This window comes from Varroa jacobsoni, unplaced genomic scaffold (assembly GCF_002532875.2).
Source record: "Varroa jacobsoni isolate VJ856 unplaced genomic scaffold, vjacob_1.0 scaffold_393, whole genome shotgun sequence".
NCBI classification, from domain to species: Eukaryota; Metazoa; Arthropoda; class Arachnida; order Mesostigmata; family Varroidae; genus Varroa; species Varroa jacobsoni.
Genome location: NW_019213295.1, coordinates 62,836 through 134,924, shown reverse-complemented (window position 1 = coordinate 134,924; position 72,089 = coordinate 62,836). Strand labels below are relative to the sequence as shown.

At 43.1% G+C, this 72,089-nt stretch overlaps 1 protein-coding gene and 1 long non-coding RNA gene across 3 annotated transcripts; one reads left to right on the top strand and one right to left on the bottom strand.

Annotated features, from left to right (window-relative positions):
• Positions 1–33,162: 33,162 nt before the first annotated feature.
• LOC111260047 (uncharacterized) lies at positions 33,163–59,483 on the bottom strand. Of its 2 annotated transcripts, XM_022832523.2 has the most exons (5): positions 58,580–59,478; positions 40,893–41,363; positions 36,949–37,323; positions 35,306–35,452; positions 33,163–34,473 (listed from the first exon to the last, which is right to left on the bottom strand). In XM_022832523.2, the coding sequence occupies exons 1-4, from the start codon at positions 58,662–58,664 to the stop codon at positions 35,343–35,345; spliced, it is 1,041 nt and encodes a 346-aa protein (XP_022688258.1). In that variant the 5' UTR covers positions 58,665–59,478; the 3' UTR covers positions 33,163–34,473; positions 35,306–35,342. The 2 variants fall into 2 exon arrangements, with proteins under 2 accessions (XP_022688258.1, XP_086824247.1); XM_086968121.1 differs by lacking the exons at positions 33,163–34,473; positions 35,306–35,452 and adding an exon at positions 36,156–36,521 and having other exon boundaries at positions 58,580–59,483.
• On the top strand, positions 50,246–66,282 carry LOC111260048 (uncharacterized). Its single transcript, XR_002680015.2, has 2 exons — positions 50,246–50,356; positions 65,218–66,282. It is a non-coding gene; the product is annotated as an uncharacterized LOC111260048 (long non-coding RNA).
• The last annotated feature ends 5,807 nt before the right edge of the window (positions 66,283–72,089 follow it).

Below are 72,089 nucleotides of genomic sequence, written 5' to 3'. Positions count from 1 at the left end.
CACAGGTCTATATACTGCAATTATTCGATCTCTAAATCGACTTAGTTCAAAATAAATAGTCTTGGGCATATTATATTTAATAACTAACCTTCGTAGACTATAATTTTGCTGAATTTAAACGTTGTTTCAAGTATTACCGAAAAATGCCACGCTTGCAGTATCGCAGAAACGTCTTTAAACGCTTTAAACAAAATTAGGTTCGTAATATTACTGGAAAGTATAGTCCGTTTGTAATTACTGATATTTTCCAGTGATCAATATAACTCATACGCATTTTGTACCTTTTGTCATTGCAATTAACGTCCGAGTTTTTGGTGATAAACACGAACGAGCTTTCCTTAAAAAGTATCAATGTAATCTTCGGCGACACCCTGCCTGCCGAATAAATACCTAGCTACTATACATTATCGTTTTTTTTACTAAATAGTAAGTAATTTTTTTCAATTGCGTTTTGTACAAGTGATAATTGAGACAGAATATCAGACACTGTACTTACCGACGGCCATAAAAATCACATTTTTGTGGGTACTAGGCGGAACAAAGGCCCAAATATTAAAGGCTTGCTGTGCAGGAGCCGCTACAAAAGAAATCCGCGGCGACTCAGAATGCTTTTTTTTGACGCGTGTCATTCAGCATATATACTAAAGAGAATCGCTGAGTGCGTCTTTCTGAAGTGCAGCGACAGTTCAATTTGCTGAAGATGCAACGCAAAGGAAATAAAGCTTTGTTCGAAACGTACGTACCACGCTAGCTAGCCAGCACATGTCAAAAGGAGCAAAAAAAATCACCAAAAGCACCATAACACAGAAGTCATGCAAGAAGGCCCCCAGGAGGATTTCCAATATCGTGCCCTCTACAGATTCCATACGACAGAACCCTGCCGCAGAATGGTAGCACCTAAAATTAGCTCATGACAATAAAAACGTACGCATAATCCAAATTTACTCTAAAAGAAACAAACAAACGTGTCCGAAATGATCAACTAATAATAACAAAGTGAACTGTGTCTGACGACACTTTTCAGCGAAATGTATAACTCACGCGTTCGGCACTGAGTCTCTATCGCATGATCCGTAGCCGAACACACGGCCGCAGAAATAAACGTTCGAAAATGACAACGGTCCTAATAATAAATATTAGTTTCCTCTCATTGAAATTAAGATCATCCAAGTAATCTCAAATCGATCTTGAAAAATGAATAATGCTAAAGTGCGAAAAAGAAGATGCCTATGAGAGCGGCAGTCCTCAACAATGTACAAGGCAAGTACGACATCTGTGCTTGATGTTGTGCGATGTGCTGAATAGACAGACTGTGTTTACTTTATGTGTAAATAATCTATTCATACAATATACTAGTTATCTACAACCCTGACTATACTTATGCTTTACTACACTTTACAACTCTGACCAAGATATTTGAGATACCGTAAAGCGTACTGCGTATACACGAACTTCTACACACCCGTGTGCCTCTCTGCGTACCTGAACGTTAGACTTAACGACTGAATTACGTTCTTGTGATTTACTCAGAGCGAGTTACATTGGCATTATATAAACTGGCGCACACAAATTAGCGTAAAAGAGGCAGCAGGCTATTGAAAAAGAAGAGACCTTGGTACAGCATGAACGCATGGCTGCCTTGGATACAGCTTGAGCGACAGAAAAAGAGTAGCCATTTTTCTCGGGTCATTTCCCCTATATATAATAGATAAATATGTTCAAGCTGATCATTGGAGGTATCGAATACTGCGCGCCCGCTATGCGGCCTCTTCTACAATATCTTCTACACATCTCGTCCGCGTACTGTCTACCAACGGCATTGGAATCCTGTTCACCATAGTATCGCTCAGTCAGCGACATGTTGTATGTTTTCCATTATGATTTCTTTAGGGTTTCGTCGTCTTCGTTGCAGCTAGTATGGCCCTATGCAATGGTTGTACTGCGCGCCACCAGAAGAGAGCTTCCACACTTCCCTAATCCCTTTCATGAGAGCTCGTCTCAACTAAGCACTTGCCTGTCTGTCTCCCTTTGTCGATTAGGAACGAGCTCACCGTTTTCTTTTGGTGATTGCCGGCTGCCGGAGGTCTGGTGTTAAATTCGCGACATGCGCGAACCAGGCAAGTCACACGTCGAAGTGTTTGCTTGAGCCGGCGCGTAACGTTTAGCCTTTTGTGGTTTCGGAAGTCATCTGCTACCTGCTGTCAGCGCTCGTACGACTGGCGGCCTCACCATTGTTACCTCGCAAGCTAAATCTGCACCGGAGACGGATAGGACGATGAAGTCAAGATACTGCAAGGTTAATGCGTGTGGCCCCTCTGTGACACAGCGTTCAGTCCAGAATTGAAAGTCTCCGATGTCCAGAGCAGCAGTAGCAATGGTAGTGGCAACTTTGCGGAAGAACACAACGGGAGATAAATACGGAAGGAAAATAAGGTGAGTTCTAGAAAAATTGTCGCTGAAGTTTAGAAACGGGATCATGGTCGAATAGGGAGGAGGGTCACTTACTGACAGATCCTTTAGGGTGGCTGACTGATTGTACCGTCAGGAGGCGGAACGAGGCAGTCAGTGTACACTTAGACAACAAAGCATACAATGTACACCTACACAGTGAATACGGCTCCAGAGTTCCGCGCCGAAGTGTATAATCCGGTCTCAAAGCTCGACAACACATGCAATTCTGGATCCCGTTGCAAGCATATAAGGAGCTCGTAGTGTGCCAAGTTCAGCCTTTCCTCTGGTTTTACACTATCATAATCAGCATAAATAAATGTGAAATATATGCGACGCATATTTATAATTCCCGCAATTTAACGTTTCCGCGTAGTCAGTGATACTGGTATGGAAAACTTTTAAAAAATTTCCTTGGAATATATTGGCAAAAAATTGGTCCAGAATACACGCATGTATGTCTACAAGTTTAAGAGGAGAAGTCCTATCCGTGAAAATGCTATATGTTGGTAATATTTTTATGCCATTTGATCACAAAGCAGAACGAATCGTATGTAAAAAGAGATTATTGTAAAGCTCTGATATATCATTTTTAGACCCATTTGTATGCAATATTCCTTGCTCATGCATGTATGAATGTAATGCTAGAGGCGTGTAGAAATATGTACATGTATTAACGAAAGTTGCACCCTAACGCTTTCGAAAATTGAATAGCAATTCTTGAACAATTCAATTTAATATGGGGTAAAATAATTTAGATACCACCTGCGTAACAATGCTACCCCTTCAACGACGCTAAACTATGTACAGTTTGCTCCAATGGGTACCGCAAACACGTAGATGAAAAATTATCAGTAGTTGTGCCTTAAAAATGTAACCAAATTCTATCAGAATAGGATAATTAAATTCCAGTGCCATAATAAATAAAAGTGCCAACACATTTTATGTCCTAATGCGCCACCATTGACCCTAACATAAATGAAAAATTATACTACTTAGACAAGTCGTACCATGAATATTTCTTCTATTTTTTACTATTGACTTAACACGAATCAACTGTTTATCGATTTCTTTTTTTTTTTTTTTGATGGTCGAATGTTGCAGTTTAACAACCTTAAAGTTCTCGGGTTTAACTTACAGCCGAAGTTTTATGGTATCATAAAATTCATTTCGAATGAATATCAGCGCACCGGACGTCCACTCAGCGTTGCTATTACATCATTTTTAGACATACAAAAAAAACACTCATGTTATAACAGGCATAGACTCCGCTGGAAAATATTACTTCAAATTACATATTATTCGGAATTAGAACGTGAATTGGTGATGATATCTCAAACTGAGAAGGCACATTAATGTTTCGTGCAGATCTTGAACTCCTGTAAATTCAGGCCTAGTTGTACTTTAGGCCGAATGTTACAAATGTATTCTTAGCTAAATCAGCAAATCTCCTAGTCTGTCATTTATCAATTTTTATAGAACCCACTAATATATACGAGTTTCATACCTATGAGCTATGTACCAGATTTCAAAACGGATCCCTGCCATTTTGACTATAGGCACCATCTGGTCTACGAGATAGCTAATGTTATACAAAGGTAAAGGTAGCTGTTTCTAATCAAAGAAGACCCTCTAGAAAATACGCCCGAGAGGCGAAGCGCAAATTGAAAACTCCTATTAAACGCGACTATATATATATTTTGTCTCAGATAAGAAAATAGCTCCAGAAATAGTTGACAGCATAATTACTGAGTAAAATGCATTTGCTTTTTCTAATGGTTTTTCTGTGACATTTAAACATTTTAGTAAAATTCCGTCGGAGAAGTGATTCTCACCTCTTCCCATATATATGCATGTCTCAAGCCTTAAGAAGCCAAAAAAGTGCTCGCCGCAAAACAGAACGTTAGTCACCCCAGCCGACTATCAGTTTTATTTGAGCACTGGCGACGCTAAACAAAATAAAAAAAATCCACCAGCCCAAAAGAGGAAAACATTGTTAAGCTGTCAGGTCAGTCGCAGTTACAGAAAGAAGATCGGGGGCAAGGCAGCGAGAGAGAAACTAATTTTCGGCGTTCCCTGTTTGTAGTCGGTGCTGTTACCGCGGGTTATGTAGCAACAACATCCCCCACAGCCAGCGGTTGCCGACCGTCCCATCCTGGCAAGACACGAAGCGCGGCGGCACGTTGCGAACCGCCGCTGGTGGCTGATGGCTTGGCGAATGGTGATGCGTGCCTCAGACACAGACGTAGCCACGGCTACAAGCGTCGGGGCATCGTTGTAATTGGCAGTGTGGCCGTGACGGATGCTGGTTACCGGCAGGAGACAAATGAGTCATTTAGCCGCCAGACCGCGAAAGCTAAGGGCGGCTAACAAGGAGAGACCAAGCGATGGTTGACTGACTGACTGACTGATTAACGGGAAGAGGAGACTCCAAAAGTTGAAAGGATCAAAGAAAAGAAGAAGGAACGAACGAAGACATGAAGGTGGCGCCAGTCGCGGAATTTGGTGCGGGGCTGGGAAATTGGGAGTAATGAGCATGAAATAAGGTTGAATGAAATCGGTGGTTGACCCCGGAATGAACAGATATGAAAGGGGCGCCAGACTCGAGACGGTATGGACACGCGCTAACTGTACGTGAACAAATCGGTGGTAATGCCAGTTGAACAGAGGCAACCGTGGAATACGAGAAGTGGAGGAGTAACGTGAACGGGTTCAGGAGTCCTACCGCCAATAAGCTTGACTAAGAACTAGTGTTGTTCCTGAAGGATTTTGAAAGGCGCGCGCACAATGAACGTACAAACCTAATAGGAAACACGTGCTTTTTTGCTAAGTGCCAGCTACCCAATTTAAATGAGTTAGCTTAATCAATGGCTGTGAAAAACAGTTTCGTTACTTTATGCGGCAGTTTTCCTGTATTCGCGTGAAAGCAGAATAACTCGCCTGACGTGTTCTTGCACCTGGGAGTTGTGTATATAACCAGATTATAACGCGCAAATAGAGGGGTTAGACAAATAAACATCATGTTAATGTGAAAGTTACTGACCCGACATACTAGCTGGCCACGATTTAAATGCCCCGCGATATATTTGTCCATACCTTTGGGATGGTCACTGTGAAAAGTTGATTGATGAATATGCTAGAAAATATAATATCGTATGCATATTATGTTCTACACTTCATGGTCTTGTCAAATGAAAAGAAAGATACAGACCTCTAATAATTAAGTATGCGTTTAAGGATCGAGTCAAATTGTAGTCAATGGTATCATTAGGGATTCTAAATCCTGCAACATAAATATGTGTGTTAATTATCATCTAACGCCGTTGTCGTCATTGTAACACGTGAACAATCAATGCATGGGTGTTTTTGTTTGCTTACTTTGTAGCTCTGGCACCTTGTTACCTCTATTTATTTTTATGATGCCTGCATATCTGTTACTACTTCGTTAGAAAAATAAAAATTGTTCAGGAAAAAATACTACGCTAGAACTTCTAGAGACTTACCTGAGATACAGAAGCTTGCGCGTCGCTTCTTTCGCCAGTAGCATACTTGCTTTATCCCCTGCCCTTTTCACCACCTGTCCCCGACTAACGGCAGGGGCAGCATAGCTTCGACACGGATCCTGCAGCTTGTCCTAAAGAAGAAGGTCCTAAAGGGATCTCAAACGACGCAGCGGTAACAGGTTCTTCAAGGACCCCAGACATCGTAAAGTGGGCAAATACGCTTGACATGAAATAAAGATGCTGTGTTGTGTGAGAACAGCGCATTTTTCGTTGGCTTCACCACTCAGCTAAGGGTGAAGGCGAAAATTGGGTGCCGGCCTAGACCAAAACTGACACCGAACCTGGTTGGCAAGGGTGTTTAGCACCAGGGCCTAGAAGGTTTATACGTCTTACGACCGGCGTCGCTTGCCACGTGCTTCTCAAGCTTGGCTTCAGCTTGCTAAATATCCGGCTGGTTGACTGGTCTGCATACTTGCATGGCTTACTGGCTGGCAGCTCGACACGTCAGTGACACGCACAGCTTGTGTTGGTCTCCGTCCGCCTCGTTTAGGTCTATCAGTGTACGGGAGGAATCGAATCGGCTGCACTTAGCTTTTCTGTGAGTCGGAGTCGCTGCTGCAACCGTTGCCGCAGCCGCTTCAGTGTCTGTATGGGTGTGTAGCGTGCATTATCGTAAAGCTAACCCGGACACCCTTACGCTACTCGATACCTCCTAAGACCCGATCCTTGCGCTTCCTGAATCCTCGGGCAGTTCGCTTGTTCGCTCAGCGGCAGCGTGTCCCGCTGCCGCCTGTCCTATAGCCATCCGAACTAAACCGATGTGCAGTCACTGGCTCACCAGCTCGCTGTAACACTTTATACAGCCTATCATAAAATTACATTATAATGCGCAGGGTTCGTCCATCGAAGAGATGCTTGTTGAGGGTGCATACGTCTCGGGGGTGGTAGTCCTTGGGATCGCTGAAGGGGAAAACGGCACAGGCTGTCTATGTGAACGGTGATGTTGCTCTGTTTTTTGTATGAGAGGCAACGCTTTTTGTGTTGTCCACAAAATTCGTAAGTTACAGATAGGGAGCACCAAATAACGCGACGTTCAGCTTTCAACGGGAGTACGCAACGGCGGAGACGCGAAGGATGTTGAAGAGGACGGAAGGGCTTGCTTGCTGTCCTAAGTCTCACTTTACCGTCAGTTTTTACTCAACGCGAAAGTTCGTAAGTAACGCGACTGTGCGAGAATCTACGTGTACTTTCCTGAAGAAAGAAATCTATGAAGAGTACGAAAATTTTGAGGAAGATAAACTCATTAAGGTTATGCTATTATGATATGCAAGACAAATAATAGATCTGCGTTTATCAGTAAGAGAATTATTATTAGTTATTTTTTTAGACGTTGCAAATATAGTTTATTTATTATAAAAGGCAGTCTTCTAAAGTTGATATAATAATTAATAAGAACCGAAGACAAACTTAATTTCTTTAGCTCACTTAGATATCTTACTATAATATTTATAAAAACAAAGATAACATTCAATAGAAGTGGTAGTTCTTGGTGCGTTACATTTCAGATAAAAACACAGTCTGGAGATTCGCAGCTCGTCATACCAAATGACATACAAACAGATCGTAGCATTACAGTCTGCATGTTGAGAAGTGGAAGCTTTTCTGTAAAAATATTCATTTGAATTTACTCAGCAGTTATAATGTATTTTGTTTATTTAAAAAGGGGTTTACTATAAAAACAACGATAAAAAACAGACACAAAAGCACAAATCCTCAAATCACTAAAAGACGAATGTGGCATTAATCACTCGAGAGCTTGAAGCAGAGCTTTGCAAGTAAACAGACCATCAAGTAGCTGTGCTATTCAGTATCGGTAGAAGCCAGATTTTAACGAAACTATCTTTAAGAAGGGATACTATTATACGTTGTTTTAATGGCCCTGGTCCACTTCGATCTTGAACTTAACTGTCTTTTGCAAATTATAAGTGTGAGACTGAAAACTGTTGAGAAATCTTCAGTACTTTTAAAATGTACTCAACTATTTTTACGCTATGAGCTTGCTTACGCAGTTTGCTTCATTAATGGAATACATGTTCCTAGAGCAAAAATACAATATTTTATGCTCTTTTCTCTATTTTTTTTTCCATAAATATAAGTTTATTAGCTATGTCAAAGTGAAATCGAACAATATGTACCACATTTTAGGGACTGCTTGACCAATCTTACTTTAATTACAGAGTGCAATTTTTTCCAGATGCTCGACACTACAACTCATTTGTGACTTATAGCCATTCGTTTAACCTCCACGATACCTATCTGCTGCGACCATTAAGCAAGACTGGTCTAAATGGCCAGAACGCTATCATATGCCCGTGTGGTATACATTCAGGAAGATACTTCATGTTCCAGTCCCTACAACTAGTTCTTGTGAGATTTTAATATCTTTTTGATGGCTACCACCCGCTCTCCCATAGCAGAGAGTTCGCTTGAAGTCGCGCAGACCATACGGGTCCCGGCGGTGCTCATCGTCTTCAGCCGCCTGACTTAAGTATTTTGTAGATGACTGCGGCGCCACTCTAGCCAGAAAGGAGGCTTCCCATAAAACCACCGAATTTTGCGGATTTTCTAACGATATCTTGCTGGTTATTTCATAGTATATTGGGCTTACACTCGTGATCGCTCCATCGCCATCATGAACATAGCTTTTACTTTATATTGACTCATGTGTCTCTCAACCACACCGATCGGTACGCTATTTTTTTTTGTCTAGCAGTATCCTGCCGTCTATAGATACATGAACCCGCCACCATCCAGTATCTTTATTATAAACACGATGTATCAGATGGGCCATGCAAACCCCGCGGGGCTTACAAACTCATCCCAGATTCGTCGTTCAGCCTCCATGTCGTTAACATTTCCAATCTCGCCGTTACAATATGGCAGTTCAAGTGCTAGCAGATTGAAAAAGAATGCCAATTTGTGTAGCATTATGCTCCCAACAACAGAGCTCCAGTAACATATTATACTAGTAGCACGGTATAAAGTAGTGAAGTGAAACTGTGGATTTGAATCGCTATGTCGAATGGAAGGGTTTGCGGACTGACTGGCGGGAAGACGTTGAGGTTGGCACACATTGAGACACGCGACAGCTGTTGAGTTGTGGATTTGAGGCTGTTTGGGCCTCTCTTTCCTAGGGAGGTTTGAGGTTGCGACGCGCGCAGCTTACAATGGTAACGGCCGACAGGGCAGGATTAAGTTCATCGAACGTTGCCTTGTAGGGCCGTGAATGCGTACTGGCCCAGGTTTAGCCCAAGAAGGTGTTGGCTGTGTGGGTGGCTGCTTGCCGAGTCCTGCCATAGGCAAATGCTGGGTTGACAGGCAGCATTCGCTGAGCGGATTTCGAATGCACATTGCTCACTTAGGCTTCTCCTAGCCGTGGCAGGCCTGGTGGTAGTCTGCTGTTGGGGAACTGGAGAAGAGGTTAGGCAGCGCATTCGCTACCTCCACTGTTCCTCAAAGCTGTGGACGTGGAAGTGCTGTGAATGACGTTCGAGACTCATATCAATTTTTCACACTCGCATGAAGAACTATAGCCAGCATCGCTCGACTGTATTTACATACCTAACATTCTGTAATATATATATATATCGCTCCAGAAGCAGAAACACCAGCTTATGGCTATTTAAAATTAATGTAGCATTGAACGATTCGGAATCAAAGAGAGTAACGTATTAAGATGGCCAGTTATGCCTAGGTTGGATCTTGTTCAGCCAGCCGAACCAAGTTACGTCATCGGCTATGAGTAATATTATGGGCAGGTAGTCATCTGTTACATATTGCCAATGTTAATATATAAACGAACATTAAATGGACTTTAAATTTGCGCTCATTTCGCTTTGCTAATTACATGTGAATAAACAAATATTCAGATGAGACGAGCAGCTCTAAATAATCCGTCGAACCACGAGAATACGTTTGTTTTTACCCACAAACCTGAATTCTAACATATTAATTAGACTGTTACGCGGTGTTGTTCCTGATCAAAGCTTCTCGTGCTAAACCTAATGGTGGCCAAGATTGGACAGGCATACAAGCATACATATGCATGTGCTAATTACTCAGACAGCTCTACAGTTTCCCAAGAATTTAAATCTCTCCTAAACAGAATAGAGCAATGATCGGCACAGAGACAAAAGAGACTTTTCTACTAAAAGGAGAATTGATGTTAACGTATGCATGCAAGTATTTTAATTCATACTATTGGACCAACGACTCTCTTTTCTATAATATTATGCTTCACGGCCACCTCGACTCTGGCCCCACTCTAGACAAAGGCTAATACAAAGGTTCGTTTTTCCTTTCTTTCGTAAGGCCCGCACCGACCATCTCTCTGGCAGCTTCCGCTGCTACAGCTTTTGCCGTTCCGATAATTATCTCCTTGTGTCTGCTCTCGGCAATTTCTCATTTCCTCTTTCGGATTTTGAGTTAGGTCTCACTTGAAGTTTCTTCTCTTAACCCTTGGTTGCTCTTTTTACACAGGCCATCGTCTGTTCCCCCACCTCGTTTCACGTCATTCCATCGTCTAGGCTTCCTTCCTAGCCGTCTAAGTGCGCCGGGTGCACAGCGTTGGCTAGCCCTTATGGGTTCGTGTGGGAACTTTCGCCTTCCGGATCAGCGTATCCTCGATCAGTCCCTTGCTCGTCGTTGCCCTTTCGCAAGCGAAAGGGGAGAATTTCTATCGACCCCTTTAGCGACGAAGACGCCGACGACCTCTTCTTTTTCCCAACCTTCCGTCCGTTCTTACTTTCCTTTTCCTTCGCTCACTTCCTTCAGTCGTTGCGTTATCCCGCCAAACCCCGTCCTTCTTGGCCATCGTGGTCGAGTGCTGGTGCCATCGCCGCTGCCACTACTGCTGCCGCTACTGTTCATGCTATTGACGTCGCCTCTCTGCTATAGCTTTAGTCCCTTGGTTTGTTCTAGGGCGACTCACCGCTGGCGCTGCCAATGTCGCCCTAGCTGCTGCCCGCCGCTGGCTCTGTACTGACAAGATGGAGCAGCGAACGGACTGACGAGGAATAACGAAAAGGGACCGTGTCCGTTTGCGCCAGCTGTTGTTGTTTTCTCATCGACCCCTCTTTGAGCTCGCGTAACAGAAGACGCCACGCTGGCACCAGCAACAAGCTCCGCCGTCGTTGCCCTTCTAGCCCCTTTTTTTTTTGCTTTTTATCGCTCTATGTCTCCCTTTCCCTTCGATTTCGCACACTGTCGTCTCTCTCATCGACTTCCTCTTCCTTTCTAACTCCCGTTTTCATCGTCGTCCTTTTTCTCTCTCCGCGCCTTCTTCTCGTCTTTCTGTGTGCACTTCATTCTCCTTTATATGAGAGCTGCACCAACACGTCGACGACGGCACTGATGGCATAAGGACGAGGTGGCCGAGGATAAGGAAGAGGGCTGCATTGGCACTGCTGCTGCACTTGTGGTCCCCAATAAGAAGAACTGTAAAGGCCTGCCGTGATTGAAGGAGCGTGATTCGAGCGAGTCAACTGTTACCAAGTCACCCACTGTCAAAATCAACAGCAGAGTCAAAAAAAGGAAAAGCACAGTACCAGCAGCAGTGATGGTGCTGATGATGACCGAGCACTAACTGGCGTTGGTTGCATCGGCGCCCAGCCCGCTTAGCTCATATTCAGAACGCATGGCAGTGTGCAACCTCTCCTAATATTCGTGCATCGCTACCGATTCCCGACCAACCAAGTTCTCTGGGTGCAAGCAGGTGGTAGAACCAGCTGCCGCTCAGGTTGATGCGAATAATGTCCTGCCGTCGTTGCTTAAGATAATTAATTAAACAAACATTATACGCAGTAGACGGTACGTTGCTTGAGCGAGAGGACGAGTCGGAAGCTGCAGAAGGGCGTCGTGAACGACATACAATAGACGGATGCGCAGAAATCTAAAAGAAGAGCCGTAAAAAACGTATCGGAGGAGTCGGTAATCATGTGAGGTCCGTATGTTTCGCGTGTCGTTGCAAATGTGTAGGACGTAATAAAAAACAGTGAGGATTATATAAGCGCTTTATTCAAGAAATTGGGGATCCTTAACTAGAGCATTGGAAAACAGATAATTGGCTAGATACAAACTTAAAAAATCATCTCCGATAACGATTCGAATGAGCATCATTGCTCTAATGGAACTACAAATAGATTCGTACAAATAATAACACGGACTTTCAGAAGAATAATAAACCTTATTCCTTCCAGTCTCGGGATTGGAATGGTGAATCTTGCAACACAATGAACTCATATTTCTAAATTTCTGCAGCACATACAACTTATTTGGCGTTTAAGATTTATTTCAGATACGATATATAATAAACAATAATTTAAGTTGCGGGTGATGTTTGTAACAAAAGCTTCGAGCAAGTTTAGAGACCTTGGACGACATCCTGTGACGCGCACGCGTGCGGGTCGCATTTAGGCATAAACATCGCAATTAGGCAATTTAAACTCGAGGTTTGAGCGAGCATTAGTACGACGCCATGGATTTAGCGGTCAGCTATTTCGCTAGTAACACAAACAGGGTAATTACAACTCGGTCGACTTTTAAATAAGAATCTTGAAGCATATGGAAATTTATATCGCAACGAGACGGAATCTGCTTGGAGCGGTACAACGGTCTGGCCTGGTTTCCTTCTCTGATCCAATAAAATTTGGCGGTAAGTAAAAGTATAGTTCCATTGACGGGCGGGAATTTGCTGCCGGTGTGCCATAGATCGCTTAGTATTCTTCCTTAAATAGGTATAGCGAATCACGTGCTGACCCAGATGTATGTACGTTACCTTTATCTAATCACACAAAGTCGGGTAGGATATGTCAACGGCGAGCTTTTGATCATTAACCAAAGGTTTAGCTGTCCAAGCACCGCAGTGCGATACCGCAGATATGGGAGTAAATTTTTCATTTTAATAAGTACTGAGCGTTTCATTTTTATTTAACGATACAGTCGAATAGATTGGTCGCATTTATCGCCTTGATCTGAGGAAAGGTTAAGCTGCTTCTAATAAAATATCGTTGATTCCAGCCTTTGGCGGAGAAAAACCTGTGAAAAGCTATGATGGCATCTTCTATAACTGTTTTAGATTATATCCGCTCTTACCGGCTACTAGTGAACGGTAATCGTCTACGGTGGTAAAGCCTTGAGAATTCGTTGAATTATATGCAAAATGATATCTTTGACTACTTTCTCACTTAGCGTCAGCTTTGCTAGACGATTCTGCGCCCCTTACTCTATCTGATTCATCCTGTTATAAGGAAAAATCAGGCGTTAAACCGTTTCAACAAGAACTTGAGGTTTTTCACGCTTCTCAAATAGCTATGTAGAATGCCTGAGGTATGCATATCTATCTACAATTGACTCAAATGGCTCTTATATATAAAGCAAGCCAACATATTTCGTTAACAATCATTTTAACATTATTATTTAAAATAGAAATTACCAACTGATGTTATAGATGAGGTACACATGACATAAAATCAGGGGTCATGTAAAAGCCGGGACAGTGCGGTTGACAGGAACTACGAAAACCGTCACGAAATTTGGCTGCCGTTGTCCATATGTTCTCTCTCATAAGCGATATGTTAGTCACGCAGTACCGTAATGTTTCGGCATTGGCTGGAGTCAGTTGCTGCATACGAACGAGCATAATGAATCTTTATTAACGCACAATAAATTTGTTACAAGGTCTTGTATTGTGTGGTCTGTCTAACTGTTGGAAATGCGTGAAGACGTAGCCTATTCGAGAGAACAAGTACATCTTTTGCAGTCTGCTAGACCAGGTCTGAATGTCTCGGATCAGACATATATTTGAATATAAGTACTAAGATAAAGTATGATTATCAATAAATATTCCTTGGAAATAAAATCGTGGCCCCGGATATAAACTAAAGACAATTACAGTCATCTGAAGTAACCTTTATAGATTATCTGTGTTCTTTTTGAGCGGTACCTACAATCTAAAAGTGCATCTATAGAAACCTAGAAATAGCGTGTTTAGACAACCATTTTCAAAAGATATATTTGATTTAAACCTGACGTCTTACAAATCTTGATTTAAGCCATGAGATATACAGTGCAAAATTCGAAGTCCCTATTCAAAGTAGATGAAGGTAAGAATGCATTTCAATGAGTTATACACCTATAGATGCTTCCAGATGTTTCCAGTCGGCCCATTTACATATGAATATTAGCCAAAGTAAAATACTGGACAATTTCACCATTTACAATATGTTCTCAAAATTGTTTTTAATATACGTGCAAGCTACGGTTCTGTTTTTTTTTTTTCATTTTCAATTAAACTCTTCTGAAGCGCATCTACTTTGCTCTGCCGCCTTTTCGCCTATACGTCCTGTACATATGATATTCACTTACAGCAGTAGACAGAAAACCAGTTAAATTTCCATCTACTGAAATAACTACTGGTAAGGATGTTTTTGGCACAGTTACATCATCTCCATGTGAAACAATTCCTTCGATTCGTACATCTTGTTGATCCTATTCTATTTAAAGTGTAGTTCATTAACAATTTATTATTGTAAAATACAAAACCTGAAATATCCGAGCTATTCAAGCGGCGGTCTCTCACATTGCTGCTGCTGTTGTTGACAATGAAATCTCAGATACTTTTTGACAAGGGGCTTCTTGACTCGAATGTTTTCTATATATATATATATATATATATATATATATATATATATGAAATGCTAGTGTTCTGTTTGGCATCTACCTACAACTGTGTGGCCAATCGCAATACGGATAAACGTTTCAGACCACTACCACTCTTCCTTGCTTTTGTATCACAAAGGGTCTATGGACAGCTGATCGCGATCTTCGGTTAAAGATAGTTTACAAAATAACAAAATAACAAAACCCGCTTCCATTTATACGTTTATTCACAATCAAACTATTTACTGTAGTAACCTATTAAAAGGGAAATTTGAGGGTCTCTATGACATTTGAAGCGTGATGTCATCATTTAGCCTGAGTTGACCATCCCCGTGTGATACAGTATTCGGTAGTGTATGCAGGGGTTAAGCGGAAGAGATACATTTTCGAATCATATGGGTTTGCAGAGGGTATGATGTTCAGGACTTCGTTTGGGGAAACTAAGCGAGAGAGAAGCTGAGCGCAGATGTTTTTCCTGCCGCTATTTGGGCAGTCGTTATCTTAGTACCTCTATCGCGCCTGGTCACCTGCTTCTGGCCCACTTAGACCTGCATTTCCACCATTGCTGAACGTGTCCACCTGCGCCTTTTGCACGACTATGCTCCAAACCTCCAGGACGCCTCAGGTTCGAAGGGTACCGACCGCCGACAGCGGCAGTAGCGCATCGTGTGGCACGCCGCGGCGAAACGGCCGATGTGTTTACGAGCCGCAACTCCATAAATCGGAACATTTCCTGTTTTAAAGCGGAGAAGCCCCGTCGGCTTTAAATCGAGTTTAGGCACTGAACGCCAAAATAGTGGATAGACCATACGGATACAGCAAAGCCGCTACTACAAAAGAGCCAGCCTGGAGCAGGGGGGGATAGACACGCGTCCAGCTGCTCGAACACCATCAAAACACCGTTCGCTGTCGGCTGCCCTCGGTAGGAAACAGCAACGCTAGCATAGACGTTATTGCAGCCGTACCTCCGTTGCCAAATATTTCAGTCAAATACCCATCGCAATAACAAAGCCACCCGACCTGTAGGGAGGATTGGTCGGGCCAAGGGCCAGGAAACGATGCGACATGATCAGGCGTTCGAATATGGGTAGTTGGTAGAGCCAATGGCTTTTGTCTGAGCTCGTCAGAATCGGCGCCAGAGGACTCGAGAGCCCTCGGGCTACGATGGATAGTTAGCTTGCCTGGTTTTTCTTCTTTTTGCCCTCTTTGAGTCCACTGAAAAGCACTTCTCAGCATTCACATACTATCCACATGGTTTAGAGAGACCTAAAAGCAGGAACAGTTTTAGCTGAGTCATGCCAAGCGTGCTTAGTTGTTCCGGGTGGCGCCGTGCGTCTGGCGTCAGGTTCTATCGGCAGGAAACGGTGAGTACTCATTTTTGGAACGAACTGAAGCTACTGCTGCAGAACTTTTTCTCTGCTGCTACTGCTGTAGCTCCAACGGCTAGTTTTCCCTAACACTGAACGTCCTTAAAGGATACCTAACTATAGAGGAATGAATGTGGGAGAGTAAGTTGTACTGAAAAAGGCGGTAGTACAAAATATGGTTCTGAACCCGGCGACGTTGGTGTCGGCCTGGTCGCGAGACCCCTTCAGGTCCGCTCAGACGCCTAGAGCTCTGTCTCATTCTCTCCAGACTTAGACGGCCGAGTGTCTTCTATTTTGTCCAGTTGTATCCGTTTTGCTCTCTAGCAGCGGAAGTAGCTCTCCGTATTATTTTTTGCCGCGGTAGCCTTTCTTGCGCTTTCATCTTTCGTTGAAAAAGAAAAGAGTGGTTTTTCCGATCCGTCTGTTTAGTCGTGTGCAGTTTGAGGGTAGTACAGAGGATATATATTCGACTATTTCAGGATAGCTGCTGTTAGAATGTTACAGCAAGGTAGTAACAGTTCTGCTAGTAGCCGTGGGATAACTGAGTAAGACCAAATACCCCTTTTTTTCTCCGTCAACAGCAGTCCACATACGTACCTGTCTATCCTACTGAGAATCTGGATATGGACGTGCAGGTCGGCCTGCTGGCCAGCAGGAAGCCACTGGTTGGAAAAAAAGCACTTGCAAACCAAATGCTTGCAGGTGTCCAGAAAAGCATCGGAATAAAAGTGCTTAAAGGCGGGGCCTTCTATCAAACCAAACGATATCGGACCGAACCGTACAGATGTACATTCCGATTCCAACAACATGCAGTTGCATCCATCTGTACATGTGTTAAGGTGAGATGGCTGCAGGTGGTATCTACTGCTGGACAATCTTTACTTCCCCTAACCAGGGGAAATCGGGAGCGACTTCAATAAGGGAAAGGGCGGGGAATTACTGCGGGCAACGGATGTCCGCATACAGATGGCCGGTAATACACATAAGAACGTAGTTACCAGGAGCTAGCTAGCAGCGGACAAAAGTGAAGTACGTATCGTGCAACCGGATATAGAATCACCGGCAGCGGCATACAACCGGTACAGAACGAAGGTGCATCTTGGAACACCCTACCAGCAAACCTATCAAATGCTAATATATATATATATATATATATGTCAGTCTATAGTGTGGACGCTTTTTGTGCTATTGCTGTAGTAGGAACCACATTGGTGAACGCAGGCCATAATCGCTGTCGGTTGCGTACAGTTCCTTCTCTTTGAACGACCAATGCCACTCAATCGAACGCGACAACGTTCGACTGGACCGTTACAGGGGGAGCAATGGAGGCGGCAGCGACGGTGGCGCCAGCATGGGTGTACGGAGAAGGAGGCCTGTGTAGGTTTCGATTGGCACTAGACACAAAGCATGACGTCCTTCAAACAACTCCTACTCTCAGCTACTGTTTGAAGCAAATTGTGCCCGTTTTTCCGAATTTTCCTATTCCTCGCAAGAATCCCCCTTTGTCCCCATACTACCCCGGCCTTTTTTTCGTTACTCAGCCTCTGCGTAGTGGGATACCGCGGGTGGATGACGTTCACTTCAGTTCCGCTTCTTGTTTGTCGCGGCAGTTGCGACAACACTCGTGGACTGGTTGGTTGACTGGTTCGTTGCTTGGTAGGTCTGCACTTGCTCTCCGTTTTGAGGGGAGAAGACGGCGGACGAGAATCGGGGACAACCGAGAGATGCGTATCGCTATGTGGCATGTTGGTTATGTTGGGTTAGGCCACCCGGCCGGTCGGATCTACTTGACGTAGCCTGCGCAGTTGTATTGAGGAATTTCGGGTATGGCTGCTAGTGAAGAGGTTTAGTTTCCCAAAGCGGCGGCTTGGCGTCGCCTTCGACACAGGCTATCCGGGGTCTGCTCTGCAGTGGCGTGGAGATGTCTCAATGTTGTCGAACGCCATTAGCAGAACAAGAGAGAGCAACGAAGGAAGGGCGAAGACACAGCAGGAGCAGCAGCAGTAAGGACTTGCTCTGCTGCCGCCATCCCCCCAGCCACCGCTCATGCAGCCCCACAACAGCCAGAAGTCAAAAACGTTTGCGGTAGTAGCAGCAGCAGCAGTGGTACAAGTAGTCGAGGCAGGAGCATTGAGCGAAACGGGAGTAGTCGGATGGACTTGCTACGGTTTGGGAATGAGGCGAATGGTGGCTAGAGACGCCTGCTCGGAAGGCTGTTCTGAGGCTGTCGTCCTCCGATTGCCCTCCGGGGAACGTAAGAAAAACGGAGGAGAAACCCGGAAAGCACGACGGTCCTATTTCAAGTGGCTGAGCAGGACGAACACTGTAAACAGACGAACGGGTTGGAAGATGGGGATTGGCGACAAAAGCCGGTTGCTAGATGGGAGAAGAGCGGAGAAGCAGCAAAAGAGAAGGTCTTCAGCCTTCGCGCCGCCTGACTGAGCCGGCACTGCGATCGGCAAGCCGCCTCAAAGCCAGAACCCAGACCCGAAGCCATCTTCAGCAGCCTTTCCCTTCAGTCTTTCGCCTCACCCTGCTGACTACTAGCTAGCTGGAAATTCCCTGGCGGTATACTACTAGTCTACCAACTAACTGTGTGGCTATTTCGGGTGTCGTTCCTTTCCTTTGGTCGAAGCCACCTTTATGGTTTAAGCGCTGATCAGCGTAAAACAAATCGACTTGATATAAGCGACGTAATACTGACGTACAAACCTCCACCTCTACCTATGTATAAATCTTGAAACAATAGCCCTTGACTTATTTGCTAGCACCCATAGGGTAAATATTATATGGTCTACTATATACTGCAGCCAAATACTTAAACCTATGGATTGATTATGCTGTGTTATAGTAGTTTCTATAGTAGTTACACGTCACATGGTGCACAAGGTAAAACACAGGATAGCAGGAAAATGGGGAGATCCGTCAGCAAGGCAGAATATATAATAAAATCCTGCGCGCTCTCAGCCTATTAGCAATGTGCAACGAGGCAGGTGACTTACCCTGAGGCGTCCAAGCGTCACGAGCACGAAACGTATCATCTCACAAGTGTGCAGCTCGTTCTTTCTCTTGCTTTCTTGTTTTCGGTCCTCTTTTTCAGTGTCTCATATTTGAAGTCACTAATGCGGAGCGACCCATCGCACACCTCTGCTAGTTGCGGTCAAGAGCCACTCCCCAAGTAGTCATAGCTTTCTGCTGCCCACCAAGCGTTGAGATTGAGAGGATGTGAAAGCCCCTAATGACAACGAAATTTAACGTCCTCCACAACCGTTGCCACAGCTGCCACTGCCATGATATGCAAGTGTGTCAGAATGCAAATTGGGCAACATTCCTCTACTTGGCCCTTTTTCTGGACAGATAGGAGAATATGGTAGGGGCGTCGTTAAGCCAGGACGGTTTTGGTGGCTCTGGCTATCGGAATGGCTCTAGAAAAGGCTGCTAGGGATGTGATAGTTGTATTGTTTGAGCGCAACAAAGCGAACTTTTCTGCTAATGGCGTACTTTCCTCACGATCCCTGACATGTGCATACCTATCTTGCCGTCCGCCGTCCACAGACTTTGTACAGCCTTGAAGACAGTCCGTTTCCTCTTTTTGGTCTTCATACAAGCTTTTCTACTTTCTCTTTTCTGCTATTGAATGGCCTGTGGCCGGTTAGGCTGTGGCCTTGGCTGCTTGGCCGGTTGGATCCCCTTCGCCGTTAAGTTACGAAGCAGTGATATCAGCAGCACCAGTATCAGCACTAGTAGTTGTAGTAGTAGTAGTAGTAGTGGTACTAGCAGAAAAAGTAGTACCGTTGCCGATGGTACAGCCGCCATGAACCTCATAGCCCTATCTTTCCTTTAGTTGCCTCTTGCCAAGCCCTTGTTTCCATCTCCAGCCATTACCAAAAAAAGTGGGTGGACTGGTACGATCAGCGGCGATAGGACAGACATACGAAGGACATTGGCCAGCCGTTGAGCATTGAGATCTCGACGTGAGAGAGATAGGCGGGAAGCCTGCAGGCGAAAAAAAAGAGAAGGAGACAAAGCGAGCGGACGACGACAATGCGGTGGAGAAAAGTAGGAATGCGGAAAGCAGCTACAGTACGTTACTCGCCATTAGTTGCACACCCTTCTAAGCCAAACAACCGCCCCTCCCTCAATCGTTCGAGGCACGACAGCAATCTACATCATGGTGCGCTTCTAAACAAGCAGCCGCTGCTGGCGAGCCTTGGACGTAGAAACGTTGTTACCGCCTGAAAGACGAAGAGCCCCTGAAAATATAAGGAATGAAATTGGAAGGTTGGCTTGTGGCAGTGAAGAAACGGGGTTCCTTTGCACTTACATCTCGGCTTTCATTGGGTAAAGGTGGGAGCTATAGATGGGTTTTCGCAAGGAAGAATAGTATGAATTTAAGTGTGCTGTAAACGGTGTTTCCAGACGAAACCAGCCCCATCACCAGTAGTGTGAATCGCTTTAAGGGCAATGGAGGTACGAGCATCTGCTTTTTCTTACAGCGTCAGTTGCTAAAGTGGGAAGGTGCCTACCTAAACAAAGTTATTGTACGGGGCTTGAAACAAAAAGCAGGAACTAAAAGTTGTAATCTTAGGATGAATAAGATCAAGACACTGACAATTGTTCAGATGTTTCATTTGTTGTAAATTGTCCATGACACTTTTAACGGGAAACGCGAGGTTGTCCTTATCGTACACCTTTGGGTATCTGCAGCGTATGCGGAGCCGTAAAAATGTTTATTTTTGTAATTATCTGGATGTCAGCCAGTCATCCCTTAGAAGCTATCGCTGTGGCATCCAAGATGACCATTTTTCGGATGGCCTAGTGATGCTGCCTTTGAGTCGGCTTCCAATGTTTTGAAGACCACAAGGGCAAAATTACAGAGTCATCACGTGTCGCTTGTCCCCTTCATACCTTCGAACTAGCCCTTTCAAGAAATACCACATAATTAAACGGAAATATTAGGCTTTAATAAAAGGATAATCATTCAAGTAATATTCCAGTACAAAGAGTGTACAGTTATTCATTTGAATGGTCATCTACAGTCGATGCGGTAAAACGCTTTGGTCACAGTGAAGAAGAAAACAAAGATGACAATATGCGTAAAGATTTATCTTACTTCTCTTTCTGCTCAACCAAAACAGCCCGGATAACTCATTACCTCTATAGAGGGCTATATCGGACATCGTTCTGAATCACGATGGGCATTTACGAATCAGCACCTGGTCTCTAAAATCCAGTCCTTTATGGATGCGCAGAAATGCATACAGTAGACATACCCAATATATTCTGCGGGTTCATAGCACAATTACAGTCGAACTAATCATCTAAAGGTGCGAATGTAAAATAGATTGGCGTGATCTAGCGGATTTAGTTAAGTCGCTACATCCAGCTACGTCTAGCAGCCATTTGTGCCGCTGTGATTGTTATGCTGTTACCGTTGTTTCAAACGAAACATATATAAAGAAGCGGTAGTGAACGTAATTAACATGCAAGCGCTTATACGGTGAGGCCACCATGTGGCCTGTTATCTTTTCTGCTGCTTACTGTGGCTTCGGCTCCAGTCTTCCTTTTAAAGATTTACACGTTTAGTAACGACCTAAAGGAAAGTAAGAGTAAGTAAAGTCTGTCCAGGAGACGTAAGAACGGAAGATATAGAGGCTTGGATCGTCGCCTCTTTACTCTGGACTGCCCTCACTAAACACCTGCTCCGAAAGCTCCGGGTCGTTCGGTTGTCGTTACTGCCGCCACTGCGATTGCTGTAGACTTCTCCTCTCTATGCACGCATTCAAAATTACCAGTGAAATTTACAACGCTCTAAGTTACCGACATCACTAACTGTCACATCCCTAGGACACATGCCCTACTCGTTTGCCGCCCCTCAACAAACACACCAAGTGCTGGTCTATATTCTCGGCATTTTCCTACATTCCGTGCGGCTCGGGCTCTGGAAGGGGGCAGATTGTTGTAGCGGTTGGGGGCAGGTTGCGGAGGAGCACGCGTAATATACAGAGAGAACAAACTGAGGCCCAGGGAAGACAGAGAGAGATAGAAAAAGTGCGCTTTCACAGGCATAGAAAGCCTGAAAAGATGCATGTCAACATACACACACACACAAACGCGCACAGGATCTCTGGCGCGTACAGAGAAAGAGCCTTTAATACTCATGGAGTAGTCTCAGGAACGGGAACTCTTGAGACTGCCAGTACCGAAAAGAAGTTAAGAGAAACGGGATGAAGGAATTAGTGAACAAGCAGGCCAAGTCGCCTTCACGGCTCAAGCAAAAGCGGCGGGGACGACGACGACGACGGCGGCCTCTGCCATTGCTACTTTGCCACATAGGCCAGCGATAATAGTGAAAATGCTGCGATGTGCTTTTTTACAATGTAATAATAACTCTCCTCTTTATATACATTAAGAAGTCAAATGCCACATAATTTATTGCTAGTACTGAGAATTATAATGGCCACAGGTAGATTGGGTGGTTAGCTCGTGTAGGCTTTGTGAATAAATGCTGTTTGTATTCTTGTCATTGTTGTTCTTCTTGCTGTTGCTGCTGTCGATGATGATGACGATGACGACAATAACTGTGCTGACAATTACTGAGTGGAGCTTAAGAGAGGAAGACATAGATAGGTAGACAGAAATGGTAACTTGACAAATTTGCCTTTTCTTATGTTATGTGGAGCATTGGAACTTAACATGAAATATCCTTAGATCGATTTTTGACAGCGTGCCCATTAATCCAGAATCGTTATTTGGATTTAACCCTTTCCAGGCAATATTAGGTTATATGAGGAGGACTCAAGACGGGAGATAACTTCTGAAACACTGAAAGACAACATGGAGGATACATTTAGCTTCATTTCGGGATCACTGACTAAATAATCGCGTGTGATATAGATTACTGCATCGAAATATGATGTGAAATTTAATCAGTGAGCCAATACAAATCAACTGCGTCCAAAAAGAGCATATGCTGCCTTACGTGGTAAAATTTGTCAGTTGAAACGGTAGTAAGCAACGTAGTTTTTGCAGTCTGCCTGTGCCTGAATCTTTATATCTCCGGCAATGTCTGGTTATTTCTACCCAGTAAAAGATGCATTCACAGCGTCTGCATAATGAGAAGGCGCGTTGGTGTCCCACCTCCTCTGTGCAGACGTTCTGGATTCGTAACGCAGAGAAGCTGGAAAGGCCTACTCAACTTGTCTTCGTGTCGAAACTGCTGTATGTAGTAACAATCAATATGAAACGAGACAAACACTGTTTGAATTGTTTAGCCTTGTTTAAGAAAGATGCTATGTAGAATCGAAGTATTGCAAAATATTGGCTGCCGCTTATGATGTACCATCTTTATGATCGAAGAACACGACCCCAAGGAGTGTAAGAAGTCGACCAACGGTGATCGATAAAAGCTTCTCACGTATTTCAGCGATCTGCAGTGAGTCAATCTGCTATCGTGAAGAAATGCATAAAAATTCTCGACAGAAATACAATTGTAGTTTTAGAGATTCTACTGTACGCTGGTTCGCAACTACCTGAGTAGATGCAAGCCGGTTTTCACTACAATTCTCCTATGGTCTTAGCTACAATCTTCTTCAAACGTATGTACTTATCATTCATAACTGCCGTTCACTTCTTTCATTTATAGCAACGTTTGGTTTGCGGTACTAGAGGGCCTTCTCGCATTACGTGAAAATGTACATGAGCCAGTCTTTATACTGTGCCTTGACCACTTACGTTACCTAGACATTTACTGCTATTTCAGCATAGTAGCTTCTATTAACGGTAGCTACTTACTATTCATTTGTCATAAAAGCGCAGCAGAAGGCAAGCGGGCTTATCCGCTGGTTGTTGGAAGCACGCCACCGCAGATGGAAGCCGACAGCAAACCACGATCTGACATAAGCAGTCATGCTAGCTGGCTCTCGGGTATATAGGAAGTCATCATTCGCACCATTATCCTCATCAGCAATGGGTCGGCGATGCAAGCGATCCTTCATAACTATACATGGAATTCGATGTAGATGGATCATGGAGACCATAGAAAACGATCACTGCACAAATCTTTGTGCCCTGTCTGTCAGTTGACGTGTCGTCCCCGCGAACAAATTAACTCTTCTAGGATGCGACAGGCCCATGCAACACCGGTTTGACCGTGTCAAAATGCTAAAAGCATTGTAGGACAACCTGCCAGCCGACCCTACAGCTTCTAGCCATTGGCTTGATAGTTGGAACAAACGAAAAGCAGCCGCTATTGTATTCTCATAGCCATCGCCGTTCTTCGTGTCGACGTTCAGTTGGCAAACGAAGTCGATGGAAATGGGATATGATGGCCGCCTCAGAGTCGCATACGGCTGCCGCGTCTGACGTCTACGCCACGGAATTCCAACGATGAATTAGAACCTTCTTTTGCAAGAAGCCTGCCTGTCGACTAGCATTTCGCGCATACATTCATTTCAGCATCAAAATGGCACAGCATGGGCTTCATATGGACGAAGCAAGAGGCACGAGGTATGCGGAAAAATCCGCTAGTGAAAATCCGTTCGATAAAGGAAATGTAAACGAAGAGGTAACGGGATAAAAGGAATATGACATTAGTGTAGCGAGCACAGCCGGCACGCGGCGTATTTCTGCCCAATTCGTAGAAGTGAGAAAAAGGGAAAAGAGAGGAACGGAGCCAACTGGAGAGATAGCGAGAGGGGGAGAGAGAGAGACTTCTCAGATAGCAGGGTAACACGTTAGCAATGCGTTCTCGGCTCCGTATTCTCACGTCACTAAAAGAGGCTCATGACAACGGAATCAGGCGGGGAGGCCTGTATGTTTGGTCTAATGGGAATACATTGCTTGAAACGCCGCATCCATATAGACTACAAGTATATACAGCTGTTTGCAGATATAAAGCATACTGCAACTTGGGCCAGAGGTGCAGATTAATGTACATAAATATGCCTAGATACTAGAAAAATGTTTGTTAAGTTCATGGAAGGCAGTTACGAGTGCGGAAACTGTCAGTTAAAATCATGTAAGAGGAGAAGGGCGAAGGTGGACGATGGGTGCGTATATATTTGTAGTGAAATGACCTCCAGAGCCGGTTAGTCGAGATCGGCCTAGAAATGCCCTGCGCATATACAAAACCCTTTTTCTAGAGAACACCTCGTAGTCATGATCATTGGGTTTACACACACGAGGGGAATGCGGATACAAGTAAAACTTGATAAAATTCATTTACTCATGCAAGACGCTTGGATAGGTTACATGTAAGTTATGATTGCAAGCAATATTGATCACAATTCTCAGACTGGTCATCTTGTTTAGACTCTAAATCAACGAAACATTTTGTTTTAAAGGAATTTCCATACATTTTCTTATTTTTGTTCTGTTAAATATATCTACGAATAACAATGATTTTAAGTGAATTTGATTATACATGCTTTACTTGATTAAAAAGAAAATATCGATAAATCATAAACCATTTTTTAGCATATTCTCACTCGATTTTGTAAACTGCCTACGAAGGAATGTCTCAACTTTCCCTCCTGTACCGCATATATACCACAGAGTAACAAACCTCAAGAATTGTGTTGCCCATGGACCTAGATCAAATGAACGCTCCCTAGCTTAGAAAGCGCCATAAACACTGAAGCAGCAAACGTAAAACAACGTTACCGAGAGTTGAAAGAGCACGTTAAAGGATAGAGCCCACCATCTTGATTATTCCGATTTTAGTTGTAATACTTCAGCGCACAAACATAAAATGGGTCAACGAAGGGCAAGGGATGTCCTGCTCTAGATAAACGGTGTCATGGACAGGACGGCAACAAAAAAAAATAGCAGCAAACCAGTAACAACGTATGGACCGCAACTTCACATATATAGCACCAGCACAATGCAGTAGAAGCGGGATCAGCAGTGTCTGTTCGTTTGTGTGTATGGCCACGTGACGCTTATTCAATATGAAAGGTCCGCCAGATACCTCTATTGGAGGCTGCGCAGGATCCTCTTCATCTACCAGCTACTATGATCGTTTGCCATGTGGTAAGCAATGGTGGAGGCACGGCGTACCGAGAAAGACAGCTAATAAATCACGATGAACCAGAGGGTTTCAACCTTCAACGTCGTCCTCTCCCCCCCCCCTCTTCCGTTCATTCATCCCCTCGTCGGCCGGCCCCAACAGTGTGTCAGGTAGCGTTCCAGATACGGGGAGACGGCGCGCGAGGGTGGATTGGAGTCAAAACGCATCGGGCCAGGGAAAAGATGAGGGATGAACAACGCAACGAACTGACTAACATGAACCTGCCGACCACCTTGTCCTGGCAGCTAACAGAACAGCAAAATGGGTGAGGCGTTGTGGTAATGTGGTAACCCTGCCGGCGGCAGCGGCTTCGAGCGACGGGGCCTGAGGCTGCTACTGCAGCTAGAGAGTGACGCCGCTGGCAGGTCTGTCCCAGAAAAAGAGAAAGCAAAGGACAGGTGTTGGTAAGAAAGATCCATATTTTAACATTGCCTGATGCTTCTGCGACGCGAAACTGGCAAATGCGGCAACAGCAGCGAAGGGGGTGGAGTGCTAGGACGCCGGTAACACCTCAGGCAAAACAGCAGATGGAAAAGATTTTGGAAGCAGCGGCTGGCTAGGCCGGCAGAAAGACTGACCAAACGAGAGCGTTGAGGAAATAAGAAGCCCCCAACCAGTCCAGTTAGAAAGTAGTACGTAGATCATGAAGTATTTGTAGTACTAGTGGGACTAAGCCGAAAAAGAGAAGCGTAAGAGAGCGGGCGTTTCCGCTTATCTGTGCCATCCCCGGAGGTCTGCACATGGGAGGAACTCTTCTACCTGCTTTTCTTTCTCCTCTTGAGCCTCCTGGTTGCTCGCCTTTCTTGCTGCTCAAAATGAACGGAGAGGACGCAGCTGAACCGGTCGGAAACACTCCGAAAGGAGAGACCAGCTGAGGCAGCGGCAGGACATGGTGACAGCGGAAGCAAGCTCGAGCAAACTCATTAGGACGTTGTGGCAGCCGTCTTGCCGCTGCTGCTGAAGCTGCTGTTGCAGGACTATTCTTCTTCATTTTTTTTCGCTCCCAGGAAGGAGATCTCTTCCGCCGTAAACTACTAGCACCCGCCCCCAACCTGGCCATAGGTGCAGCACACTGCGGACATTTTACTATTGCCATCTTCGGTTGGGGTAAGTGAACTATATGGGGGTTTTTGCTGGACGACTCTCATAAATAGAACGCATCCACGGAGGCTGTGATGATAGGGAAAAGACTACGGTGGCCAATGGGTTGGTTCGTTTGTTGGCTGCAGTCGTTGAGGACGCCGTATAAGCGCACTGAAAACTGAGCGAGCTTTAGGCTGACTCGGAACGGAGTAGCTCAAGGGGAGTCGGGTCATATCCGGGGATAAACCTCTATGGCTAGCAGATGAAGGCGAGTGAGCAGTGCCTCCGGCCACGGGCTGAACGTTGCTCCTAATGAAATAGGCACGCTGGCGGTGCTGCTAGGTGATGGTAGCACTTCCGACGATGGCCGCCAGGCAGTCGAGGCTGATGACGGCTACTGTCGACCTACATCGCCCTTCCTACGGTGTCGTCCCTCGCTCTGTGTCTATACCCACTGGTGATGCCATGATGAGTAAGGGGACTTCAAACCACCATGATGATGAAGTTCCCCTTTGAAGCAGTTCGTGAACACACAGGATACACGCACGGACCACCTTGCTGCAGTACTGAAAGACTACTATGAAATATGGTTCCTAGCAGAGGTGCTGCTATATTTCGGAATTTAGATAGGAATATAACCTCTTTACGTCGTTCATCAAACGTGAACGTTCTTATTTTCTAAGAAATAAAACAAAGAAAGATTCTGCTGGCCGGGAGGTATATCTTGGCAAGCAGTCACACGTCTGAGTAGTATATCATAGTACGATTGACTATTTGATCCTGATTATAAAAAAAAAACACTATTAATACTGAAATTAAAATCGGGTTCTTACTTTCTCAATGCAAGTCACCTTTTTATTACGTCGTCTCCGTCTTCACAATGAAAAAAACAGGTGGTGGCCAGGTGTCGCAACCCAGACCACCAGGTAACAGATATAGATAGTTTGTATGTAAATTATCATTGGCCTGGCGCATTATTCAAGAGTTCTTCATCGGTATTCAAGAATATTTCGAGAGTTCACTGGAATTTTCTATACATAATCAAGCGTGGTTTATTTCAAAACCTAAAAATGGAATATGAGGTAATATTAGGTTGAAGCTCAAATACATGCAGTCTATCATAGTGTTCCCTTTCCCTTTTAGTTCTCCGTTATCTTCTTGAATACACCGTTTGTAAGCGTTCTCCCTTCTCTGCAAGTCCACTGCATTTTAATTGTGCAATGAACGGATTTTCATGTTGAATTCAGGTTGCGATAATGGAGATTCCAGGTGAAAAAAATGCACCTTCTACGCCTACATTAATCTGCTACTACAGCTGTCGAAGCAGTGCGGTATATTCTGATACGTACAGCGAGGACTCGGTAACTCTAAGGACTATTCAAAACTGATTTGCCGAATTCAAAAATACACCTTACAACTGGGAAACGCGCTCCGGTCGACAATCAGAAGTCGATGAGGGCCGATTGAAGTAACTTTTGAAGTAAGACAGCCAGCAAGCAGTTTGTGAATTGGGCAAGAAAATGAACCGCAGTATCGTCACTGTCAATAGATATATTAGATCTACGCGATTTAGACAGATCCTAGGATTTTCAATACTATGTGAACTAAGCAAGCGTTACATCGAGATACGGCTTCTCACTGCCTCTCAACGTTTTGCTTGGCATCGAGTAACAAATAGTCGCAATGGCAGGTTTCTAGACAGACTAGTTACCGTTGAAGAAGAGAGGTATGTTCATGTCATCATAGGACAAAGAAAATAATAAGTGGCTCTGGGCGATACGCCCAATCTCAGAGCTTACGCAGATCTACACCCCAAGAACACGACGATTTGCATTTGGCAGAACTAAAAGGGTCTTATGCACGGTGAAATGTTGGAGAAAACTAGGACGGTCAATAAGAATCTGTATAAGACACCGTTGCGTCCTGTAAACGAAGCTGTCTAACGGAAGAGACGCAATAGACAAGGGAAAAGTCCTCCTTCTCCGCGAAATCCCAAACCGTGCATGGCTATGAGAGCTACCCTGCAAGGGGTTGAGTGGTAGGTCTTTTTGCACCCATTATATTCCCTGGATTTCGCTCCAACAGATTATCAACTTTTTCCAGTCACTGGATGTTATAGTTCGTAACTGTTCATTTGACAGTAAAAAAGGTTCCGAAAGCTGCTTGGAGAACACGTCTGGCGAGAAAGAGTCAGTGAATTGGTCGAAAGATGAAAGAAAATCGTGGAGATGACGGTCATCATATTTGTTATTAGATTTTTGGTGAAACGCTACAAAAACTTTTGAATTTGCGTATGTGACCAGTAAGCGAAAAAGTCCTGATCATTCGAGGCTATCCGACTTCTCACAGCAAATAACAGCACAGGAGTTGCAAGGTTCTTTCTTCAATCAACAACAGTTAGGCAGCGACAATGCGAGCCACTTTTTTCTCGTAGTACAGTATTGCCGAAGGTTTACATTTCTCATTGAAATCGTCTTCTATTTATGCTTGAATACCCTAAAAATCATCATTAATGGGGTACGTTTTTCAAACAAAGCCTACATGTATCAAGGTTAGATATTGGAAAGTCAGTTGACCGACTGGCGTTTTTATTCTTTATCTGTTAAAGTAGGAGCGAAGTAAAATGCAAAAAAAAAAAAAAACGAAAATGGACATCTATAAACTATTGAATAAATTTTTTTTGTAAACTATCAGGAGATTTTTCCTTCACAGTAAATAGTGTGTGTATAACGACATAAAATATTATTTAAATCGGCTACTTACGTATTAAAAAAGAAGCAGTAATGGCCGAGTAAGCGTTACTTGGGCAGACACGAGTTCTTAAGGAATCAAACTGGTTAACAAATGGGGATAGGCCGCGAGGTGACAACGAATACATACAGAATATACTTGTCGCTACGATTCGAATGAAACACTGCCCTATTAATTAAGAGAACAAAACAACGGTTGTGCCGCAATCTGATCAACGTATTCCCTTCCGTCGAGCCATTTGCCTTCGTCTCAGCTGTATTCTTTTGTCCTCATTGAATATCATCAAGTATAAGTTAGCTTGTAATTCACTTGAAAATGTCATAAATACGTGCAGCCAATACCGATGGTTATTAAAAATGGTTAAGGCCAGTTAATAACATGACTAAGCAAAAAAAATCTATTTATAGACTGTCATTAATAATACGTTCGGGTTCTATAATAGTTTGAGAAGCATGTACTGTATATACTGAACTGCGTAATCGTTATGCTATTTGTAGCACGTGTGAGATACGATTTTCTCCATGTAGTAGTTGTCTGGAGCGGTAAAGTAGGTTGCTCAGTACATCCATTACTGCATCCGTTCATCCAATAAACTTGGGGGTACGTGAAGTGGTCCAGATTTGGAACCAAACGTGAACACATTTCGCTTTGCGCTGGGAGGTGCTGAAGCAATGATGAACGGCAATACCGGACGTAAAATTGGAAATATTCCTTTTATTGCTAGTGTGCCTATTGCAGAGAAAAAGGCAAAGTGCTGTGACGTTCGAACTATGCAGTGACCCAAAGCCCGCGCTCGGACATGCTGCTACCAATGATTGTGGGCTAATCCATTAATCTCTGAAACGGCTGATATCGGAGACATGACAAGAGGAGAGTTTGCGTAAGCGGTACGAAGCGACGCCCGGTGAATGGCAGATTAACAAAGGTGAGTATCAGGTCGATAGGAGCAAGCAAGGACGAAGCAAGCCACAGATCGTTTGTGTAAAGACGCTTTATTTAAGATTAGTAGCGAATACTAAGGACTCAAAGGGCAAGTCGTCCAAAGACCTTCGATTTTGAGCAACAAGTCGATTAGAAATACCGTTAATAAGCAGATGGAATGGTGAGCGATAACAAACAATACAGTCATTGTTCAGACACAGATATTGATTAGCATGTGAGGTCCAACAATATATATTCGTTATTATTATCGTTCGATAATATTAAAGATCTGTCTTGATCTTGCGTAAATACAAAACTGTGGATTAATAGATAGCCGTTAATAGTATCAAGGCTGCTTGTATTGCTTAACTAAAATGATGCTACTATTTTTTAACATAGGAAAGCAGATATCCAACCGTTAAAAACAGCCCATTCCCTGACGTCTGGTTTTCAATCGAACGCATGGTTTAATGTCAGGCTGAAGTAAGCAACTATATGAAAGTAAATGACAGGGCTTATATAAAGCACTCCTTGTAAAGTTTACCTTCTTTAGAAATATCGCCCTTCGCTGAACGTCTTCATTAATTATGAAAATGATAAGGAATTGTATCATTTATTTACCTGATTAATCGTGGCTCTAGGGGAGGAAAAAAATTAGATCAGCCAGGCATGAACACCGGACGCTCAAACAAAAAGTTAATTCCTGACACACAATTCAAAAGGTCTTTTGAGCTTTATCTTACCACTGCAACTAGCGGTGATGTTCCCTTCTTCCGCAGTAGGATTAACGTAAATGTCCCTATTTGTTCTTTTCGTTTGAGTAAATCCTGTTCCAGCTCGAAGTCACAAACAGACCCTGGGTCTACAGTTCAGAGTAGCGAAGTATATGAAACAAGAAGAAGCAAGTTTAGCTAATGTTAGCCCCACGTTCAATTATGTAATTCCAATATCCAGTATCTTAGGCTATATACTTTCATTTGTTATTTACCTTTGGTTTTCGCTCCGTTTTCAGGCGCAAGCGCCTGTTTACTAGCTAAAAACCGGATCATTTTTTCGATTTTAATTATACACTAAAGGTTTTGTTGTTACTAATGCTAATGTTATAGAAAGCGGTCATAATCTTTATTTATATTCCATCTTTCTATTTATATCTACCCTAAATGTGCATGTGACGCCGAGACCCTACAGATGACAAAATGGCCATAACCTATCATGCTTTAGGATACGATTAAACAAACGAAACCCAAAACTAACTTTTTTGCCTGTATTGGGTGTAGTCGTGTGCGTGTGGACAAGCTTCCTGAACCAGCTATCGCCTTGTTGACCGTCAAGAAATCAAACGTTTAATCTATCGTTATATATTAATCGAACTGCGTATGGATATGTGTGGATGTAGGCTTAATTAAAAGGGTGCGTTCAGGCGAACTTCTTCCCCAGCGATCGTCTAGGCGGATTGTATAAACTGTTGCCTAGTAATCGTATCCATGCGAGATGTTCTTCTAATCGGTTGCTTACATCATAGATAGCTAAAGGTTCTAATTGGAGTAATTGTTCATTGCTAATCTCATTTCATTTAGGAACATATTCGCGCTTAGCTAGCCAGATGGGGGAGCTGTCGACCAATTACAATGCTCCAATGATCTACAAAGACGTGTACGCAAGTGCAAAAAGTCGGAGATTGCTCATTCTCTTAGTAATGCCCTGCGTTCTTTAATTACATTAAAGTGTTTCCAGATTCAAAGTTCTTTAAACTATCTTAATATGTATTTCTGCTGCTGTTGAAGTGTTTCTGTTCTTCACGAGGACCCTTAAGAAGGCAGGCACAATTCGTAGCAGCGCTCTGAGCGTCGCATCGCTGGAGAAGCACCGTTGATTCACTTCTTTCTCCCTAGAGTGCAACCAACACTGATCAAATATTGACCAGCCCGACTACTGCTCCTGAGTGCTGTCGAGAGGGTGACGAGGCGTATTACTTCCGTAGGTACATTCATGGGCCGCTACGATCCCCACGAGCTGTGAAACTCGGGAGGATGTCGGCCTGGAACGACCGCAAAATCAACGGGTTTGATGGGAATACAAAAGACCTTGAGCGGCACCCAATTGACCAGGTGACATTGAGGATCGTGAACTGGTTGGCGTCACCGCTAACAATGGCCTTGTACTTTTGCATAGAACTACAATATATCGTGATTGCTCAAGTAAATGTTTAGTGAACTCTTTTGTCGTTCCTCGCATAGAGTGGTGGTTACATCTAGATAGTGCAACGATCTATCTAAATTAGAAATATAGAAAAGACATAATCTGACTTTTTTTTCAGGTATCACAGATTTTTATTTCTTAATAAAATAACTATTTACAAGGATATATATACAGTGATTCAAATACCATCGCATTGTTTCGTTTCATTCAAGTAAGCACTGAAACCTGGAACAAAGGAGGGAAGTACTCGACACTAGAGTTCGACACAAAACTTTATTTTAGCTCTACCTGTCTTTTTCAACCGCTCGAAATTGCTGAAACTAAGTTCATCGTCATTGAAGCTCAAGCCGAGTTCCTTCGGGCTCTAAATCTTTTGATCGAAATACAATGATCTCCATTCCCTTTTTCCTTTTTTTAAAGGATCCTGATGCCTTGCTTTTTCCGCTGTATTGCTATCTTCATCTTAATTAATATTGTCTCGCTGTTCTGCTCAGGTCGAGTTGGTAAGTCCCACCACCATCAACATCAGTGATATGGCAAAAGCTCTAATATTGCGTTCTTGTTCATCACTCATCTCGTCCCTTCCTTTCTATCATTTTATTGTTTAATTATCAATAACGTTGTCACCCTACTATCTAGTGAACCAATGAATTTCGCTGTTTATTTTTCTTGCATATTTCTTGCGACATCACAACGTAGCCTTGTGGTCATCTTGTTTTATCATATATATATATATATATATATATATATATATATATATATATATGTACTCTTATCATTGCTTCTCGCAGCGTTCTCCGTCGGTCAGCTACGTCTCCTTCAACTCTGTATTAGGTTCAACCTGTTTTGTTGTCTATCGCGCAGAGCCATACATCGTTCACGTACGCACAAAACCTTTACTGTAGTCAATCATTCATCGGGGGTTCATCCGCAATATGTCGCACTCAATCGAAGAACATACATACGCAGTCACATTCAAAGAAGTAATGGTGCATGCGGACACTAGATGTTTATACTGTTCTTGCCTATTCGCCTTCGCTCCGTACCAGTATTAGTCCCTTGACAAATCGGCGCCCGTTTTCCTGACCAAATATATTTTTTATTTACTCTTCACTTTAACAACTGTATATAATGGTCTTGCATTACTGTTACCATTGTTTCATTCTGTCTGGGTTCTCCAATAGCGTCATTCGCTTTGTTGTACATGTTACATGTGTCGTACACGCGTACTTCACCTTCATCTCGTTCAATCATCCGCAGATCACTCTTTGGTTCACATTACGAAGCAGTCCTTTGTTTAATATTATCTACCACGTACAGTCTTCGATCGTTTGTTTCTGTACAGTTGATCGATTTAGCTTGCCTCTCTCATGTTTATCATTTGTCGATTTTAAGGTAGCGTTTGTTTGAGGTTCTGCAAAAAAATCATGCCGAAGTGAGTTGCAGCATGTTACTCGATCGACTTAACGTTATTTACTTCGCACATATAATTTGTAACATGTTGCTAACGGTGATGCCTAGAGCACGATACGCTCCCCGGCATATGCAGAGGTTTCCGTTTGCCGACGCCATCAGATTGTTTAGATATGGGGCGGCCTCAACGAAATGATAGTGGGAGAGGCTGAGCTGTGTTTATGCTTACAGAATAGCAACGTTTCCATTGAAATGCGTACGTTTTTGCAACAGATCAAACTCAAGAAAACGAACGAATACGGCACGAAAGACAACTCTAAAGTCATCAATTAAATTATTTAAAGTATCAAATCGAAACACCCGGTAAGAGGGCTATTATTAAAGTCCAATTGTATTTGTCGCATGCAAACAGAAGTAACATAATGTTTATGGGACAAAAAGTAACTTGGAGACCCCCTTAAAGGGAATGTCTAAAAAACTAAGTCTATTGAAAACCTGTCGGGACAGCGAGGAAAATAAAATTCAACATCAATTATTTCCAGTTTCTATGAACAGGCCCAAGTTAAGAGACTGATATAACGCTCAGACAAAACGAGCCGGATACCCAAAACTAGTATGCCTTTTTCAACTTTCAGGATAGTACTGGGTCATCGAACCTGGCAGGCCAGAAATGAGTGTGTCTTAGTTCGTCTGTAAATAGTCTGTTCGTAGCAACAAAACATAGACGCAACAAGTTCTATATTTACGTGTCTGTGACGACAATTTCAAATTAGTATCAGTTGAATAGTGTATAGTAATCGTAGCACTGAGCAAACAATTTGGACAATTCTTACAGGTGCTGTTTTTGACATTGTCGAGCCGTGACGGTGACTACAACGTCGAAATAGTGGCGAAGATCACAAAAAAAGCCAGCGCCACTCCGACTGATATGCTTAGTGTTGAAGTCTCAACCAGATGTGTTGCCTCTGATGTGAAGCGCTCTGAAATGGAGAGAGACATAAACAACATGACGTTTCGGCTTGTTAGTAGGAACAAAGCAAATCAGAGTTAAACAGCATGAATGTCTTTAATAAAAACCGCTTTTGCCAGAAAATCAGGCTGAGAGCACCCACTAGCTGATACTCGACAACACTAAAATGCTTAGAAAAGCACCGAGTGGCAAAGGCCAAACCTCAACTACGACTACGTTCGCTATAGGTTTACTTTAGACAAAAATGAATCGACTGAAAATCTTCATCTACAGGCCTACTGCCTATTTTTGTAAGCTTTATTGCTGGTATACACTTGTATGAATCAAGGATCAAGCATTCTAACATATGTACTTCTAGGATAATGAAAGTCAAAACTTGTGTATGTCGTTACTTCGCTCACTTATAATAACACTGGATTGCCCTTTTTCTCCAGAGCAAGTTCTTCCTATAAATCTGAGTACGCTCATACGGGCGTACTAAAAAAAAGAATCACTCTAAGAGTTCCAGGGCGCAGCAAAGGCCTGAGACGCACGAGCTGGTCGAACCTAAGAACTTTTAATGGGAAGAATTGCCATCGTCGATGAACATATGGATTTCAGCGATTTTTTTTCGCCCCACCTGGCTTACCCTGCGGTCTGAGCAAGCAAGTTTGCCCCCCCTCCGCTCCATTCAAGCCATCTCCAAGCCGATGCAAAGCAAACACTGTGGGCGATCCCCCCACATTTCGTCAGCTCATTGAGTCAACACAGCTTCCCGCATCGGCTGGTGGCTTAAGCTCTAGTTCAGGGGACGAGACACTTTTATATCCCCAGGATCTTATATGATGAAGACTCATACCCACCAAACAGGGTCCATCTGCTTCACGCACTTCTGTCGTCTTCGCCAACGCTCAGCCGCAAACGATTCATTCGCATTGAAGAACCTATCCACTGCTACCTGTGAGCTAGGCATTGATCCTACCATTCTTGGCAAGTAGTCTTCAGTAGGTCCGCGTTCAACAAAAAAGGTCATCGTCGACGAGTCCATGCTGACATTTTCGAATGCAGACCGAAAGCCATCGAACGGAGTATCCGTTGTGCTAATGTAATGTGTGCTAGATTAGAAGCGTCGAAGGTGTACAGATGGTCATGGATGTGCCCGCGAATCGAAAAAGCTGAACGCTGCTTTCACACACACTCATTACATTTGCTAATCTGATATTAGGGCGCGCTGGATAAGCGACATTTAATAGTGCTAATTCTTCGAACGGGGTTTCAGACGAATACGGCCAAATACATATATGTGCCAGACATAGATATCTGTACTATTAGTTAGGGTTAGGCTATGTGTGGCGTTCAACAACAGTTATATTGAACGAAGGAGCGCAGGAAGTCGCTAGGAACTTAGCCCAGTTTCTTTTATTAGATTGCACTACATTACAATACATATATTTATTTCGTACAGCGGTAATTCCCACGGTAAATGGCTTATGCATATGCATCCTTATACATATGTGACGTACTCACCCGGATAGAACTCGAGAACTCTTGTCTGCTTAATGTCCGTCGACGGAATAGTGTACACGCAGAAGAAAAGATGGCGACGAGCTTTTGAACTCTGTGCGCTCAATCGAAATAGTCGATTCGATAACGACGTTGTGAGGACTGTCATATAGCCGTCTTTGGTGGCCCGTCTCTGATGACCGACGGGCTGGACGCTATAGTTGAGGTCATCAGTCATGTTTGCCACGTTCGTGTACTCGTTGCCAGCGATTCGAGTCTGCTCGACGCGGTACATATGCAGCTGTGGCTGGGGAAATATGCCCTCGACTTGGCACTTAAACTGCGTTTCGCTAGAATCTGCTGGCCGGCGGAACGATAGCGAGAATCGACGAGGCTTAGCTGCAGAGGTAATGGATCATACAAAAATAACGATAAGCGTGTGTTAGAAGGTTTGTAATGAATAAACACGAAATAAATACGTTATGCAACAATTAGTGTTAGATACTGGCTATTTTGGATGTGGTTCTAGTTGCCAGTTGTAGGCGAGTTTCAATACGTAATTCTGACATATTATGAAAAGTCTTGTTGTTTCAATGAAGTTTTCCTTTTCTCTAGTATAATTGCGATTCATTTCACTCCAACCCTGGAAGCCACATTGCTTACTGAAACGGATTTTGCCTCATTAATAAGCACGTTACATTGCACTTAATAGGTTTACAACCGGTATATTCGTATGTCAGTGAGCATAGCAACGGTACCCGCCGACGCATATTACGTGTTGCACTTGACGTCTAGGTAGCATAGGACACTAGTCCTACTATGAACTAAGCGAAATAAGCTATAGGTTCACGTCAAAGACAGCAATAGTATTAGACTAGTTCTACCAGAAACTAGACGTTTTTCACCACACGCATGTCCTGTAACTTCTTCTCACCTCGTATAAGAAGAATATCTTGGTAGGTACGATGCTTCATTACAGCCACAGATAGTCGTCTGTATAGTTCTAATTATCAGTTTCGTGTTGTTCCACTGTCCATTGCGTGCTCAGAACGAGCGTATCGTCCTGTACAGCATCGTCGGTTCACACCGAGAGATACAAAGCCTTTCGTTCATATTATCGCAAGAAAACCAAAACGCATCGTTGCAATATGAGGCCGCTTACAGGCGTAAGGTGCACCTATCAACGATAACTGTACGCTAGAAGAACGATAGCCACGCTAGCGTAGTAATAGCGAGTCTCGCGCTGCCGATTTTGCGAGATTTAACCCGATCGGGAGGAAACATGTCTACCGAAATCGAGGCAGAAGAGTAGACTGCCCTTTAATGTGCCAATCGCAGCACGTAGAAGAGTTGTATTAGCGCAGCTGTCGCACGGCTATTTTTTGAATCCCTTTTCCACAGCCCCATTGCCCTCGCTTTCTCTCGGCGGCAAGTTATGCAGCTTTGGGATAAAGGCAGAGCAACTACAACAGCCAGGTCGCAATGTGATTGTGGAGCTACTAATGTCCGATAGCTAGACGATGTCCGTCTACGAATACGGTGCACTCTAGCTCTAAATGCGCCGAAAACATCCAACAGAGCGGAGCATGCTTTTTCTCTCCATATATGACCACACGAGGGCTCGCGTTAAATGAGTTAACGGATATGTCCCGATGTTGGTCAGTGGTATGAAGCATAACCCAATTCGCACGGCTTCAAGAGAGCAATGGACGTGGGATGGGAAGGCTGAGAGAGAGAGAGAGAGACGTCGACGTGGTAAGCGCAAGAACGAATCACATTGAAGAAGTTTATGGAAAATAGGTAGTGTGCTTGGACCCGTGCGGATGTTATTGATTGTTCTAAATACCAATGACTACTTCTTTGTTCATTGTACAGAACGTTTTGTCCTACGGTGTTATAGCGCGCTGTGAGGTTTTACACGGCACACAAATGCAGCGTGCAGCATTTGGATAGTAATATCTTTAGCCCATCTTTTGCTTCGACTAAACGCTACCTGATTTGCATGGTAGACAAGCTGAGGCTTTCGTACGCACGCATCCAAATTTAACGACAATTGACTAGTCGAATGCATGTATAAACACCGATGTATTTTGCACGTCTACTACCCACTATCGATACACAGAAGTGAGCGTGATTTCGTCGCAATTTATATCAGAGAATAACGACAATTGCCGATAAATCACTCTACACCGCGAAGCCATATAGATGAAAACTAAAGTTACCAATGACCAACTTTTTAACAACCTACATAGCTCTCCCGATCTCTAGCTCTGTACTTTATTTGCAATAACGTGGCTTTCTGCGAGTTAAAGATAACAACGTATTCCTTCATCACTATCTTATCGACGCCTGCCACTGAAGATCTATTCATGGTTCAGTTGGGGGTAATCATTCACATGCGGAATCGAACAAGGTGAATACTACACGCACATCTGAGCAACTGCGCTCTATTGTAACCTACATATAGTAGCTAAATATGGATCTTAGTACAGTTTACCGTTAGCGTTTTGTAACGTTAAATGCGTATTCGTTGGCGAATCCATAGAAGAAGTAAAACGCAAAACGAGGCGACAGGCACACGCATAAGAAGCACTTTGAGCCAAACAAGTGGCTTGCTAATAAGATGAGATGTAGAATGGCCGGCAGATGAGGGCATGGAGTAACCGTGTGGCTACACGACGAGACACGTATGATAGAAACAATGCAAGGAAAAAGGTGGCAAACGGATAAGGAAAATGGGAAAAAATGAGATCCAGACAGACGAAGGAGCCTTTACGACTGCACTGCTTGTATTGAGGGTGGCGGCGGCGGAAGGGATTTCGTGTGTTGCATTAATAGCAGGGGCCAAACTTTGCCTTCGCTTGGCTGGTTGCTTTTGTCGTCGGCGGTAGTAGGATAGTGGTTATAATTTGTTCAACTGACAGGCCCGTATGCGGAGGTCGGTAGCGAGCCTGAGTGGACCGGAAAACCTTGGTGGGCCGGCAGGCCTCTTCGCAGTCATTCACCTTCACAGGCCAAGCAAGCGGCTGCCTACACCGGTCACAGCCGGTACTTCTGTTCGGGAAACCATCTCGGAACGAACTAACGAAAGTCGAAGGGACGATTCGGCATACTGTGCAAGGGCGCGCCAGACGGTGATGGAAACATTAATTAGGCGGCGGTGCGACGTGCGCACAAAAATTATGTTTTCGTCACGCTGATACTGGCTGTAAAAAAAAGACGGCAAGCGGGCAACCAACTCATTGAAGCTGAGTAGATCCAGCGTTGTTCACACAAACCCTTTTTGCTATTAGTCTTTGCTATTCCCTTTCTCCAATTCTGCTCCTTTCCAATCAAATTCTTTTCACTCAGGGCTGCAGGTCATGCCGTAACATATGTAGTTACACTACCGGAGAAGACTTCCAGCTACGTCGAAAAGAAGCTTGCAAAATATCGTGTCAGCTTCCACCAAGTGTCGTAGAAGCCTTCCTTTATATCATACCGCTTTATCGAAGTTCGCAATTTTAAATCGTTCCGTTCTTCATTGCTATCCCAGCTACGTGCCCTGTTTGACAATGTTGTTCTCCCGATACATGCAGCTGCAGAAAGGGCTGACTCATCAGCAGCTATTAGGAAAACCGTGAGATAAAGAAGGTGGTTTTCAGAAAGGAAAGCATCATGTCTTTGATCATCCGTTATTCGCAAGTTTTACTTCTAAATTGTTGATTTCTGCTTCTGTTAGAACCTACGGGCCTCAATGGCACCAGCCATTTCATAACCTAGGCAAGAAGGTGGTGATCTAAAACGTGGATAAGAGATAAAATAGATACTGGGTTGAAGGTATTAGTTAGATCTAAGAAAAAGAGAAGGACAAAAATAGTAGTAGGGTAAAACGGACTGTAGAACAAAACGGGATATTGGAAATAGAAGTAGCTAGCTTCATGTTTTCGACTGTATCAGACGAAGAAAAGCGTGCTGTTGTCACTCACCATAGACAATCATTTCCTTGGTCTTCGTGTCCTGGCCCTGCAGTGACGTGACGGAACATGAATAGCTTCCACTCATCTCCGTTGTGGGCCGCATGATCTTGAGAGCGCGGTATTTTGTATATTTGTCAGCTGGCCCATTGTCATTGTTTGCTAGACCGCCTCTTCGATGATGGTGGACGAGCATCGGTGTCGATGGCGGAGGTACCTCGAAGTGGCGATCGATGTGCCCCTCAAAGCGCGACTTCGAGTAGGACCTTTTATTGAGGTCCGGAATCCACTGGTAGATGGGCTTCGGGTCTTGGTTGAAAAACCATTTTACTACTAATTGTTGATCCTCGAGTGAATACTGATACACACAGTCCAGAACGACGGAGTCCGCCGTTCCGTTTTCGACAAACTGAGGCACGACGACATCCAAAATGCGTATGCCATGTGTGTTCGACAGCAGTGGCAGCAATTGTAGAATCACTCCTGTAATCGAATAATTTTCATGACAAAATGGTTTCGAAATCGTGGAGCTTTGTCAGACAAGAAAAATTAGAATATGGCATAATGTATGACATTAATGTCTATATATTCGTGTGCCCCGTCCACATTGTAACGAATACTAAAATTAATAAGCTTTTAAAAACACGATTTCAACAAATGCCCATTATAGATTAAGAAGCAATTTATTTTTTATTTAATAGCGATAAAAATAGTAATCATCATTACGTCTATTATTTAGCACGTCCACAGTTCGCAATATATAAGACGACTTACGTAGATCTGTAATTGTTCAAATTTTTATATTACGGCCGTTGAGTCTTAACAAAAGTTAACCAATTAGAGGCACAACAGAAGCCATGCTGATCGGTAAAAACTAACATTATGCGTTGGTCATTACGTTATAAAGAAAAGGTTATACGATAAACTATTCGTTCGAATTGTTTTGAAAACTTTCTGAATAAATGTCACAGGACTCTTCGCCTTATTTTTTGGATGCATTCATTTTAGTATCGAACAGATATATCTATCTGTAGCGTGGAACGGGTGCGAACGTTGTGCTTACATCAGCCAACTTCAAAGTTGCTCTAAAGGTATCTCGTTCAATAAACACTCTCTTGCGTACGTTCTTTTTCTAGTTACATATGAGGTTATCAATGGGAAGGGAAGATTACGCTTCGCCAACCGAACATAAACTTCCACAAGTAAAGCATACTGATCGTACATAGCACGCAGGATCAAAGATGGCTTAGATGCTTTGTTTTTTTCTGATCCGCGTGAATTCATAATGCGTTTAATAGAATAGTGTTAGTTCACTGTATCTTGAATAATAAAGCTGTATTAAATAATGCGATATTGTAAAACTTATCTTAAACTACTGCCTGCATAATAGAGCGGTTGCACGCTGTTGACCGACTACAAAATACCCAACTTTTGGGTAATGTGGCTTACATCCAAGGTAAGTAAACAATTTTGTTTCAAAAGTAAACTTTCTTCATATATGAAGTATGTATGTGAAACAGGTTAGGGAGCAGAGTAAAGGGCAAACGAAATAGAAGTGTTGAGATAGAAAAATGTTTCAGCTCAAATATTATGGGAATATCTGGAACTCAACCCCCTGAGGATTACTGGTAAAGTTACTTTGTTTAAAATAAGAATCGTCATAATGTCCAGTTAGTATGTTTCTGTAGGGAAGAAAAAATTTCACTGTTGGCTCGTAATTGCTTAGGAACAGCAGCCTCTTTGTAGGGCTTCTCATATATTTTATATGCACCGCTGTTGAACGATTAATAATACACGACCGCGCCGTATTCTTCCACCGGCTTCATATAGAATATATCATAGCTGGCCGATGGCAAAACCTCCAGAGGTATCGCTATTTTCATATCTACCTTCTTGACTTTACTTGATACATGTACATATTTTCCATCTTTCGACTAACGTTACACGGAACGATCCCCGAAAATGTGGTTGACAACCTGCCTCCTTCTGCGAAGCAGTGCACTACATACATATCTTGATCCTTGTCCACTTCGATCTGGCACTAAATGGCCATTTGAATCAAGCCACTACAAACCAACTACTTCCATCCATAAGGGTAAATGCAATTTTAATGTTTACATGTAGAACTACCAAAAGCCAGGTACTCACTGTCAGACAACAAAGTAATTAAAGATTATTTATAAAAAAAAAATAAGAAATAAACCTAAGGAAAGAAAATGTATATACATATATAACAACCGCAAAATGCAAGCAATTGAAAACATTGGGGTTTATCTTTTTGTTCGTAGTGTTTATAAAGATGTTTGAACAGATCGTAGCGGAAGTGTTGTAGCAGAGATTCCAACTCGTTTATTTCCAACAGATTTCAAGGAAAGGCGTTGATTACGGTATTACGTTCAATGTACCCCCTATGCACACTATTTCGGCAATGTTCCAGTAGAAAGACGCAATATCTTTAAAATCTTACCTGCATCGCTAAAATCAGTAAACGATGATATGTTTCTAGCAGGATGAACATTATGCTTTAGGCTGTTCGACACGGTTGTTGCAAATTATACTTCTGAATCGCTTCCTATTAACCTACGAATAATGCAGACAAAATAAGCTTTCCATGTGCCTGCGCGTATGTCCTTGTCTTTTGGTTGACTGGACAGTTGTTTCCAGATCCAGAAAAATCCAGAGGCCTAGAACGATGTCCAGTCTCCCTGCGGCAGTACTAGCATGTTTGGCTACTTGACAGTAGAGACACAGAAGGGATCTAGATTTGAACTTGGATATAAGCACACTTTAATCTCCCAGCAGAAATTCGACAAACCAAAAGGCGATATATTTAGTTATTTCTTCTCCTTTGTGAGACCCTTAACCTGACAAGTTCCTAAAAAAATAAGCTTTTAATAAAATCGCGGAATCGAAGTCTACTGTAAAAAAAACAGCTGAAAGTCAGCTGTGTTAGAAAATAGAAGACAAAACGCTATGGCACACACACACACACACAGTCGAATTTCTGCTGCCGTTCGCGCTACGCATTGGACACGTTCTCCGTATGGTTCTCCTAGAGCGAGAATTTGGCTCTACTGAGTCACTTCTTAATTTCAAGCGTTTACTTACTTCAGTCATCACTGAATCTTTACTTACGAAAAGGCGGGAACAGGGAGAAGCGACGTTGTTCACTATTTTCCAGCACATCGGCCAGCAGTTCGCAGTACGGTCGTAAGATCGATAACCGGCTTACCTCAGCTTGCCAAAGCAAAAGTTTGCCATGCTATAGGCAATTACATAAAACAGAAAAACGCTCGTAATCGCAATAATAACATCGGCGACAAGGACACACCAGCTTCGCTGTTGTTGTTACTACGATGATGGGTTGACCCTAAATTTAGAAATGACAATTGGACAATTCAGTGAGTTCGATTCGGAGCGGATGAATTTGTTGGTCTGTCTTCGCCCCCTTAATAACAACACCGCCAGTTCATCTTGGCTGTAATCGTCGTCTGCCAAAAAGCGGAAGAATTACCAAACTAGGAAATACTCTGTATTTACTGTTGTTTTTAGTAGTGCTTCAACATCAGCAGATTCAAACTTTCGTTCGCCAGTAACGCCACAAGCGCTAAAATATCTACAACAGTAGAACCTTACACTTAACACGAGAGTAGTTACTCTTTTTTTTGCATTTTTACGGACTTTTTATAACATTTATAGAAGTCAAATTGTTGACAAATTGTTGTCTAACGTTGATTAGAGCAAGCACAGATACGTACTGATGGCACCGGTCAGTAGAAAGCTGTCTAGGGATATACATATAACCTTAAACGGTTTTCTATCATTCAATGTCACCAAAAGCTTCTGGACTATCTTCAGAGGTTGAAGGTTAGCAGGCAGGTACAAGACATTGGCATAATCGAATTTCTAGACAGCCGCACGTACCCCGAAATCTACCAGCTAATCCGTTGGGCATTTGATTTGCGGTACAGCTATGACGACTCATGGTTGCTTTTGATTCCCAAACCATCTGATGGACCAATATCATCATTTATAATGATGATAATAGCAGTGGATGAGGTAGTCAGCATCGAAAGGTGGAGTTCTGCGCCCCATGCACCCTTATAGTTAAATTATTGGCCGCTTTTGATATGCGTCCGTGCATATCGTTTTATGTATGCATTCAGTAAGCGTACAAATATAGTATAACAAAAATGTGCAGGCTTCTGTTCTATTATACATAAGCGGTCAGTGCCTATATACGCCGTTGCTCGACTCTACGCATAATCGAGCGTCATGCCGCAACTGGTATCCACTTGACTTTGATGTCGACTGAACCATGACACATATACATGCATACTTACAGGACCTTTCATGCGTAAACCCTAACCGTAAATGCCTACATACCGACCAATCAAACAGCTAAGTACAAAGACCACTGTTCTTCATCGCTAATAATTATACGACAATGAAGAATATACGGTTTTCAGGTGATCGTAATAAAAGGTCCAGCTGCACAGAGAAAAATAGTCTATATTCGTTGTAACAGTACTAACGAATGCGACCGGTCCTCGTCCTGACCTCAACTGTCGTCTCTAGCAAATCTGCTTTTGTGCCCTCCCTAGCTTCCAACGGGAGTTCTACCACTGCAGGAAGCAGCTAAGTATGGATAGAATACAGTAAGGCCATATTGTCCTAGATTACCACGTAGATATTGATGTATCATTGACGACTGCATAGAAAGCATATCATCAGCAGAGCTAAACGCAAATGTGGGTGGAGGGCATAATTGCCAAATTATTACGGTGCCGTTGCATTTAGAGAATGAGTATTACAGGCCGTACGGTTGTATGGAGGGAACGGCAACGAAGGCTATGCGCATCAATTGTTTCTGTATTCGAGTCGCATTTCACCAACAAGCCGAGAACAATGTTCATCGCCAAAGGAGGGTGGCGGAGTAACATGACAGCTCAATGCAGACGAGCAGGCCAAAGCAAAACGTTCCGCCTTACCGCCGACAAAAAGGCAAAGTTATGATGATAGCTATGGCATTTATCGTTGACAAACCACGATCAGCAGGCAGGTGCATTGACATGGCTCTGATTTTCTGAGTAGAAATGGCGATAATATTAGCAATAATACTAGTAATAATGTAGTTAAACCTTGCTTGCCCTTTTTTCTTGAATAGCAACGTTGGTGTTAGCTAGCGCAATATATGTCTATGTGTATGTATGATTTATTTGCTCTCCTATTTTTGCGACTGGTTATATGGCATGTCCCAATTTGTTTTTCTTCGCAAACGAAACTCTACTAATATAAGAGGAGAGACGAGCTCCGCTGCCAGGCCATAGGCTTTCATACTTTATCGTCTTTCCAACGGATTACGTATTGACACACCCACGCATTTTAAACAGACACGCGCATCCAGAAATCTAGTAGTAGGCACCAAACGATCGGTAGCTGGCCAACTCGATTCAGGCGGCGCGGCGAATCCGTTCGGGTCGTTACACATCATATGCTATTTCTCGCTGCCTCTAATATATAAGTTGATGGCTGGTTGCTTTACCGCTACGGCCTTAGCTCGAAAGCAGGTCTATAGTGGCGGTGGCCTTACGAGGACTTTGCTCGCTGCTACTAGGATTGGAAGAGTGAAATATATAATCGGTGGCGTGGAGAAGCATACCAATACTCTACAGGCTGTCTGCTGCTGGCTCTACAGAGTTCACTATTCCAACTGCCTACTCCCGCATTGTGTCTTTCTCTGTGCCTTCGGTGTGCAGCAAACAATACTCGGTGCCTGACGCAACCGTACCTGCTTCATAAACTTCAAGCTACTACATGCGCTTCAAAGCTTCAGCCGCACATAGTTGTCGAGTGACCCGAGATTTTGCCTATCTTGCTTCACAACGTTTCCATCCTCCGGTATTGGCAATGACGGCCCTTTATCTCTGTTCTAGTGGCCGACTGACAGCATCGGCAAAGACGATGCGTGCACCGGTCGCCATAAGCACGGCCGCAGAGCCACATAAGGCTCGTGGCATTAGATACAGAAAAAAAATCATAGCGTTGACGCTGGCTGACCATAGCTCCTCTGGTATCGAAAGTGTACGAAGAAAAGACGATAACGAGAGGAATTGAACGGAGATCGCGGACGGCGAACTGGGGTCGGAGCGGAAATGGGAATTACGTGGAAGGGCAGGGTGACGCAAAGCAAGAGCAAAAAAGGAAAGAAAAGAAGGCGGAGAGAAGCAGAAAATATCGATTTCTCAAAATCTCATTATCGAATTTGAGGATTCGAGCTACGGAAGCATTAGTCGCGAAGCATGCGAAGAACCGGCTCAGCATCAAAGTAGGACCATTGCGGCTACTGTCTACGTCGCCGCAGCCGCCATCAGCAGTAACACTACTAGGAGAAAGAAGCCATAGGAGCAGTGTACATGGGAGTGTCTTTAGGGGGTTCCAGTCGCCTTTCGACTGGCAAAAGGACGATACCGTTGTGGACGAGTAGAGAGAACACCATTCCCTGCGTAAGAACCGGGCCAGATTCAGCTCTTGCCTTACCGACCCGTCTGCCAATGTTTCGCCGACAGCCTTCTTCGGGCAGCCGCTGGTGGTTGCCATCGGTTTGCAATACCCTTCCTTCTACTCGTACTGGCACCGCTTCTCAACGATGGCTAGTGTAGACAGAAACAGTAACGTTCGACGGTTCTTTTCGTCGTTCGACGCTACGTCGTCACACGGCTGCTAGCCTTGCCTGTGTGTACCCTTTTTCGTCTCTAACGTCCTGTTTCTCTCTTTTTGACGTCGAACGTGCCGAAGCTTTAGCGAGAATGCTAGGGGTTCTCGAGGGGGAAGCGATCGGAGATAAAGGTGGCACTCAACGACGGACCAGTGCTTCCGCAATGTTTGCGGTTACCACAGAAACAATTTTTGACGATCCTTCACCCCTTCCTCATGTTCCCTTTCTTCTGCGATTCGGGCATGCGTCCCTTTCCATTCATCCACTTCTCTGTTGAAATGAAGGAGAACCCATTCTATTTGTGCCCCCTCACTGTCCGCTAGCTAATGGTCGCGCTTCTCCCCCCCTCCCGCACGTCTCTTGTATAGAAGGCGCACTCGTTATCTATAAGTATCGGAGATTGGTAAACTAGGTTGTTCCAGAATTGCTGAAGTTATGCCGTAACCCATAAGCCTTCCCTCAAGATGCTAGAAGAGGGCGAGTCAGCTGACTTTCTTGTCTGTAACAAGCTGACATGTGGAGGTGGTCAAGAACCGTACGCATACGTTAGGCGCTCATCGCGGGCTCACACAAACGATGACACAAAACAATACCGGCGTTAACAGGTTCCAATTTTGCTCACAAAAAGACTCCGATATGGCCCTGGCCTTAAGAGAAGAAAGCAGGTCAAGCATGATGTTCAAGTTCGATCGTCTCAGTATTGGAAAAAAGCACACAGAGATCACGATTCAGCGTAGATATTTTAAGGCATCGTGTAACTTTTTTTTGTACACGTTTCGATGTCGCTTGAATTTTTAGGCTATTTCCTAAAAAGTCACTATTGTAATTTACGGAACTGAGCTCACATTCATTATATTACTTCATTACCGTATCTCCAATGATTCCTATAAACATGGAATAAAAATATTGTATTAGTATTGTTGGTGGTGGAGGTATTTACACCATACATAAGATGCATTGATTGTCCTTTGCTGGCAGTTTCAATTGTAAACGTGTTGGTTACTTATTACTACTTTTGAAGTTTGAAAATATATTAGAATACTTGCAGTACTAATCAAAGGTTAAACCCAGGTTCCACCTTACAATGATGATCTACATGCAAAGTGATGATTTGCGAAATTTAATAAAAACTTACCACGCCTTCGTTAAACCCTATGTCTCATCACCTAACAGATAACTTTGATCTTTCTCGATTCAGGCATACTTTTATCACTATATATAAAGAAATATGCATAGGCCAAGCTAAGCATGCTGGTAGGTGTCGTAGTTCGAACCCTTCCAGCTGTATAATGTTTTTAAGATGAGTGAACGATCGACGTGAGGATCCTCCACGCCATGTGTAAAAGGGATTTTGACAGGATGATCTTGTATCGTTAATACCCTAGCACGTAATCGATCATTGTTCGCTTTTGTTGCTGGCATATCTAAGGTTTAAACAATAAATATAAATATGGAAAGATTCTTCTTGTTCTGTAGTCGACAGTTGATTTTCGGTATAGTGTCTATTGTCAGCAATTTGGCCTACAACAAATTTTTATAGCAACCTTAGAAATAACAAGAGATCTTTCTTTTTGCGTCTCAAACACGCCATCCGTATCTGTCTTTGGTTGATTAGCAAGCGTCATTTCTGTAAATTCGGTAACTTTTAGTGATTACAGCATAATGTCTAACGCTGTGTACCGCATAAGACGGGACTTGATTTCGTTTGATCAGGCCTTTTCATTAAACTGTAAAATGTTTCATGTGTAGTTCATCCAGAAGTGATGCATCCTTATTTTATCTCTAATTTGCCTTACCCGAAATAGTACAAATAGGTCCCTACCCATTACTAAACTAATTTAATCTCCCTAGATCTTCAAATTATGTATAATAGATGTCTATTGTTAGATGTAAATAGATAGATGTATATTCTACAAAGACATATCGCCTCATCAACTGAGGTGAGGTCAAAATACTTTTTGGATTTTACAGCGTATTTAGTAAGTAAGGATGTCAATGAAAAATAAACCTAGCGAAAAAAAACTGTCTCTCTATTTTCGGATGGTTTAGAATGGTTACACATATAGTCACATAACAGACAGTCGGGAGTCACACTCTTGTCAGCTTGTTCTCCGGTGCTTCCCTTAATCAATACACCTCACACAGCATTCTATCCTAGGCAGTAAGCTACCATCACGTCGATTCACGCATAGTCATAGAAAAACGCATGCAGAGCATAACAGAACGGTGGACCCTTATTCTGTTGTCGCAAATTTTTAAACGAAAAAAGGCTCAAGAGCAGAGCGAGATAGAAAAGATCGACAGGGCTTGATCCTTCAATTGTTTGCGGACTACAGTGGGCTAGAAACATATGTTCGGAAGAGCTAAAGAATCATTTCAACCTTCTAGAACCGCTAGCAAATATCTCGCAATCTAGCAAATAATACATGACCGATCTTTGCATAAAGCAGCGTCTAAAAGAGACGGTTAGGTAACTTGCGAGGGGGGTTCTAAGCATTCGTCGTCCATGCGAGACGCCACAAAAGCCAACGGGATAGGCCGAGCACCAAGCGACAAAACGCGAGAGACAAAGAAGAAGAAGAGAGGGAAAATCGCCGGGCGGAACGGCAGCCGCGCTATTTGCTAGTGTTAGTCGGTAGGGAGAAGATTATAAGAGGAGTGTCTCTTTGTGGTAGTATTAGGAGTGGTGATGGTAATGGGACCCCGAAGCAGGATAGTTCTCCGCGTCGTACATGGGTGTGTTGTTCACACGTGTCTGGTAAGTATGTGATGGGTACGAGTAAGCCGCTCACCAACCGAGTAAAACTGCGAGTGTGTGTGATTGCAGGCGCCTAGTGTAAGCCTGGTCAGGACGAGGAGGACGACGATCAGGGCCCGACCGCGGCCTGAGGTGACAGCATCGTTAGGGAGTCGTTAGCCAAGCTGCATGCGCGGAGCAGTCCCGTATTCCCTTTTCGGCCTATGTACTACCTTTGATTGCTATGATTCACTTCCCTTTTGGGACTGGCCCTTTCCTTCGTCTCCACCGGCCGCTGCCACATCCACCCTAACTGGGCCGTTAGTTCGCGAACGCCGACGTCCGCATATCCCAACAAATATTCCAAGACCTCCGTAATTTTACAGCGAACGACACATCAATCGTAGTTCATCATCGTGTTGGCAGCACCAACGGCAGTGATTTCATGATCGGTCATCAACATGCTAACGCAGTATACGAACGAAGGTCACAAGCGGGCCTGCGCCGTCGACAGAGGACTGAGACGGAACGTGAAAAAAAGAAAAATTACAAATTCGAAGAGGTAGCGGCCGTGATGCCGCAAGAGGGAGAGCGTTATTTCTATTACTTTCCTTGTCTGTGTTTCGCCTTCATGTCTTTTTTCAACCATAAATGTCCCTTTTATTTTTCCATATCGTAAGCTCTCTTTCACCTCGCTGGATCTGTCTGACCAGGAGCCAGCCATTTCCCTCGAGAGGGTTAGTCGGCGGGTTGACCATGCTGCTTCCACATTCCTGTCTCCCTACGATGTTGTATTTTTGTTCTTCCTGGACATGCCAGATGACAGTGGGCACAGCTACTCCTGCTGAGTTGCGTTAAATACATTCAACGGGCGAGCACAGTCCAACGAGTACTGCAAGGAGGGCTCGGTTCTTAGCTGGCAGCGTCTGTCAGTACCATCAGCGATAACAGTACTAGCAGTAGATGGAGCAGCAGTTAACATTCGTTTGGGCTCTGTTGAACTCTATATGTGGCCGTGACAGCGGTGACAGTAGGAGAAAGAGAGAAAAGTAAGAGGGGCAAACAGCATTTGCACGTGTCTCATGGTTTTGAGCAGCTGGATGATAGCAAAGGCTGTAGCCAAGTCTGACCAGACCGAGCGGGCTACATATGTAGCTATCATACAAGCCACGCTGATAACCGACCACACGATCACTTCTATTATAGGCGAGATGTACGGACAGAAACATTTAAGCATACGAGCGCGCAGACACAGCGACATGTGCAACAAGAGCATGGCGCTCGTATCTATTATATATAACGTATGTCGGCACGGACAACAGGAAGCACCCGCGGACAGATTATACGGGGCATACAGTCATACGTGGCATCACCGCGACTGGTATTAACACGTGCGCACTCATACACAGTCATACGCAGACGCACGGAGCACTGCTGCGGGGGCATAAATGGGCAGCGCAATAGCCAAGGCCACGGCAATAACACCAGACAGTGCCAACTAGAATAATAACGATGAATATAGGAGCAGCCGCAATGCTGACGATTACAGTGGCAATGAAAAAAAACGGCAGAAACAAAAGCTTGGGGATCAGCCGTACGAATGCTGTTCGTATCTGAGAACTGTATGATTTATTTACGTCACTTCATGCTAGCATCAATCTGCCATTACATATTGTCGCCTTGAGCGATCACGTGCAGAGGATTTCCGTGAGGGGATGAGAATAAGCCTAACTGAACTCGGACCCAATTTAGTTTGTGGGTTTGCTATCCTGTTGGTCTGCGGCTGTTATGGTGTTGGTCATGTACCATGTACAATCCTCTTCGTTGTAGCTCAGTCGAAGTAGATAAAATGAGTGCTCTCGGGTTGTTTTTTGCATCCAGTCGTCCCCTATTGGCTATACTCCGCATTATGTCGTCATTATATTAAGAGCAGCAAAGCTGATAGCAGCAACAGGTCTATTCTTCTCGTGTGGAACGCACGGCTCTCACGTACCAACTAGTTTGACGAAATATAACAGTTTATTTGGTAGACACTGAGCTTAAGGATGATGTAACCGTAACAAGCGCCCGCAGTGTCCCCATCTAACTTCAGCTTTCCCTCTTTGGCTTTGCTGATTGCAATTCGACCTTTCTTTGTTCATTTTTATTACGCCGAACTGTTCATTGAGTTGCAGGCATCAAACGGCCACATCACTCCGACCCACCGATTCGCGAGATTATATAGATGGAGAGACAGAGTATTCTTCATTTTGCATAACAGCCCCAGCATTTCTCTTTTTTCTGCTGTTAGCGGCAGCTCTAGCTGGAGATTGTTCTAGTACAGAGCGACGCTGTCGGCTATAGTAATAGTAGCGCCGGTCGGGACCGTTTTGTGACTCAGTTCGAATACAATAGTGGATCTTCATCGTGTATCATTTGAAATTGTCGCATCCTAAAAGACTCTGATGGGATGGATAGCTGCTGCTATCTGTTACTACTGCCGCTGGCACACTTTACTACTACAGATCGTCTCCGAGGCGCGAGGATATGAAAGAGGTTGATTTAGGCTTGAGCGAATGCGCAAAAGCAACACCAACACAATTTCTTTGATTTCGCCTCGGGTATATCCGGAGTCACCCCCTTCTCCCCATTTTCCCTGTCGTTTTTCCTTTCCGCTAGTTGTTGGTCGTTCGTTGTCGTCTGCAGAACAAGAAAGCTACGACAAGGAACCGCCAAGGGGCACGTGAGAGGCTCTAGCAGTTGCCATTGACCTTTGAGGAGGGAGAGAAAGATAAATATATTGACCCAGCTCTAGCGGGGAAAGTGGCAAGATGTGATATGCACAGCATATCACGAAATTTTCGTCTCTCTCTACTTCTGCTCGCCTGCATTAAGTGGCGGTGTATAGCTGCAAGAAGAGCAAGGGTAGTAATTCGTGAGAAGCTGTTGAGAGGAACACACAGTTTGCTAGTACGACCATGGATGGAATTATTTCGACAAACAGACAAGAAAACAGAGAAAAAATATAATCACCGACGACAAGTAGCGCCGATGTGGAAGAGCCGATAATGTGAAATAAAGAACTTACGCCGGGCCGACTATGCTGACGTGGTAAAAGCGCAAAAAGGCGAGGCAAGCCTTTATTGGCATCTGTACACTCCATATGATTTTGTTCTAGCGTCACCGCGATTCGGATTTCTCCATCTATCACTGATGATTGATTTGCTATTTACTCAATGAAGGTGACAAGAGGCCACCGATTATAACATCCCTTTTGGCTGGAAGAATAGCTCTGGTCGCGATAATCGCCCATTGATAAAGATGGCAAAATGTCGTAGACGTAAGTAAAACTGGCGACTGAGTCTTGCCGATATTATTGCCTTGATGCCTGCCGACCTGGCAAGCTGCACTGAGTGCAGCTGGCGTTGTCCAATCTCGAAAAAAATAACGGTGTCCCACATAAACGTACAGTTCGATCGGTCGAACACATATATATATACACGCATAGACAGTTTCGTAGCATTCTACCATTCGATTGACTGCTTAAGTACAACAAAGTTTCAACGACAGCACATTAGGCCTGCTTAACAACAGACGAAGCATCAGCACTCCATAAAAACTGACTAGAATGGGCAACAAACAAGAAGAGTGCCTTACAAGTGTCTCAGTACCCAATGACCGGCTCGACTACGGACGAGCAAGACGAACCAGATTAGGGTACTACTATGTGCTTTGTGAGCTGGGGTTAGATCTGTCGCGTCGAACGTCGCGGCGTTGTCGAACGTTGTCTTACTCCTCGTTACAACTGGAGAACACACGAAACGAGCCTCTGCTAAACTGCTAAACCTCTAGCAAGATCTCATGAAGTGGCCCGGATGAATCTTGCGTAAATAGCGTACATCGTGCGTGACATGCTCAAGAGGTTAGACGCCATACACCACGAGGCCAGAAAGGGGCACGGCGTAGTACACTGAACGTACTATTGATGTCAGCGTATGCTATAGCCGTGATTATGCCTATATCATTACATTCGCATAACAAAGACGTTACAATCTGAACGAACTGCTATGTGTCTGACTCATAGACGCCCCGTTTAATTGGCCCTGGATAACCTCTGTTTACTACCCGTCAGACAGTCGCCTATTGCGAGAACATCAAAACTGGACACCGTGAATACTTGATAGAGAAATTTTTCACCTCTCAATTTTTTTTTCCTTAGGAGTATTACGCCAAGAAAACCGGTTACATCTTTCTGGAGAATCAGTCTCTCTGGACGTCCTTCGAGCATGAAATTTTTACGGAAGTTAGCCGACCAAATAGGATTACTAATTTTATATATTTGCTTATTTTATAAGTTTTTTTTTTGTTCAAAACAGCTGATGCTGTCAGTCAACCGCAGCGGATGGGAAAGATAATTTTCCCAAGTCTTATTTGGTAGGCAAAACCTTGTGGTACACTAAGAATATCAAAAGGAAGATTTTGCGTAGATGCACATCCCAGTTGCGCTAATCGTACCGAAAAAATCGCTATGTTAATCCAAAGTGAACTTGTTTAGCATGCGAGTGTGCTGCATATGTGTACCTTTGTTTAGGTACATTTAAGGACATGGTAATTACTACATTGGTTAAAAATTACTGCGTACAATGTGGATGTGGCGGTGCGAAGGAAAAACGTTCCTATTCAGGCGTGGTTTGTCTAAGAAGCGTTGTGCTTTAATACAACACAGATGTCGGATTGGTATCAACTGTACAGCCAGTCCTAAAAGCCTCCCCTTATACCTTATTCATCTAACAAATGCAGATAGCAGCTCGTTGCAAGCAAGGTCTGATAAACAAAGATAGCTATTAGAATGACAAAGAATATGGTCTTTGAGGTCTACGCTATTAGCATTGATAAAGAGAGTCCGTATCAGAGTGGTCAACAAAGAAGGGCCCGCACACGTGAAGCGGTGTTCAATACCTTGACAACAGGGTGACGCGTAAAGTTTGCACTTTCGACAATTAGCTGGCATAAAATCTCAGAAACTTAAATGTCTTCATTCTATATTTTACCAACATACCATTTTACTCGAACTCGAAGAGATGAGGAGCTCGAAAATAGGAGTGCTCAATCGTAAATAGTATATGTACTGCTATATTTAGCATAATATTCTGCTATAGAGTCGGAATTATTAGAGAGTTGTCCGTAGAAATGTACGCAACAAAAGGATCGTTGCAATTTTCATTTTTTATCTATCAATATTGGTTTGGTAAATGATACTAAAAACCCCGTCTTCTATCATTTTTTGATAAAAGATTTGTTCGTTCAGTCAGGAAATGTAATTTAACTTTCCCACTCTTAAGTGTATTTATCCATTCTCACTTTTAAAAGTAATCGTCCGCGTTTTTTTTTTTTTTTCGAGTGAAAACGTAACTTCGAACTAGTGCATTGTTTACGCTAAAAATTCTTCTGTCATTTAGACAGGCTACGTTGTCATAAGGGCTTGAAATTTGAAAAGCCTGAGTGAATGTGTAACGTGGCTCTACAAAGCACCAAATTCCAATAGACAGTCAGAAAATAATGGTTTATAATGAGAATATATGAATTTTCTATTATTTCGGCCCCATTTAATTCAAATCTATGAGTATACAAATTTAAAGTAAACAGTGATTTTTTAATACGTTAATGTTTTCGATGATGGTCAACATCAAAGGAAGATAAAAACTTATAAACCTGCTGCATACACTGATACGATCATAGTGTTGTATTCTTAAAAGTTTACCTTTTTCATAAACGTATAAAAAAGTGTATCTACCTCAACGAACCTGAGCAGTGAGAGTTCGCCTGAAGGTAACGATGGTTATCTTGTTATTTTAACAAGTGAGAACTTCAGTTCTAATATCCTATCTGCCAGTAAAAGGATATTAGTTCTAAGATAAATGCTTCTAATTAGTTTATAATTATAATATACAGAAGTTATATGTATGAATAAATGTTGAGATTATAAAGATTTCAAAGTGCTAGCAATATCAGCTTCTGTCTTAACGATTCAATCACAAACCAAATGTTCTCTAGCGAACTCCTACGAAGTTATCTGAAAAGCTTTGTACCACAGATATTATTTATAGTACTACCCAATTCAAATATAGCGTCAGCAGTTTTTCATTTGTCTCAGGAACCTAGTTTGGGAAAAAGTTTTGGTCTCACATCTCCTTGCATTTATTTGCGTATCAAATGAATGCCAATCAAGGCATTGCTTAGAGATCATCACCTATTATTGGGAAGCTTCATTTAACGGGCTCATAAGAGAAACATCTGCTTTACCTTTATCAAACACCGTTAAGTTTCTTTCCCACCTGGGTTTCTCTTCCCCGAGATTAAACCGAGAATACGTTCCACAAGACAAGAGCACTATTTGAAACAAACAGCTACTTACAAAATAGGCTACGAGTTAAATTTGGTATGAAAGGAATAAGGTAACCGAATAAAGAGTTTTTTTTTCAAATTTTTCGAAATTTAGGACCAAAGATAATAAGGTTAAGGTGAACGTTGATTCTCTAAATATTCATAAAGGTTTACTAGAAAAAAATACGACCAATTTCAAAAAGGCCGCAATTGTGGCTAGGTTGCATTGTAAGCGGAAACAAACATGTCAATGCGCTCTACGGTGCCAAATTTTGCCTCTCTCGACCATGACCACTGTTTACTAGACGCTGTCTTGCCCCGATTATAGCAGACACAGAGCACCTGAAGTCGTAACATTGTGCTGAACCTTCGGCATTTGTACGCTGTTTATTTAGACCGACACGTAAACAGCCTTGAGCAGCTGACAGTTTCGTCCTACTAAGATTCTCCTACAGATTTTTGCTCTGTAATAAAATAATGGGTGATCCACAAATGAGATAGAAAGACTTACATAACAGTTGTAAATATTATTACAGTAAAAAATGTTAGTCGAAATGGTTTTCAACCTACAATGAACACCTTTGATGAGCAAGATGTTATTATACAGGTGAAAAGAGACAGGCACAAACTGGTTCGGGTTGCTACTTATACGACTTTGACGACTATATAACTTTCTACTTCGAGAAAAGATACGCTTTCAGGCTCGCCAACTCCAGTGTAAAAATTTCAGGTATTCAAGCCATTTAAGGTGCGTTTTGATGGCTAAGGTGATAGTCAAACGCATCTTTAGTATTAGCTCGCGACTGTAGTCCAGGACGTGTTAGCGCCTGAACAAGTGAGTTTCAGGGGGGCATGTCGAGAGTTTTTACTCTAAAGACTTCTGTGTAAGTCTATTCAGACTATTATCCTTATAATGTACCGAGGATAAACTGCTGATTATGTGTAAGCTTAATAATCCTGATTTCTGTTACAACTACTAGATATATGGCCCCTTTTTAAACGACTGTTAGCAAATTCCATACAAATATTGCTGACAAATACTCCCAGTACCTGGCTACCGAGGCATCTTTCTAATTTGCGAAACTAGTTATTCGAAGTAAGTTTTTTTCGCATCGTGTAAATGGCGCAAAGTTGCCAAGACGACAAGTAACTTTACGGGACTCGTTGTGACCCTCAAATGTTAAAATTACTATCAGTTACGGCCATTTCCTATGTTTAATATATAAAAATATGGACCTGAATTATATCATTTTTAGCCACATCATTTGGATACACTGGCTCGTTAAATAAAACGGTTGTAGCTTTGATACATAGCGCACAGTTTACTGAAAGACTGAAGAGTCGACGGCACGTGGTTAGGGGACAGATCTTGTATCCCATCTTGGTTTTGATTACTTAACACTATTTTTTTTGCTAATAATAAGGTACCCGAAACCACGAGATTTCTTTTTTAGTTCCATTACATTTTTTACTGTTGTGTTTCGATGGCTAAGAAAACAATAGAGGACAACCTACAAAAACTAAGCATAATGTTCTTGGCTATTCGCTAATGTAAAGAAATGTGTGTTTATAAAGCGATGCATACTTTTACAAAAACGAACGTATGCAACGAGCTACAATATGTGGTACGAGATCGGAGGATATATAATCGATAGCTTTTACAAACGAAAGCGGCTAAGCAGTTGTCTGTACGCCCGCCATACCTAGGGACAGTTATGGGACCCGTGACGACACACCGACAAGACCTTGCCCAGCGAAAAACACGAAGGAAAACAGATCTTATTTGACGTTTATCGGTCACTGTGCAAGAACTACATTGAGCTCAATATTTTGTATTTCTATTGATAAACTAGGAGCCTCTTCATTCTATACTATACTCACCCGCCGTATACGTTGAGGCCAGCGCCACGCTGACCATGCCTCCACCAGCCCTCTGTACTCTCCGCTGAGGAGAGTTTAGTGCCATTGGATACACTGCATTTACATGGACCTTTGCTAACGCGACCGTGGTTAAATTCAGAAGGGCCTTGAGGTTACATGGCGTATGGAGGCTTGTAATCAACAGTAGAAGTAAAGGCAGTTTTTAAAGATACACAAACACCCGCACAGAAACACCAACACAATATGTTGTTGCTATTGATTCGGTATTTACCTCGAACAACTACAATTGTAGCCGTGCCTCATTGGTATAACAGAAAGAACACAAAGTATTACACAGCCTGTGCCAACAGCTAAACTATATTGAACTGCAGTGATATAGCACGTAATCCAGCGCGTACCGTTGATGGGAACGTTATCAGACTCTCGGTGTGTCAGGACGTTCGTATGACTAAAACGACACACTTCGGATGATACAATCTTATTATCTTTCCTTTATCTCTCTCTCTCTTTCAAATCAAAACACATGTTGGCTAACTAATAACTAGAACAGTCAGCCCAATTCGTAATTGGGCGTTGTTTTCCTCTTCTGATCAATGACAGCCTGCATGGGTCACGGGTCTTGTGCTATGGTTCCTCGATGTCAAGACTACAGTTGTTACTTGCTATTATCTTTTTAACCAAAACTAGCAGCAAGTGGCTACCGCTTCAAGCACATCGGGTAGTGAGCATCATTGTCACCATAGTCCTGCAGTAATGGCTACACGCACCGGCGTGTTGTTGTTCATCGTGCTGCATCTCTATCGCGTGCTGCGGCCATCTGGGAGCACCAGGATCTCACCGAGCTTCTCATATGCCTTCGCGCCTCTGCTCCGAGGGAAAGGACCCGTCGGTGTGTGGCAAGGGTGCTCTACGAAGGGAAGAGTAAAACCATTGCGGGGCTCCCTTCGACTCAGCTCCACAACCCGGCTTCGGTTGCGGCAACTCCGCTTGTGGCTGGAAACAGCTCTCGGTCGTTTCAGGAGTTTGCGATAGGAGAAAGAGGTGGTTTGAGGGAAACTACTGTCGGCCGTCTTCGCGGGGCCTGGGAATAGCGATGGGGTAGACTAGTTTTGACCGAGTCAGACTACCTGCCTACCTGTCTGCTGCGTGCCTATCACTGGAGCAGTGAGTAGCAGCCGCCGTTCGAAACGAAGGGACCACGGTTGGAGCGAACGTGGCAAAGGAGAAAACAGGGAGGTTATGAAGACGGACGCGCGTTAAGGGCCGTTTCAGTTGTGTGCTGGAAAGGAGCCCCACGGCTGGTCTCAACAGTCACAGAAAAGATAAGAGACGCATGCCGCACCTTCTGCTGCCGTTGGGAAAGGTTAGGCCGATGCCGCACCTTCTGCTGCCATCGGGGAAGGTTGAGGCCGATGCTGCTGCACCACCAGCCGCTGTAAAGGTATCGTCGTTAGGGTTAACCAGTGTTCTGACGTAGGGGATCGGGGGCAGCACAGGAAAGGGAGCTTAAAAGGGATGATGATAGGAAAAAAATGAAGAAAGGTCGCTGGTAGCTACTGTATGGATACAACTGGAGAAACTATTCGGAAGTGTAGGTAGGAGTAGAGAAAAGCATAAAAAAGCGCTTTCAGCGCCCGAGACCGTTAGTTCTCGATCATTCGCACCGTTCTGAGAAGGAAATACACGGCGCACGACTTTCTGGTAACCAACAATGTCTCGATCCAAATGCTGGACGCGATTTTAAAAATCGAAGTCCATTGTTTGTGTGACAGGGAGAAAACCAATATTGTGGAGAAGGATGAATTGAAGGAGGACATTCATAATGACAGTTGAAACGAAAAAATAATGGAGAATGTTCGTTCGCAGTTGAATATAGAAGCTAGATCTCGCTGCTTTTGACACCACGTAAACATAGACCATGCGTCCAGAGGAGACAGGCAACTTTGGTCTGTTACCTCAAGTTGGCAATGCTACCTAAAAATTATAGTACTAGTATTGTCATAGATATTTCTATGACGAGCAAGCCATTCAATTGTGAACCTTGAAACTTTTAGGTGATTTCAATAACGATCTATTTCACTCATCGAAAAGTAGGCCACTCATCACCTATAAAGAACGTTAATAACACGTACAGCCGCTCTGTGGGAGGCTATCCAAAATTTAACGTTGCTTAAAATATAACTTTTATATATTCAATATTAGTTATTTAAAAAAAAAAAAGGAAATAATTGTACGGCCTCGCTCTATTATAGATTTGTGCAACAAGGCGCTGTCAATATCAAGCACTGAAAGAGGGACATTGGTGGAATATATCTCGAAACTGCTAAATACGGCGGTAAAAATACTTTATTAACTACACCTGTTATGAAGTTATCCATCGACAGCGACTTCATGCGACCAAAAATATTCTGAGGGAATAGAGTCCACTAAGGTACAAACGAGACGAAGCCGCCATATGCAGAAGCTAGCGCCATCAAAACAGTCGACATGACAAACAGATTACTACAAGCCAAGACTCAACGTGGGAGCAAGAGTGAATACCGTTTTAAACCTAAAGGTATCCAAAACATTAATCTAGTAGACGATATCCATTTCTAACGAGGTTTATCATTCTCCCGTATTTAATTGTCAGACACTATTTCAAACATTTATTTTAAATGAATAAGTTTGAACCCGCGCAACGGCCTCAGTGGTTATTAATTGGTCTAAAAGCCAGCAGATACGCGCCACTGAATAGAACGAAGATACCCACTGTTCATTGCCGCGATATAGGCGTTAGGCCGGTTTTAACATTTAAAACTAATTGTGACATCGACGACGTCCAATTAGTACGTCCACTCTGAATGCGGGGGCTGAGGTAGATGCCATCTTCGAAACGACGTTGAAGCATGGTGCTTTGTGGACTCTCATGCATACTGCAAAGGAAGTGGTCCATCATGTCGACACTCAGCAATCGCAAAAAAGTGCACATAGAGAAGTCACCTTTACTGCGGAAAATGGTCAGACGAGATTAGGTAATCCATAGTGTTTACCGCTATAGATTACCTGACTCACGACGCGGTCTTCTCGCGATGTTGTTTTCTCAGGGTACTTGCTTTGTCCGGATCGTGAGCTAAAAGTGAACGGTTAGTGGTAATCGCTTATCACGATAGGGACGGCGGTGCTTCACGTGCACGATGTCACGCTCAGAAAAGGTGTCGTCACCGCTTACCGTAAATAAAAACAGCAGCTTTCGTTGGGTAGCGGTAGTCATTGTGCTCCACCGTGACAATATGGCTGAAGCTGAAGAAAAGCACGAATCGGCACTCTGTCCAGAAATGGCTGCATACTATGCTGCCCGTTCCGGGGCTAAATGTGTGCGTGCTCGGCAGTTGCCGCGTAATTGCCTCAACTGCCACAAAGCAGTATGTAATCTTTAGCGTCAGTTTTCATAAATATTATGTATATCCTAATCCGCAGGTTGGCCGAAGTCGATTTAGATGTCAAAGGCCCGTTGCGGGTTTTGGGCCGTCCGCTGTTACACAACTTCGCTATTATGAACTACGTCACTCGTTCTGTCCGCCTCACCTCGGTTTACGATCACAGACGACATCGAAGCATTCGGGGATCTACCTTGTTTAGCTTCTGTTAGGAGTAACTTCCACCGTTGACATCACACCAAAGAGGGCCGTAGTGGCAACCCTGTTCGTGTTATTGCACGTGTTCCAAGCAATGTCACTCAGCGAGCTTTTGGGATCAAAGGCTCGTTGTTTTGATCTGTCAGTTCTGTACGCTAGCGCTTGAGAGGGTCCTCTGACATTGGCAATTTACGGCACCTTCACGTGTTAGACAGGTTCTCTATCAAAGGAGGTCGTTTTGCTACAATTGAGAACACTGTCAAGATTTATTTTACGGTTTTAGCCAGAACGGATCTGTCGAAAGCGAGCAAGATACTATCACTTCCATTGGTACCGGGAGTGATACGTCACGAAAAACTTGCACATCATAAATGAAGTTATGAAAGCTATGACAGTATTAGGATATAAGGTGACGGAATCAAATTCAGTTAAATCTGTTAAATTAATACGTGGGGTTACGGCAAATATATATGTTTGTCGATGTGTAGGGCAAGCACGGTCGAAGTAGATATTGCCTGTTCTGCACGATTTCCGATAGCAACTACTTTATATAGTTTTGTTATAAGCTGCGTTAAATTAAAGATCGACAATGTTGCATGTGTCTGCAGACATCTCTGGCCGACGCATTTCTTCAGGGTAGCTGCTATTCGCCTCGATAACAGATTCAACTCAAGGCGTAAACGGGTCACAAGCAATTTCGTTTTTTCAATAATCGGTCACATTTCAAATTTATGAATAATTCCTTCATAGTAACCGTAAACGACGCGACACTGGCACATTAAAGATCGTAGAAGTGCCACTCAAATACGGCACACATACAAACCCAGATGATTTGCATTTTTGGCCTTTGCAAGACCATCACTCCCAAAAATCCAAATATTGAAAAAACCGAAAGTTTAAACGGTATTTAGCGCAAAAAATTAACCAAAAATGGTAACCACGTGAGGCTTATCGTAATGACTCAACATTGTTCGAATGTCGTCAATTGCTGCTACAAGAAAAATTCCAGCTTTATACTGAATGGCTTCATGTACCCTTTTGATGCGTTCTGAGTACATCCAATCTCGTCCCTACTACAGATATTCCGCTTGGCTTTATTGTTATCTTGTTCGTCTTTTTCGCCAGCTGGAAAGAAACTAGGACAACGCCGATGGTGGATTCTATGCAACCAACATAACTTCTAGTCTCAATAAAGGCTAATCGGATGTGAGAACACTGAAAATCGACCGATCCTATGAAGACGAACCTCATGCCCTGACCATAACAATACTGTGGTTTTGTCCGAAAAATACAACCAAAAATAGGGACTGAATACTTCAGCTTGACCTGAAATGGTTGGTACTAGATTACATAATGATATACTTAAATTAGTTTTAACAATCTAACCAATTACCTTCTGTGCTTCGATGGAACCATTTCTGATAGACCGTTCGACTTAGTCTACCTGTACAGTTTTGGCCTAAAACTAAGGAAAACTATTGTAAAACAGCTACGACACACGGTGCTGCTATATTGTGTCGTAGTTAGTGTCAATACAACACACGCGACTCAAATCTGATTCAGAATCAAAAATAAGATAGTACTTCAACCGGATGGCCTTGGTTTGTGAGAACCAAATTAACAGGCTTTCAAAATGCGTATAGCCTTCAGTTCTACCTATAGGGACATTCACCTTTTCATTCTTGTCAAATAAATTCAAGCTACGTAGTACCTTATACGCTGATCTTCCGAAATCGGCAAAGGGAAATCCAATTTTGTTCTAGTCTGAGAACGTTACAATAGTATATTCCGAAAGTTGTTTCCACTGCAGAAAATTTTTTATTAAGATCCTGAAAAGCCATGGCCGAAATAGATACATTTCGTTATATTAAGCAGAAGCTAAGCCTGGAAATGGGTATTTCTCCATTCTTCAAAATGTTCTGGTCTTCCATCCTGCCATCTTCAAATCTTCGCAGTTCACAATCTCATTTTTAGTTTCAGGGCTATGAAACACAAAGCCAATTACGTTCATTCTGCAAATACAGCATCTGATCCATTAGAACATAAAATATACTTAACTGTTCCCCAGCCTGGTTAACTTCTTCCATTGTAAGAGAGTTGTTTTTGAGATCTCTCATACGTTAGAGTTCACTATACCAATATTCCATTTTGGTTTAGACGGTGACACGTTTTTCTTGTAATAGCTTGAAACACTCATACGGGAGGTACCTTCTGATCCTGTTTTGCTATGAACGAACTCTCTAAATCCTGGCTTAAATAAATTTTATTGCTAAGCACTGCTTTTTCTCTAAAGTATTGATTTGCCGTTAGTTAGCTGATTAATTATTTGTAGTTCTTCGACCATTGATTATATTGTGGATTATAAGGTTTAACTCCTTGTCCTTTAATTAATTATTTTAAACCTTTTGTAACTGTTAATCCCATGTGATATGATTTAAAATAATAAGGTATTGATTTTGTATCTTGTTTTGCTGTTTCATCTATTGTTGGTTCATCTACTGTTTCTGGTACTATTCTTCTTAAATAATGCAGAACCTTATAATGCGTATAATCATCTCCTATTTGTTTTGTTTTATTTTGTAATAATCTAGTTGAAAATATAAATTTATGTAATCCGCCGTTTGGATAAAGAATATTTATGAATCCTGGTGGGGCTGGTTTGTTAGCTGACCCATCATATTCTTGGAGTATTCTTGTAACAATTTTTTTACGGCATATTCTCCTCCGTAAATAACTCCTTTTAGTACGTTTCCTAGTACGTTTAACATTACGTCTACGACGATAACGTTGTGTCTTGGAGACACGTACTCTAGGACGTGCCATACGAAGAGAACTATGAACAGCTGTTGTTGCAAACGGCGGATTTGCGTAGAGAAAATTCCTAAAGAATCCACTTCCGCTTGGTCCTATTGCTGCTTCTAATAATGGAGGCCCTTCGGATTTAATAATATCTTGTATTGCTTGTTGTTTTACTAATCCACGACCATTTGGTTTAACTTTTAATTTTGGTACTCTTTGCAGCAGTGGTGGCAATCCAATGTCACTCATGTATTTAATTTCTGGTGATGTGTGTATCAATCTCGCATGCGGAGCGTGCGATCTCGAAACGGATCTACCCGCTACAATCCTACCGGGCCCCGCTCGTCGACGTTACTGCTGCGAGGTGTTACTTGGTTAATATCTTATCCTAATCTAATCTCAAGTGGTTTGTTTACTTGCTTTTAATTTAGGTAACCGATTAAAAGAAGACAATGGTTACCTATTGCTTGGATTTGAAATCGGTTTAAACAATGGAACACCCAATACTCAAGGATACGTACGTTTCAAATCACCAAGATGTTTTAAAATTGTTAAAAGTTTAATTGGAATAAGGAGCCATCTTGAACAAGCTGAAGGTACAGAAAACCAAAATAAAGTTTACTGTACTAAATCTGGAGTTTATGAAGAATATGGAACATCTAAATCACAAGGACAACGCTCAGATCTTGAAGAAGCTGCCTACGCTTTAAATCAGGAAAACAAGTCACTCAAGGATATCGCATCGGATTTACCCTGTGTTTATATTCGTTATCATCGCGGCTTAAAAGAATTAAAAAATAACCATGTTCCAGTTAAACCCCGTGATTTTAGATCCGATGTTTATATTTTTTATGGACCTACTAGAACTGGTAAATCACGTGCAGCTAGACAAATGGCTGGTGATTTGTCCGTATACTATAAAAATAGATCTCCTTGGTGGCGTAATTATCAACAAGGAGATGTTGTCATTCTGGATGATTTTTATAGTTGGATTCCTTAGGATGAACTTTTAAAAAATGATCGTTATCCTTATAAAGTCGAAATTAAAGGAAGCTTTGAAGAATTTACTTCGAAAATTATTATTATTGCTTCTAATAATCATCCATCCTGAAACTTAATATAAAATTCCAGGTTTCAATGTTGTTCCATTATTATCAGATAGAGTTAATGCTACTGTTCAAACTTATGTTATTGATACATCTCCTACTGGTGCTATTTTAAATGAAAATACGAGAGATATTGATTTAGAAAAAAATTAATAAAGCTTTTACATTTATTTAAATATAATTTTGAAGTGTGTTCTTGATAAATGTATAATGTGTTGGTTTTATAAATTCTTCTACATTACTAGTATAAGAAGTAAATTTGGTATAGGCAACGACTGCTGATATTATAGTTTTAAATCTATATGCATATTGCGGTAATGGTAAATTTGGATCTCCAGGTAAAACATATTTTGACCACGCAATAATTGGGCCATTTAATGGCGTAGCATATCTCTGTCCAAGTCTATTCCAGTCTGGCCTACAAGCGGGCCATTGACCTAGCTTAATGTTAAAAAATTATAATAGATCATTTATGAGAAAATTATTTGTTCCATTCTGACAAAAAAATTTACCTAAGCTTCCCGATTTTTTGAAATGCAGTTATGTCGTTGAAGTCGAAATAACCAGACGACAGCTACAGTGAAGCATAGTCCAAAATGATTACCTCCATGAGGGGTTCATTCAAATCATTTTCTACACGACAGGAAATAACTAGGAAACTATGTTCCCGTTCAGTGCTTCATTCATCCTGCTTCATTACTATAGGACTTTATATTTGCGTAGGCATAGTCCTTAGTCAGCCTAAAGGGTAAATGTAAAAAGCCTAAGTGTGCCTTGACCATATTTATTATTCTTCTGCTAGAAATCAATTACGATAATTAATACCAAGTACCGTAATCTTTTTGAAGTAGACGCGCGAACGGGTTCGGCAACCGTACTAGAGGTGTATTGGAACGTGCTGGTAAGTTCGCTGAGAGCGTTCAACAACTTGACGTTTTACCAAGTTTTCATTTTGAAAATAGAATAATTATAGCCCCAGGGTCGAATCCGAGACTTTCGACAGTTAGCATAAAAATCTGTTAAAAATTTTTGCTGAGTTTGATCCGAGTACAAACAAGGCTTAATGAATTCACTTCGTTCTATTTTTAATAAATTGCTGGCTATTACTAATTGACCCTTATTTTAGTTTCCGAACATTTTTTTAGGGAAAGATTCAAATGTTTTGTTGTATCCAATAGACGTCGTCGGTTCCCTTCCGACACCTGTGTAGCGTTTAACGAATGTCGTTCAGAACTTACACAAATTGTATTCAAATTAATTCCAAAGCTATAAATGCATTATGTAGAATAACTTCCCAAATGGTTCTGTCGGCATAATTGTAGTCCACTTCAACACTTAACTTTCATCCTGTTTTGCAGTGACGATCTTTTTGTCAAATCGAAAACAGACGACGATATAGCTGTACCATTTCTAGGCGAGCGGGTCCAACACGCCACTCTTCATCGCGAGCAGCCGCTTCTGTATGCAAAGCCACCACAGGGATTAATGGAAACGGTATCCACGCCGTGTCCGCGGCAGCAGTTGTAGAGCGTAACGCTCTGAATTTAACGTACGACTAACTCACGGCACTATGGGATCAGCAGCAGCAGCTCATACCTCGTATAATGCACTTAGCACGCTAACCGGTAGAATAACTCCAGTCCAAGCAGTGTCAGTTTTCAGGTCGGAGCAGGCTCGGAGACAGGAAGACGTCGCGCCAAGTTCTTGAAGGCCGGCCTGTTAATGCCAGTCAGTTCTGGCCGAAACTTGTGGGAAGTGAGGCGAGCAGCTGAGTATTATGGGCTACGACCGGATCCAGGGGCTGGGACGGTTGGTGGAATGGCTGCCCGCTAGACAGATGAAATAAGGGCGGCATCGCTAAGGGAATCTGAACCTGCAGTCAGTTCCAGTTGGGGTTGGTGAGTGGGTAGAGGGGCTTAGCCGGCGACAGCATTTTCTCCATCCCAATTAGTATGATAATTCGGCGCCATGCGACATCTTGCCTTCGCTGCTCGCAGCCTAGCCTCGACGGCAGGGGCGCGACTGAAGGCGTCACTTCTGGCCCCTGGCAAACCTGGCATTGGTACAAAGACAGAAGGCGAAAGAGATATAACACTTCCGTTCGCTCATGAGCTTCGTACCGCGTTAAGAACTGAAGGCGGGCGCTGTGTCCTTTACTTGAAACTGGAGACGCAAGACATTCATAGGTTTCCTATAGCTGAGAATTTTTTGTGTTTTTGAATCCTTTTGATGTTGTTCGATGTTGAGTCTCTGAGGTATTGTAAGTCGGTTCCGGTCGAGCTTAGGTGAAGCTGGCTTAGAACATATAACTAGTTTTTAATATTCTGTCTATACCGCCACGGAGACGCAAAATACTCAAGATAGGATTTAATACCCAGTGTTGCCCCAGCCTAAAGAAAACCAAGGCGTGCGGAAAGGAAAGGACTCACACAGACAAGCTTTTGTGTCACATTAGATGTAACACACTATGCATGCAGATCACGCCATTCACGCTAGGGCGAACCAGCAATAGTAACAATGGTTGTTGCTAAGTACACAAACGACAACGCAATCATCGGACAACACAGGACAACATTTCCTACTAATACGAGTTTTGTTAACCCACCATTTTCTGCGCTAAAATAATAGTTCGTTTCTATTTCTCACTATTGTCCAAACTCAAAACAAGGAAAAAAATCATCACTTATGTGACGACTCTTTGCTTTCAGCTGTAGCGGAAATCATCTCAAAACAGGTACTGCGGTTTATTGTGGACGCACGTCGCGTATAAATTATGCGCTTCTTATTCATACAAACACCTCATATGAGTTACTGATGAGTGACTGGACAGACAAAGGAGTTAACTCAATTTTTGTGGCTCAGTCCAGCTCAGCGTTACGCGATTTCCGATCCAAAAGAAGTACTATTTTCTTTATTTCTCTAGAAAATAGTAAGAAGCACTTAGTAAGAATTAAAATCTCCGATAACAACAAAAAATCGTTTTTTTGCAGAAGCTTGAATCATCGGATAAGCGAGACTCTTGAATCGTTATGCAGGCCACCGCTAAAGAAAAGTAACCAAATATAACGAAATCGCTTGCATTTCTAACAAAGAGCAGCCCTCTAGAAAATGTTTTCTGGCGTGGGACGCATTTTTCGCATACAGTTTTTTTAACGGAAGATATCTCATTAAAAAATGAAATATGTGTAATATTTTCATTGATATTTATTGCTATAAGGAGCAGAATTCTCTCGATCGTTCAAAGGAAAGCTCAGCTTTCGACGAGATATGACTGTAGCCTCAAGCTTCTTCGTTCTCCCGTTTCATTTTAATTTTGTTATTAATAATAATTAATTAACTAATTTGCAATTATTAAATACACTTTAAAAACTACACGTGGGAGAATGAATGGCGAGCTCTAAGATATAAGCTGACTAACCAAGTGGTAGGAATTACTATCGTAAAGCTAAGCATAGAGCTGCGACAAGGGTCATTAACACTCATACATCTAACACCCCAAGACGGGTTCATCTCTTCAGTGTCTAATCTATTGGGCTAAAGTTTATCCTAGTTTTGTAGACGAGCTCTAAAAGCCTCACCGAAAAAAAATAAATGAATGCTACGGCGAGGCGTTTCTGGTTGGCTTGACTTCCGGCGCAAACAGGTGTAATACCACAGAGATAACCCTTCTAATGCCTAATAGGTATACCACTATTGGCAATTTTAACAAAACCACTGCGCTAAAATAAATCTAACAGTAGTTATCCGTGAGCGATGTGTGCAACGCATAACAGGCAACACAGAACTATCCTTAGTAAAAACTGCCAATTCCCACGCCCTAAACCTGGCAAATCCCCTTTCGGCCACCAGCCAACGACTTACTGCCCTTCATGTTGAGTCTATATCATATTTGGTCAACATGAACATTACCTCACTTAGGTCACTCAATACATATAACCAAAAATGTAAACGGCATATTTAATATAATAAAAATAATAATAGAGGCGATCTAATTAAAAAAAAAAAGTTTTTTTCATTTCTTGACATTTTAAATAGAGGTCTACATCGCAAGCCAAACAAATAGGGGAAAGTCATCTTGACAAAAATATAGTTACTTACCGTTGTATTGTCAATTCCATAGCCATTGGGTTGTTGCTAAGCGTCTTTATTGCGAAGACAATGGAAAAGCACTGTACGTGTCATTTATTCAAGATGGCTGTTGGTGTTCTGCTGTTCATACAATTAAAAACCGCTCTCGGCAATGGGGTTGCAAAAGACAGTGACAACCATGCGGAACAATCCTTGCAGTGTGAAGATTGTACTACAAATGCCACAGGAGCTGTGAGGTGCACCATCACCGCAAGATTAGTATTTGTTGCCTCGAGCACAGTTTGACCATTAAGCAAAGCGGCATTTCCTTCTCTGCTTCGGGTTAGAGGACAAAACTGTCTTCTTCTTGCACAAGCCATTTTGGAGACAAGTACCGCTTGCCGCGTTAGTGTCAAAGCTCCTGTCCGAGCGTCCCTGCCATCGGCATCATCAAGGCTGCCTGCCGAAGGGGAAGGGAGACAAAGTATGAATAAGGGACGAGCCTACGAGTAAGCAAACCGACTCGCTAGGGGATGCGTCCCGAAGAAGGCGCGCGAGATGAGGTACGCTTTGGGGAAGGCCATTTGGGCCATGCGGGGTTGGAACGTACTACTAAAACTGCACAGAGAAATTAGGGGAAAATTCGCGGAGAGAAAGACAGAACAGAAGCGGTAGCAGGCTGGCGACGCGCGCGAACGAAGCGAATCGTAACGCTGGTGTTGTCGGACCAGAAGCTGATGCCGCCAGCCGTCTAACAACAGGAAGCCGTGCAGGTAGCCAGGCAGCCAAGCTAACTGCCCAAACTAACGGAACTTGAAATAAACAAACGAGCGACCTGACAATCGGAATGCCGTTACCGTTCCCCATTACCGACCGACTTGAGCCACCCACCACATCTACCACCAACTACTCCTTTGCGTGACATGTCTCGCTTCGTTTTCGCCGTCGCTGCAATTGCCGTGTTCTGGAGGTGCCATAAACACAGATGTGGATCTGTGTACGGCCATGTTGCTCCCCTTGCTCCTCTCTCTCGTCCAACTTTCCCTTACTCTCTCCATTTCTCCCTATTCTACTCTCGTGTCCTCTTGCTCCTCCTCTCCGTGGTCGACGATGCCGCCCTTACAGCCACTGATGCCGCGGAGACGCAATCTTTCTAATTAATGAAATGTGAGTATTTATGGAGTGCGGCAACGCCATACAAGGCTCCATGTACCAAACGCGCACGGGTTTGTCGTTCCAGGACAAGAAAAACCGGGAAACGGTAGCAGCAGCAGCAGAAACGACGGCTGCGGCAGCAGTTTCAGGAAAGGAAAAACGCAAGTGGTGCGCCAGCCCTACCGCCTGTTCGCAGCGAACGAGTGATCGAAATTCTCTATCACGCTCGTAACCCCATCATCACCCCTTGGCCGGTTTTAACCACCGCAGACGGACCAGCGTCTAGGCCCAAGAATGCCTGCGTGAGTGGCTTGCATCTCGCTTGCTGTACCTTATGGGAGTTCTCCGACTGTCTCAAACAACTACGTGTTGACGCGACGACGGTATGAGCGATCTATTTGTTTATTTGACGTTTTGGCAATAGGCAAAAGCAAAATTCAACAGCGGGGATGAGCTATGAAGGGAGTTCTCAGCTGCTGGCTTAATTAACATTAAACCGACATTGAAGTACAATACAATATATAATGGGGGAAAGAAATAGAGCGCTGGTCTCGTGGGGTACCTTCTGAAACTGATTCTTGAAACTCTTATGCTGTGTCTAGCCGCAGGCATTACATGCACGTGAAAACCGTAAAGCAGAAACCCAAACCACATATGACTAAACGTAGTGAAAGCAGAGAAAATGGGCTCATCGTGCTGAGCGTTTGTGCATGCTGCCTGTTGTGGAGAAATGTCTTGCTTCGCTATGGGATGCGCCGAACGAAT

Bases quoted from the DNA above. Each gene is read 5' to 3' on its own strand.
- LOC111260047 (XM_022832523.2), bottom strand. From the start codon at position 58,664: ATGGCACTAAACTCTCCTCAGCGGAGAGTACAGAGGGCTGGTGGAGGC. The intron at 37,324-40,892 runs GTGAGTGACAAC...TTACCTCTGCAG, and splicing joins CAAGGAAATGATTGTCTATG to CTAAGCCTCGTCGATTCTCG. The intron at 35,453-36,948 runs GTGAGTACGTCA...TCTCCATTTCAG, and splicing joins AGTTCTCGAGTTCTATCCGG to AGCGCTTCACATCAGAGGCA.